At 39.2% G+C, this 59,235-nt stretch overlaps 1 protein-coding gene and 1 long non-coding RNA gene across 2 annotated transcripts; one reads left to right on the top strand and one right to left on the bottom strand.

Annotated features, from left to right (window-relative positions):
• Positions 1-12,991: 12,991 nt before the first annotated feature.
• Positions 12,992-48,543, bottom strand: COL1A2 (collagen type I alpha 2 chain). Its single transcript, XM_001492939.5, has 52 exons — positions 48,328-48,543; positions 45,762-45,772; positions 45,148-45,162; positions 44,472-44,507; positions 43,238-43,330; positions 41,907-41,954; positions 38,963-39,007; positions 38,821-38,874; positions 38,676-38,729; positions 38,309-38,362; positions 38,024-38,077; positions 37,449-37,502; positions 35,855-35,899; positions 35,509-35,562; positions 35,369-35,413; positions 34,951-35,004; positions 34,337-34,435; positions 34,169-34,213; positions 33,957-34,055; positions 33,462-33,515; positions 33,232-33,339; positions 32,799-32,852; positions 32,602-32,700; positions 31,645-31,698; positions 31,082-31,180; positions 30,635-30,688; positions 30,127-30,180; positions 29,922-29,975; positions 29,604-29,657; positions 28,580-28,624; positions 27,322-27,420; positions 26,025-26,132; positions 25,305-25,358; positions 24,312-24,365; positions 23,557-23,610; positions 23,406-23,459; positions 23,202-23,309; positions 22,782-22,835; positions 21,897-21,950; positions 20,755-20,916; positions 19,917-20,024; positions 19,084-19,191; positions 18,631-18,684; positions 18,436-18,543; positions 18,238-18,291; positions 17,743-17,850; positions 17,218-17,271; positions 16,991-17,098; positions 16,403-16,661; positions 15,811-15,995; positions 14,880-15,122; positions 12,992-13,985 (listed from the first exon to the last, which is right to left on the bottom strand). The coding sequence occupies exons 1-52, from the start codon at positions 48,395-48,397 to the stop codon at positions 13,839-13,841; spliced, it is 4,095 nt and encodes a 1,364-aa protein (XP_001492989.1). The 5' UTR covers positions 48,398-48,543; the 3' UTR covers positions 12,992-13,838.
• On the top strand, positions 33,338-34,925 carry LOC138923897 (uncharacterized). Its single transcript, XR_011438182.1, has 2 exons — positions 33,338-33,605; positions 34,316-34,925. It is a non-coding gene; the product is annotated as an uncharacterized lncRNA (long non-coding RNA).
• Positions 48,544-59,235: the final 10,692 nt, after the last annotated feature.

Below are 59,235 nucleotides of genomic sequence, written 5' to 3'. Positions count from 1 at the left end.
ACCCAAGCAGCTAATTTTAAAATAGTAATGCATGGCACAGGCCTCAAGAATGAATGAAAATACTCATCCCCGAGGCATGTCCTGAGTTGATTATAATAAAAATTGCTTAATTATTTATTGGTAGTTGCTTTATAAATTACTCAGTGTGGTTTTGCTGAAGGGTATAAACTGTGAGATGGGAAAGAAGAGCTAGAGAGAGGAAATTGTCAGGGGACACTGTGGGTAAGAGTTTCACATACCACACAGCAGCCTTTTGACTTTATCCTGTTAAGTGCTGTGGAAACAGAAATCTTTTAACAGGGGATTGAAAGGTCAGATTTGTATTTTCCCTGTATGATGGAAGATGGATTTGAGGGGGGATGGGAAAAGAGGCAGGAAGCAGTTAAGGTGAAAGACCATGAAAGCCTGAAAAGCTGTGGTACAGGTGAAAAGGAGGGGAAGAAGCACCAAAATATTTAAAAGGTAAAGCATGTAGGAAGAACAGTTAGCAGGATTTGGTAGTTGAGTGAATCTGGGGGCCAGACGTAAAGCAGAGGGAAGAAGTGAGTTTTCTTCTTTACATAACTGAGTAGATAGTAACACCCTTAACTGATATTGAAATCGCAGGTGCTGAGGCTGATTAGTAGGGGAAACGTAAGTGGCGGGTTGACCTACTTTCCTAATGGATACATGCAGTCACTTAGAAATTTACAAGAGATTTACAATTTACAATTGTATGGACAGACATACAATAAACAATGACAGTAAAATTGCAGCCAAAGCCCTCCAACTAAATCACAAAGTCCAGGAAAACATAAGAACCTATTCATGAAGCTGATGTCAGGGACATGGACAAAGACGGAACAATTAGATTGCATTAATTGTTTTTGTTATGTTGCAATGGGAATGATTTCACTTGATGTGATAATGAGCTGTGTTATAATGGGCATTTGCCTTGTATCTCACCTATTCATTCACTAGAATGAGGTTTTATTTTTTTTCCTTTTACAAAGTAAACACACAATAAGATCAAATAAATTTTGATGATTGCCAACAGATGGTGAGGGGCTCAACCTTAGACCATCTGATCTTTCACTTTTCAGTTCTTTCCGGCTGTTCTTTCGACTTAATTACCTTCCCCTCACTTCCTAATCCCTTCCCTGTAATTGTACACCGAGACTGGGTCTAGCACTCTCTATTAATTTTCCACAGCCTACACTGCTTTCTGATAAGATATTCCTTCTTTGTAGCCCTGTTGCTAATGGATCTAAACAGTCTGGTTTTAGCAGAACCTTTCAATCCTACTTGAACCATGCCTTTGCTCAATTTATTAATTCAGTTTAATGCCGAGAATTTAAAACTTGCTCTTACAGTTTGATCTCATTTTGCATCTGACACAATGGATCAACCACCAGTAATTTTACATAATCGAAGAACTAATTTAACTGACCTGTCTTTTAAATCCTTCTCATGTGAGACATTTATTTTTTTCAATCAGTAAAACAGACTTACTAGAGTGATATATGTGTTTCAGTGAGAAATTTCCTTTATTACATGAACGCGTCTATGCATCTTTTATGAATGAAGCAGACAAAGTATTGCTGTAATAGGTATTTTAATGATATTTAGGGACGCGCCTAAAGGGTAGGAATTTGCGGAAGCTCTGCAGGCAGCTCCTGAGGTAATTTACTGCAGATTCTGTATGTATATTTGTATAATCCATATCTAGACAGAACCTTTTTTATTCTTTTGACAAGTACATTTAACGTCTGGTTCAATATAAGGCTGTTTCCACGTGCTGTTCAATGCTTTACCGATGGACTAATAGAATTCTGTTGATTGAAACTTCCTGCATTATAGATGTGTACTCATGTTTCTGTCGTGTTTAGCGATAGTTTAACCAAGTGCTTGTTCTTTTGCACACCCAAAACTATATATTGATAAGCATTTGTAATAAAATAAGACTTACTTTTAAAGATATCGTCTATGTTTTGTGAATGCCATTTAAAAATAATCAGTATTTTTTTCTGATAATGGAAGTAATAAATGTTCACTTAAAATTTTTTGAAAAATCCACAAAGATAAAAGAAAAAACCTGACAATACCCATAATCTCATCAGAGAGGATGGCTATTGAAATTTTTGCATACCTTTCTGAATTTTTTATGTGTATCCCTATAAAATGAAAAATTTCAAACAAACTTGGACTTATATCGTATGTAATGATTTATACAGATCAATCACTACACACAATTAACTTACATGACTTTTACTCTGCTTATGTGAGGAAGAGAGTAATTTAAATAGATTTTTAAAATTTCCCCTTCATTTTGTTCATGAGTTTATGCCTTGGAATAATCAGGAGATGGGGAATAGGAATTTGCTGTTTCCTCAGTCAATCTCAATGAGCCTCTGGCAACAGTGACTGTGATTTTAACAGTAAAAATGCTTATTCTTTCTACAACATGGTCAAAACTCAAGCCAACTGCTTTGATGCTCAATCACAGAAAGTTATTTATTCTAATACTAAAAAGAAATACTATGTTGAAATTATGGTATTTGGGGCCAACCTGGAGATTTTCAAGGGTAATGTTAACTATATAAGGTTTTTTTATCATGTGCTGATTTTGAAACCTATCTCCTGCAAGAGACGTGCCTTCATTGTAATCTGCTTGTTTTAGTCTGTAGTTATTAATATTTTCCCATATTATTAAGTACTCTCTGAGAATGCTTTTAATAACTGCATTGCAAGCCATCATATGGATGTGCCATATCTACTTTAACCAATCCACTATTTTTAGACATTTGGTTAATTTCCAATGTTTTGCTATAAATAAGGCTATGACAACTGTTGCACCCGAGATGCAAGGTGATGGTCCGCCATTAATTTTGCGCATGTACCTACTGCTAAGAATTTCTAAGAATTCTAATTCTAAGGAATTAGAATAGCAAGTTAAAAAAAAATTGCCAATTAATAGCAGATCTGAAAGGACAAACATGTAGAATAGGAATGAGCCAGATTAGTGGTGGAGCTCCCAAGGAAGTCACCCATTTCTGCTCCTGAGATCTCTAAAGCCACCTTAAATAGAGAGCCACATTTCAGCTCCAGTTTCAGCGAGCTGTTTACCTTTCCCACTCTCATTTCTCAATGTTTGTCCCTGTCTCTCCAGCTTCCTTGAGTGGATCTCTATTATTTACAGTTAAGTGAACCTGAAGAAACAGAATGATTCTGAGGAAAAGTACCTATGATACAAGTTTAAAACTATCTCACTTACAATTCCATATATATCCCAGCAGTCATTTTTATAGTTAATTTTTTCATTTAATAATTTGTTAAGCATAAAATCATGGAACATGCAGTATATTGGGCTAGGTGGTAAAGGACATATAGAGATGAGTTAGACAATCTCTGTCATCTAGAAGCATATAGTTCAATCACACTTTTCTACACAGCATCGTCTTTCATTACTGCAGATTGTCAGATCAATGATGACCAACTTGTTGCTAGGCAACTTGAAAGACAGGAATACAGAAATGATGCAGCTTCATTCTGATATGAATTCTTCTTCGAAATGTTTGTCTAGAACTGTGAAGGGTCTGAAATTTTCTCTGCTTTAAAGCTAAGACATTAGAATGCCACAGTTTAATAGACACTGGCAGTAGATGTGTGACTTCAACGTTAGAGACAAAGGACTTTATTATTCACCACACGGCAAGCAATAGAAGCTTAATGTTTGCTTCTGGTCCCCTCGTCCGCAAGTCCCATGAGGGCAAAGTACAGCAAGCCAGGTGGATGTGTCACAACTGAAGAACACCGAGCACAGGGAACCCAAATCTTTTACAATGGGCTGCAAGCAAACCTGCCTGACATTTGCCCTGGAGGGAAACATTAACTTTATTATACTGGTAGTAACCTGCCCTACACTCCCAGAAGACACACTATCTCTCTTTGTCAAGGCTCTTCACTATCACTGCACAAATATCCTTGAAAAGATAGTGCAGAGCAAAGGCTGTTGGTGCCTTTGCTTGAGTGATGTTTCACGGAAATGCCAAGGCCCATGGAGAATTGTCTCCCAACAGTGTTCTTTCTCTGGATACTTTTTTAAACTATCCAAACTTTTATTTATTCATTTTATTTATTTTTTTTAAAGATTTTATTTTTTCCTTTTTCTCCCCAAATCTCCCTGGTACATAGTTGTATATTCTTCACTGTGGGTCCTTCTAGTTGTGGCGTGTGGGACGCTGCCTCAGCGTGGCTTGATGAGCAGTGCCATGTCCGCGCCCAGGATTCGAACCAACGAAACACTGGGCCGCCTGCAGCGGAGCATGTGAACTTAACCACTCGGCCACGGGGCCAGCCTCAAAACTATCCAAACTTTTGATTCTTATTTCTACTAACTTTGAGTATCTACTTACTCTAAGATTGTCCTGTGTTCCTTCGTTTTTGCCATATCCTGTTTACTAGGTATATTAGTTAAAACTTTTTTTTTTGTTTTATGTAATAGAAGCCAATTTTCTCCAGCTTAAGCGAAAAAGAGAGTTAGCGGAAGGACATTGGATTATTTCATAATTCAACGAACAACCCAAAACCTAGTACTATGCTGAGTCTTCAGCAGCAGGAGTTCCTAGTCATCTCTAGAGTGCTGTCATTAGCATGCCTCCACTGCGGCGGCTCCCAATCTGTGAGTCTCCACTCAAGTTTTAAGTTCTCAGAAGAGAAGAGTCAATGGCCCAGCCTGGTTGAGGCTCTGCCTCTGTCTTTTCAGTCATGCCCAGGGGGCCAGGGCCATGAAAACACAGATCTGGTAAATCGCGCCTGCTCCCAAATTAGGAGGGGGAGTTTCCTGTGAGCTTTGGAAGCCCTCCCAATTGCTTTCTACTGTATCTAGATTTGTTCTGATCGATATTCTATTGCTTATAAGAGAAATACAGTTATTGTTTTCAGGAGCATAATTCCATTTCTTTTTTAAAAATCAATTAAATAGAGTTTTGCTTTTTGTGTCACTTTCTTGGCCATCTTCTGCCATTTCTCAAAATTTTTTTTGCAGTCATTTTGTGAACTGATCTAAGCCAAGTTAGTGATTCAAGAGTTTTGGGTAAAGATAGGTAGCCTCTGATGGTTGAAGATAGACTGAACTCTGTTTGATCTTCTCAATCTTGCTATTATGTGGTATGCTACAAGGATAGTAAAGCTTAGCCCAAATTTCGTTAATATTAAATGTTTATTAGTTAGTCATACATCTTCAAGACCATTACTTCAACAATGAAAATTTATTTTTCACATCTTTTATGCTTCTTAATATACTCTCTGGTGTAGATTCCAATGATGCTATTTGAAATACCAGAGTAGCCACCTCTCATGCTGTGGATTTTCCTAATTAGGATATTTCCAAGGTTACTTAGTAAGCTCTGGTGTGTGGACTAGTATTACCTTATTGTCTGCAGGCACATATGTACATGAGACCTCATGTGAAAGTATTTTTAAAGTAAATTACCAGACAGACAATATAATAGGTCAGAATTTAGGCATTTAGTCATGCACTCATGCTAATTTTCATACTCCTTTGTAATTAACATTCCTCCTGACTGGATTAATTGGGTTTGCAATAAGTAATCACATTTATAATACTGCAACTGTTCCCAAATTAATTGCTCACGTGTTCAATGAGCCATTACATGTTCTCATTTAAAGCAGCTTAGAGAGCCCAAGATTTTAGAGCTGTGGTCCTAAACATTTTGAGGAGAAGGGCACAGAATCATGCAAGAATATGTCAGTAATGTGATGACAGCAATAAGCCAGTGGTTCTCAAACTTTGAGAGTACCTGAGAATCACCTCAGTGTCCTCCTTGGACGTGCGGATACCTTGGCTCCACCCCAGCGATTCTGGTTAGGGAGATATCGTATGGGGTCTGGGAAAACTTTGAGAAGAATTGTTCTCTGTCTTTCTAGAAAAAGGCACATATGCAGGTACTTCCAACTTTACCAGTAATTTTAAGGGAGGGTTTCAGAACCCTGTGGCTTTAGTCTAGTACAATTTTTCTCAAGATTGGTTGCATATTACAATTACCAAGAAAGTTTTAAACAATATTTCAGACCAATTATATCATAATATGAGTGGTATAGGGTGACTAAACTGTTTGCCTGGTTTGTTCCCTAACCTAGAATGGAGACTAGAGATTTTTTGAAATGTATCAATCTATTTGACTGAATTAGACTCACTTGACAGATACCTAGCAAAAGTGATCATAGAAAGAAACCCGGTTATCCTATAAATCTTATAAAATGCACAGTTTAATTTGTGTATTGGTGAGAATGCACATCATTTTTGGCATTGATTTGTCCTTCTCTCTTCAAAGGTTCAAAGGATTTAGTGGACTTTGTTCTCTGGTTGATAGATAGCCTTCCCAAGCTTGAGAGAGAAAAAGCAAGACTCTTTTTATAATTTATAGTGGCAAGGTGAGTGTTTATTGTGATATTTCAGTTGAAGAAAATCTCAGAAAACATGTGGAGTTTCAAATTGACCATAAGTTTACTATATTTTATAATGTGCCCAGTAATAACTAAAAGTAAATATTCATTATGAGTAAGGCAGAGAAATGGCTAAATGAGCAATTTTCTAGATGGCATCTGAGGAAGATCTTTTCTCATTCTTGATTAGGAGCACCGCTTATCATGATGAGCAAAGTAGTAGATGGAAACTTTAGTTATACTGATAAAGTTTTTGAAATTATATTAGACTTCTGCATTATAAAGGAAGGGAGACCTATAATCAGTGATAGAAAAACCAAGTTGGAAATAACTATAATCAAAGCTTCTTCTATATTTCTTTGAAGTGGATCCTCTTACAATATTACTCGTATGGACATTCAAAGCACTGGCAATAATAGGTGATTTAATGGTGTTTAAAGCCCTTGAGTAAATTCACATAGGCCTAGACATTTCCCCGAGGACATGGATTTAATAATTATGATCATTTCTTGTGCTGATAACTCTTGAGCTAGCATTTCCACTACCAGAGACAAAGTTTTAGAAAATTAAATTGTAAAAATTAAGTGTCAGAAGTTTGGCTAATTCAACGTGTGTGAGTTACGGTCCACTTGTGTGGAAGAACTGGCTTCCAAGTAGGCACAAGGGCCATTTCTAAGCTCCGAAAGCTTTCTCTCCAAAACTGGATGCACCGTGTGACATAGGGTAGAGACCAGTTGAATGCAAATTTGGGGTTATTTTGGTCAGAAATTTCCTTTAAGAAAACAACAGAAAAAAAGAATGTGATTCCAGGAGGGCACGGACACTATCTCTCTTATTTACCACTGAATCCAAATATTTTTCACATAATAGACACCATAAATATTTAGTAAAATCTTGAAAAAAAACCAAATTTTCTTTTTTTAGGTGGAATTGTTAAGGTGGAATTTTTTGTTTTCTTTGTGAAAAAATGAAAAGATGTTCAAGCTTTGATAAAAGCTAGGTACTTTTTTATTGGATTTTGGAGAAGAACTCACCAAAATTGCGAGAGTTTGGAAGTTTGCTGGAATCTATTTGAAGTAGAAGAAATTGAAGTGTAATTGAATTGTAGATGTGCTCTCATTTTAGGCCACTGTTGTCAGAGAAGCTAGTACTTGTGGAAAGGTGATTACTTTTCTTAGCTATGGAGTTAAATGCTTTTAGGGAAGACACAGCCTTGTGGGGATAAAGACTGCAATGGTGCTGAATGCCAACTCTCCACCAACCCTACAAGCTGCTCTGCATTCCTATTTCTGATCCTAACAGTCCAGTGGGTAGTGTCATCATTATCCCCATTTCACAGAGGAGGAAATGGTGGAGACAGGATTCAAAACAGATAGCTCTGCTTCCTAAGCTCCTGTTCTTTCTGTCACATCCTCTTGTTTCTGTTCTATATAATTCCTAAAACTCCTTGCTTAAATCCTGAAGGATTATTCACTACATTTTGGGGCAGCATTTGTAGCATTGGACAGCTCTACTCATCCAATAGGCCATTCTCCTTTTGAGATTATGTTTGCCTCCTTGTGACATTCATTTACCAGCTCCATGGGAGAGATATAAAGAATAGGTTAGAGAAGGTAAGAAAAAATAGGGAGCCTGGGGGGCATGAAGGTAGACTGCTCTGGAGGCTGGAGAGAAAGCTCTGTGTCTGGGGCAGACAGGAAAAAGCACAGGAAGCTCTTCTATTTTCTTCCTGGAAATTTGAGTTTTCTTTCTCCGAGGGTGTGCGTGTGGCCGTTAGAAGACTGGGGTGTTCTATTATCCAGTCAGCAGGGGGAGCAGTGAACTTGCCATCCGGTGGGGAGAAAATCCGGCCCCCACTCCATGAAGTGGTTTATGAGTGGGTGTTCTTATCCTGCTTGGAATTAAAAAATTCCACTTTAAAAAATTGTTTCTGTTTTTATTTCATGGTGTTTATGGTTAATTAAGTCATTGGACTCCAAGAACCGTGCTGCACTAGAAAATAATACTCACTTTGGTAATAAAGTAGTGCATTTTGTGTTTAAAGATAAATGTGTAGTGAATTGCTTTTAAAGATACCGTTCTACAATCCACCAGGCTTGCTAGTTCTGGACGAAATTACTCTTATACCTTAGGCTCAGAATAACAGCCCTGCTTGGGAGCAGCCAGATGAGGAGGAGACATTCTATTCCTGAGGTGATTTGAGGCTCCCTGAAAAACATGTTCTGATTCTTGTCCTTACAACCTTTTATGGCACCAGGAATTGCAACATCCTTTAGGTGAAACTTTCTTTACAAAAACAATATAACTAACATATACGTATTTTACCTAAAAGTAATAACTCTTTAATCGATCTCCATTATTGAATTTGTCCTTATTTGAAAAGGTTCTGTGGACAGGTGCATTTTGATGTTGTAAGGTACAGGCTGGGTCATCAGACATCTGCTAAGCCTTGTTAAAGTGTAGGGCAGAGGGCCCACCTCAGGGAAGTGGAAGAAGGAAAGACAAACCTCTATTTTAATTTGGGTCGATGCTAGTTGGTTCTCTCATGTCGTAGGATAGGAGAAGCAGCATATTCTGAGTATGAGACCCAAGATGAGATATGAAAGTCATAGTTCAGAGAAGTCCAGGGTTTAATGGTAAGATTTCTTTTGTGCAGTAGATCATAAGATCTTTTTTGGTCACAGACCCCTTGGAGAATCTGATGAAAGTTATAGACTCTTTCTCAAGAAAAATGCACATATACACAAAATTTAGCCCTCTATTTCAGGAGCTCATTGAAGTTGCTCCATCCCGGAAGTCCATTGTGAATCCTTGTTTGGAGCAGTCGTCTCTAAAATGGGGAGTGGGAGATGCTTGCATTCCAGGGTGTGTGCAAAACGATCCGCTGGAGAATGGAACTTTTTATTTGTATTTATTTTCTGTCTTTTAAAGTTTTTTTTTCCGTGAGGTTGTGTATCGCACATAGTATATGAATACCATAGTATACGTATAACATTTATATATAAATGGGTTCATGAAATTAGTTGTAAGACCCCATATTTTTACTGATAGGGAAGCACAACTCAAAATTGATAGATTACCGATTTAGAGAGTGGTGCTAATTATATTTAAATTCTAGGCTGTCCCCTCCCTAAATTGGAGGGCCAGGCATAGGATATTAAGCCAAGAGTTGACTACCGGTGACTGAGAATTTTGGACCTAATGATGACTAGCAACATTTGCCCACACTTCACTAAGTACACTCACACATGCCCCATTTGGTCCTCCTGGTGGTTCCATGAGATAGGTAGAGCAGGTATGCTAACGGAAATCTCTGAGAGCAAGGATGTTAACCAGATTCTCAGATAACTTAAGAGACTTTCCCAAGGGCCCTTAGCTAGTCAGTGGTGGAGCTGGTGCTCATAACCTTGGCTGCTGACCACAAATTATGTGCTCGTTTCATTGAACCACAGGGATAAGTCAATCGTTATGGGCTGTCTATGGTCCCACTGCTGCAGTTACTAGTGCTCCCTGAGGACACTGAGTTGTTGAACCCCTGGCTGATCCAGGCACAGGGATAGAAAACATATTTTAGTTACTTGATCAGGGGGCCAGGAAGCTGAGCTAACAATTCAGCATTAGCTCCCTCCTGTTGGTGCTGTAATACCAACATATTTCAAAACAGATAGAGGGCTCTGGAAGGGTTTAGATACATCTATGCACAAAAAAGATTTACAATGGGTTATTAAATGGGAATTTTGAGGCTGGCTCCGTGGGAAGTGCCAACCACTCTTTCTCCCAAATTTCCCTTGGTGCCACTGTCAAGGGAAAGTACTCATCTAGATGGATTGTTGTTCTGACCCAAAACGACATTTCCAACTTTTCTTATATATAATCCAATTTCTGAACTTCCTTTTCAGTGATATTAAGTGGAATAGCAGAAAAAATTCTTTTGGCATTAAAGATAATAAATGTGTTCAGCATTGCTCAGGTGTCTTTGCTCTTTGCCAGTGCATTAGCTGTATTGATTTTAGAATTTTAAATGACCCTTTTACCAGACTTGATTAATGTCTCCTCCCCTCATCTTGGCTACCTGCTCCTTCCCTCTCTCATGTGCAATTGTCTTCCCTCTCACACTGGCACATGTTAGAGGCGGCCGACTTTCCCAGGACCAAGGGTCAGGACATGTGCTGAGGAGGGTCTCTTGGGCCTGCAGATTAGCATCTAAAGAGGGGGCTAGTTGTGCAAGGGTCAAGCGTTCAGTACTTTGCCCAGGCCCTGGGAACACTCGCAGTGGATCTCCTGCCTAGGTAAGTACCAGACTGTTCTAATATGTGGTTTCCAAAGAAGCTTTAGCCAGAAAGAGGGCTTGAAGGTGAAATGAGATCTCTGGCAAGAACTGGTCTGCTCAATCCAAATATCCCTGTTACTGCATGAGGCTAAGATTAATTTCCTGAGATTCCCTCTCATTAATTAATAGTGTCCTCTGCCATCCTCAGGGGACACTTTGTTTAAAATTCTGTTCACACATTATTTTATTCTCTCTGCAACTCAACTACGAGATCCCTGAGGATGCTGCTGCCTGGTATGGCTTTGTACACCCTTGGGACACGGTGAATGATGACTCTTAGGCTAGGCTTTTCCTTCTCTTCCAGACGATAAATGGGCAGGGGGTTGACCACCTTTTCCTTGGAGACAACCGCTCCTCAACCAGAATTGTGTTCACGTGTTGACCGCTTATTTCTTTTCACAAATTTGAAGAGTAAATTTGTTGTAAATGATAAAAGTAATATAAATATATTACAGCAAATTTGGACAATTTAGGTGTGAGAATCATTCCTGTTGTTACTACACGAATGCAGCTACTCAGCACTTTTATACGCATCTTTAATATATTTCTAAGGACAGTGTACTTAAATATTATATTTTGAAGATTGTAATACTCCATTCTAAGCATTTTTTCTTTTGTTTAATCATCCTCATAAATATTATTAGGATGTCAAACTTTATTTCACTATATTCCTATTATTATCTCTTAGAAACAACATTATTTATTCCTCATTGGTATTTACTGGATATACCATCATTTATTTTCTTATTGTTGTCTATCAGCTATACCACTATTTATTTACCTGTTTTCTCATAGTCTCACACAGATGATTAAATTATTATTAAGTGACTATTGGTTTAGGAATTTGGATTAGGAATTTGAATCCTATTTGGATTCAGTTGGCAAAGATCATTATTATTATCATCTAGCATAGTATTTGGCTCTACAGTTGGCACTCAAGTAATGTTGGTTTTCTTCTTTCTTCTTCTCTTTCTCTCTTCTTTATACCAACCTTATATTATTTCTTGTACTGCAAGCCTGAGGGCATGGCATATATTTAATCCAGAGATTTCTAACGTTATCATGTAAGTTTGCCCTGGCGATTTCAATTTCTAATTTGTGGGCAGTATTGTTATTCTGATCCCAGGGGTTTACTTTTCTTTATATAATTTGGTCCGGTACTTTGATTCATTCTTACCAGACACAGAATGTTAGAGCCGCAGAGGATTGTGGAAATCACCTTAGCCAATGATTTCCAATGGGCTGCACGTCAGAATTTTGCAGGGTGCTTAAGAATACTGATTCCTTACTAAATCTTAATTTGGTGGATGAGGACTGGGAATCTGCATTTTAACAAGCATCCCAGTGTTCTGATTCAGGCAGCAGAAGGACCATAATTTGAAGTTGCCATTTGGCTAGTAGACTTTGCTAACTTTTTAGAGTTAATGTTAGGTTTTCATCATGTTCAGTCTTTTGCTTTTAAAACTAATTGAATCTTGAGGCGACTTAGAATAGGAGGCAAATCTTACAATCACAATTCTATTCTGCAACAGGAAATAAGCTTTAAATGAATCTTAACATTTTACTTGACACATTACTATGTTTAAGTGTATTAAAGATGTCATTGAAAGGTGCAGGGGAGGAAAATGAACTTGATTTGGCAGGTAGGTGTTCACAGTACTATTATCTACAACTGTCTATGCTGATTGACAGCACACACATTACCTCTTAACAGGCATTGTACTCACTTGCATTAGATTTAAGTGTACGGCATTTTTACTGAATATTTGAAACTGTTTTAGTTAATAGTATTAATTGTGCATAGACCAACTTTCAGCCACTCTTTCAATGTGCTTAATGGATAATAAACCAAAAGGTTCCGTGGACCTCTGCTCAGAGTAAATTTAGGTCAACACTGTCATGTTGCTTAAGCATTATGTATTTTGAGTAGGGCAAATGTTTAGTAGTTCAGAGAGGGAGTCTTACCGGTATTGTAGACATGGAAACTGAAACTCAGAAAGGCGAAGCGCTCGAAGTCACTCAGCCGCAAGGAGCAGAGTCTGAGTCAGAGCTCACATCTTCTGGGTCCTTGTTCTCTGCTCTTTCTACCATATCAAACTGCCTTTTTTGCATAGTTTCTATCTAACAAGAAACACTTGGTCTAATAGCTGGTAGAAATGCTATAATCCATCTTTATATTGCAAAGAGCATTGAAGTAAGGAATTCTACTCAATATTTTCTTTTGGAAAACCAAACATGCTTTATTTCATTTTTTTCACAATTTATTTAAACATCTCACATATACAAAATAGGTACAATTTAATTTTTCTGCTTGTCTGAGAAACAAGGCTTCTTTGGAACCATGGGAAAGGATGAAAACGAGACTGGCGAAGAACAAATGCTGAATTTAAAGAAGAGGACAATGTTGGGCAAATGCTCTGCACACTTTTATTTGGGGTTAAGATGTAAAATACTGATGCTCAATCAAATAAAAAAAATACACAATACAACTCAATACAGAGCAGTATTTCTTCTCAATTCTTCTAGCACCATCAACATTCTTCAAGTATCTGAAATACTATTAATTAGCACCTTTGTATTTTGAACAAAACAAAACAAGTACCTCAGCTCATCTTGGTCTAGGTCAGCACCTAATGGTGTGGATCACACTCACAGGAAAGTGTTTTGAGGTAGTTTAAACCTTTGGAAGTTTGGGTTTTAAACTTCCCTCTGTGGAAGATATTCAAAAGCCACAAGTGGTGCAAATGTTCATGGTTTTTATTTTATTTTTCAATTTTCATTTTGGTTTTCTTACAAAGGTTGACATTTTCCACAACAGGTGTAAGAGTGCTGAAAAAAATTCCAAATCTTTTGGGGAAGGGGAGAGGAAGAGGGGATTAATTAAATTGTATTGCACAAGGCTCTGATCGATCCTTCTCCTTCTCTTTTGCCCACAATTTAAGCAAGTAGATGTGCAGAAGAAATGGAAGGATTCAGCTTTCAGTTAAAAAAGAAGAAAAAGAAATGGCAAAGAGAGAAAGTTTTTTCAGATTTCTTTTTTTTTAATTTAGGTTGAGTTCATTTATTTAAAACAGACTGGGCCAATGTCCAAACCGAATTCTTGGTCAGCGCCACCGATGTCCAAAAGTGCAATGTCAAGGATGGGCAGGCGAGATGGCTTATTTGTTTTGTATTCAATGATTGTCTTTCCCCATTCATTTGTCTTTCTCTGTTTAAAAAAAGAGAAGAAAAAATATGCATAAAGCAGCACTAGTTCCAAATCTAATATATTATATAATACTAAATTATTATTAAATACAATACAATTGCATTTATTATATTATATTATTACAAACTATATAACTCTATACTATAGTATATTATATAATATTATATAATAATATATTATAATATCATTAATATATAATATTGTATATTATATAATGTTATGTAATGAACATTAGATATCATGAAAACCACTTTTTGGCTTATGTCATTCTGAAGATGTGTGTCCCAGATCAACAAGCTCATCTTTGAAAAACCAGCATTAGGAGTATCTTTAGGGTGAGAGGTTTCCTATCAGTCTAATTTTAAAATAAACATTTCAATACATATGCTAGGTGATTTATTTCTATATTTCATTTTCCAGATGTGTGTGTATGGGGTGGGGAGAGTTGGGTGGGTATGCATGCTGCTATTAGTAAATTTTACTTTTTCTTCAATTTATAGCATATCGTAGAGAAAGCATAAAGAAAAATTAAATGTAGGCCATACTAATAAGGAAAATAAAGTACACATAATTATAAATTTTGGCTTGGGCCCTTTTAACCTCAACTAATTTTAAGTTATGGGCACACATCATCATTTAAGAAACTCATGTTAAAAGACACACAACTAATACATGGACATAGTATATATTTTAGCATTTCAGATAGTTTCTTAAGGCAAGATCTGATAAGAATACTCTGGATCTACTATCTGAATTTAAATAAATACCTTTATGAAGAAAGATCAAATAAGTTAGATCTCTCTCATTCATCTGTTCATTTAATGGTCCAAGCTAGAACTCCACCTCTCCCAATTCCCCAAATAAATGCTATTCCCATATTTCACTTTTACTTACAGAGCAGCCATCTACAAGAACAGTATAAGTGAACCTGCTGTTGCCCTCAGCAACAAGTTCAACATCATTGGAGCCTTGCAGAGTGACAGCCTTTTTCAGATTGCCAGTCTCCTCATCCAAGTAGGCAATGCTGTTCTTGCAGTGGTAGGTGATGTTTTGAGAGGCATGGTTAGCCAGCAGGCGCATGAAGGCAAGTTGGGTAGCCATTTCCTTGGTGGTTACTCCTTCAACATTATATTCAAACTACAGAGAATAAGATGGAAATTCTAGTTAAATGGAGAAGGGTTCAGATACTAAGAGTCAAATTAAAAAAAAAGTCTGGATAAGGAGGAACAATGGACTCAGATCTGAACCTTCTGAAAAAAGGTACGATTCAAGGAAACCCAATTCACTTGGCTTTGAAGTATTAGGTACCGAGAAGGAACACAGGAACTACCTGGTTGAGACAAGGTCATCTCAAAAAGGTACCTGTTTCAATAAGCTTTCATGTGTACGCTACTTCTTTAGAATAAGAGAGCAAGGAGATAGAGATTTCGACCTCTTTCTTTTTCTGTAATTCTCACCAGTAGGCATTCAATGAAGTTGGTGAAAACGTTTGATTAAAAATTCAGAAAGGCTCATGTTCTGAAAATCCATATGCATGGGTATGGGGCTACATGCTGGCAGGACTCCTACACACTAAGTGACATGAGTTGGTTTCTCCAGTGATTATCAGTTAAGTCAAATCTGAATAATAACTTTGAATTGTATGGATATGTCCAATCAATCCATCGTTAATGTGCAATCCTGGACAGAACTGGGATCCAAGAAAAGAGCAGGTTCTTTAAATAAGCCTATTTTGACAGGGGATTAAAATGTAGATAATTATAAAGCAACCAAACCTAACAACATATTATTTAGTAGGAGAAGGAATGTTGGTAGGATTCCTCACCTGTGTACCACCATTGATAGTTTCTCCTAACCAGATGTGCTTCTTGGCCTTGGAACTTCTGTACCAGTTCTTGGCTGGGATGTTTTCAGGTTGAGCCCGGATGCAGGTTTCACCAGTAGAGAAATCACAGTATACTTTGATAGCATCCATAGTGCATCCTTGATTAGGGTCAATCCAGTAGTAACCTTTTAAGAAAACAAGACTCAGATCATAAAACCTCTCATTAAGTGGAGTCTAGGTTTTAATAACTACTAGTCAAAGATTTTGATTCCCATAAATAACATTTTTGATTGTACTGCTATATTGTCTAGCCTACTTTTAACAGAAAGAGTGGCTATTTTCAAGATTAGACAGTTCCTCCTCTCCTCTCCTCTACAAAAAATCAAATCAGGGGACATACTACCACGAAAAGGGCAAAACCATATATTAAGAGAAGCTTGCGAATGGGTGCCAGTTGGGAGAAGAAAATGCTTTGATTTCACATAACGCAATTTTTACCCAAATACCTTTTCATTCTAAATGTCACTGGCAAGTGATTTTGAAAAGCTCAACATGTGAGAAGGGTCAGTCTGGCTTGGACACCTTGACCTACCGCTGCTCCACTCTGGGTGGCTAAGTCTCAAGTCACGGCATGTGCGAGCTGGGTTCTTTCTAGAGCCTTCGGGAGTAAGAAGGGTCTCGATCTGATTGTTGAGAGATTTCAGAGTAGCGTCAACTTCATAATCCTTAGGCCTGAGAGAAGGTGGTGAGCGAGGCTGGTCAGCCCTGTAGAAGTCTCCATCATAACCAAAGTCATAACCACCACCACTTGGGCCAGGAGGGCCAGGAGGGCCAGGGGGACCAGGAGGGCCCTGCAAAGGTGAAAGTAAGAAAGAAGAGGCTTTGTATTTGGTTACGGCGAGACACATCAATGACAGCAGGTTTTCAGTTGAGCGTCACACAAAAGCATATTCTAATAAGTGAAAAAGAATCAAGTTCATGTAAATAAACAACTTGCTCCCAGGCATACTTGCAGGGATGGGCTTAAGCAGCTCATTACATACAGACAATTTTTATATATTTCAGAAAACATGGAAGTGGAGAACTACTTTAATGTGCTGTCATAATTATCTTGTTTAGTCTGAAGAAAATATTCCTTGGGTTAGTGATGCCCTTTATTATTTCCCAAAATCATACTTACAGCGGGACCTTGGCTACCCTGAGAGCCACGAACACCAGCAGGTCCAACTGTACCAGGCTGTCCACTGCGACCATCTTTGCCGACAGGGCCAGTAGGACCAGCAGGGCCCTAGGGAAGAAGGACATCAAGCCTGTGTGAGTCAGCAAAAACCCCACGAGGGAGCAGAGGCTGGGGTTTGCTGCCTGTAGCAGGCTCTGTTTCAGAGAGAAAGTCTCAGATTGACTTACCCTAGGACCAGCAGGACCCACAGAGCCAGGAGCACCTTGATCACCGTGTTGACCCTTTAATGAGAGAAAAGGAAAATCACACTTTCAGAACATGTGTCAATAAATAGATTTTTGGAAACTGAATGGAAAACTTTAGTTTCAATGGGCTCTGGATTGAGAAAATTGAAAATGTAAAATGGGGCTCTTTTCTCCCATTATGTCTATTACATTCAATTATTTTTTTCTACAAGTAATTTCAGCAGCGCAATATTAGTCATTCTTCTAATTATATTTATTTTAAGTGGGGTTGAAGGACATTGTTGCCAAGAGATTTTAATATCTGTATATTTCTATCTCCTGTGACCTTCACCTTTTCATGTTGGGATGAAATAGCATTATCTCCGAGAGATGGAGTTAGCCAGAAAATGGGAAATGGATATAATGCAGGACATTTTAAAACAACAGCAGTGAAAATTTGAGGAAGATCATTCTGAGTTGAAGGCCTTTAGGATCCGTATACATGCTGGATGTCCACATCTTACTTACAGCAAGACCAGGAAGACCTTGCAATCCATTGTGTCCCTTTATGCCAGGAAGACCTCTGGGCCCCTTATCACCAGGCTCTCCCTTGTCACCTCGAACACCTTGTGGGCCCTGTAAAGAAAGAGGACAGATAGGACATTTACCTTCTTTAAAAAATGACATTCACTTCTCCACAAATATTGTTTAATCTGTTTATAAAGATAACTTAAGACATTCAAAAGTCTAAAAGCCATGTGGATGCTACTCCCATCTCTTCCTTTAATCTGCTTTAGTTGAGCTATCTGTGAAGTGGCTAGATCTTCTTGAGTATTTGGTACAAACAAGCAGAAGAGATATGAAATAGAAGAGATTTAACAGCTATTTGCAGAAATTCTCAACGTGGATTAATTTTTTTTTGAAATATGAAGTCTAGTCTATATTATGTATTTTCTTAATGGGCAGTCTGGACCAATCCTCCCTAAATGTTAATTTGTAAAGAAATCTTCACCATGTACATACACTAGGACCTCTTGGACCAACGGCACCGACAGGACCAACAGAACCAACAGGACCCTGTGAATTGGAAAAGAAAAATGCAACTCATCAGCCAAGCCCAAGATCCTCCTCTCCAGGCTCCCATAGTTCCCAAGTGTGGGGGAATCAGAAGTGAAGCCTATGAGGATGACATCAGTAAGGCACTGGTATTTACAAACTTACAGGTTCACCACGGTGTCCATGTTTGCCAGTGGGACCCACGGGGCCATGAGGACCAGGCGCACCCACAGCACCAACGGGCCCAGCGTTGCCAGGGTAACCACGTTCTCCCTACCAAAGACAAAATGAAGTTTAGCATCAATCTGGCCTGTATTTTAGTTGCTTTGAAATTAGGGAGAGATGACGACATGTACTGACCTTGTGTCCAGGTTGGCCATCGCGGCCTGGAGGACCATCACTTCCAGGGTTGCCCTGTAAAGACACCATGCCAATTAAGGAACTTAGTGAGGCGCTGTAGCCCATCAGCCCCTATAGCTCAGCTACTTTGCCTTCATCATTCCCAGTGCTCAATAGTGAAACCCCTTTCAGACTGTTAAAAAATAGGAACAAGAACTTGGTAACCTAGATTTTTCTTAGAGGTGTTTCTAATATTTTGGCCAACTTCAATGTATGCTAGTTAAAGAACCATTCCCAAGCCCAAGTAATTTTTCATATTTTCAATCCTAGGAGTGGTCAGTACATGTTGATATTATGGAAAAACAAACCATCTTGTCCAGAAACTTGGAACAAGAGAACCTCAGCTCAGGACATAAAGTTTCAAATAGTGAAATACTCCTAGGTTTTATTTTACAAACCAAGTGTCAGACTCACATCACGACCAGCTTCACCAGGAGCACCATTAACTCCAGGTGCACCCACAGCACCAGGGGGACCACGGGCCCCAGGTGGGCCTGCAATGCCGAGAGGACCAGGTTCACCCTAAAGAGGCAGAGAAGACAAAACAACATTTCTCTCATTGGATTGAATGATAATATCATCTTCCCAAAACAAACCTAGCCAAGAGATTCCAGATTGAAGAGAGAAGAAATTGCAAGTGAATGGGCCACAAAGTAGGGTAAGATTGGCCATTGTGACCTGGCCTGTGCCTTAATTGGCACAAAGATAAGAAGTGTCATTAGTGTCATCTTTGCCCTCCTCCTACACACTTGAGATGGTCAGCTTTAGGTAATTTTGGAACGTTGCTCTGTACAAAGTGAGGCTAGTTTCATTCCATATCCCAAGTGAAATGAATTCACAAAGTTGAGAGAGTTTATGGAGATGAGATGGTACCTAGTTGCTGTCACATATAAGGTTTACTGGAATGATTCAGAACTTCCAGAGTTTCATTCTTCCTACAGGATAAATGATGCCAGCATTTCATAGTGCAGAGGAGTAAATGCAATTAGAGTTTATATCATTCTTAAGCATGTAAAAGGAACAAAAATCATTCTGCATAATGTTAAGCTGTGTCTTTGTAGCTTGTGTCTAAGTAAGGTGGTATTAAAGCTTCTTAGATAAGTGACATGTGATCTGTATAAAGAAAATGCCATGAATAAGAAAATCTTAAGTGGAGTTATTCAGTGATCAATCTGTCAGATTTGAAGTGGCAGCTTTTAAAATCTTTTATTATGTTAAGGAGAATAAGAATGGTGTCACACACTCACCAGAGATCCAGCAACACCTGGTAGACCACGTTCACCTCTAGAGCCTGGGAGACCCAGAATTCCGGGAGCGCCGAGAAGACCTTGAGGACCTGGGGTGCCAGGAGGTCCCTGAACAAGAGGAAAAACACTGAGTATTACTCATAAGACCCTGTATGATAACAGAGGTTGGCTTGAGGATTGTGAGAATGAGCTATCTTCAGTTTACAAAAAGGCTAGTGACCTCCTATTAGCAGGACATATCCTTGGATATCTTCTCTAGTGATGAAAATGAGTTCACATCTTGGCATGTATATTTCTTTGTGCATAGTTCCTCCTTGAGACCAGTGGAACAGCATTAAAAAGTATGTGGTTGAGATTAATGAAGCCATCTTGAGTCATGGAATAGTTTTTACGGAATCTATACTGGGAAGCAAATTTCAATCTTGGCCTCTAACTCTACCAGGGCTAGTAAAGCCATGTTCAGAGTAGCAATAATATCGGACAGCGCATGTTTAAGGAATTGGTACTTACTGAGATTGATTAATTTACAGTAGGATGAGCACAGCAATGGGATTCTGTTCTAATCCCAGTACCAGTAAGGTGCCTTCAACAGCTTAAAGGGCCATTTTGATAAAACAATGAGTTCTCTCATTTATTGTCATCCCCATCTAGTGCTTGCTGAGCATCTGCTGAAGCTATGACACCTCAATATCTGTTGGGCGGATTTCCTGGCTCAATTGAGCTCTACTTGAGAGCCCGCAATACTCGTCAATGAATATATGCCACTTGAAGATTTGAGGAAGAGCTTTATTTTAATTCAACACAAGGTATTAGGAAAGAGGACTTTGAAATCACTTACAGCAGTACCAGGCTCTCCAGATGGACCCTTCTCTCCAGCAAAGCCAGGGGGGCCAGATGCACCTGTTTCTCCTGCTCTGCCAACTGGACCTTGATCACCACGAGGCCCACGAAGTCCTTCTTTACCAGCAGCACCAGGGGGACCAGGGGGGCCAGAGATACCCTGTGAGCAAACGTACAAGGTCATTTACTTTTGGTTAATCATCACGGACCTGGAAAACAGATGCTGAGGTTCTACTTAGTAGTAAGATGCAAACAGTGTGAAGCAACAAAATAATATCCTGGCCATTTGGGGGAAATGTTCAGACTTTTTAACATTCTGTCTTGTAGAAAGAAGCAACTCCTGTCTTCCTTCTTATGAGGCTGTAATAAAGTGAAAGGCTGAGACAGAGGCTATGGCAAATGTGAGGGAAAGCAATGCTGTGCCACCAGTAACCTGGCATATTGGAATCAGAACTGTGTAGCGTTCTAAGACTGAATTGTAAAGGAATGAGACATTGTGTTTTGGAGGACTCCGCTCATTTCTTTTCGAAGAAAGCCAATACTGGCATTTTGTTCATAATTGAGGAATCACATATGCTCTCAACTAGCTTTAATTAAATGCCTATAGGGATGAAGATTTTTCTGTTACGAACCTGTAAAAGGATTCCAAGAAATCAACATCTTTGCCATTTTTTTCCTCTGAAACCTTAACCGGAAGACTGAATCCTTGGTAATTAATTAAATTCTCTTGAGTCCTGACAGGAGAGTCTGAATCAGAATTAAATTAGAGGCCAAACCACCTTTAAATTCAGGAACAATTATACCTTAACAATGGAGGCAGAATGTTGGCCATAAAGGGTAATTAGATATAGAAATATCTGATATGTGACTAAAACTGTTTTGGTTTTTATTTTTAACAGAGAGACTTGCCCCTAAAAGAGGACTTATGTTCACATGAATAAAAAACCTCTTAAATTTCTATTATAAAATATAATTTGTGATGATTTTGCCTTAATGGTTCAGAAAAAGTGATTTCAGATCAGGAAAGTAATAGCAAAGTATTAGGAGCATGTTTTCATAGAGTTTCTGAGCGGTTTCCTACTAAAGGCCAGATCTTTTGGCTAGAGTGAATGAAAATGTATTTTGAAGTGATTTACTTACAGAGGGGCCAGGAGGACCAGTCCGTCCAGCAGCACCAGGGAAACCAGTAACACCCTAAGAACCAAGCACATTAAAATTCCACAGTCAACACCAACTCCAGGGCTTTGGGTAAGACAGAAATTTCTCCTCTGGCAAATCCTCAAGCACGTGACCAAGAGTAGTTAGTGGCAGCTTCATATATGGTATTATTTAACCAGGATCCCACAGACCCTCCACCTCTACACATCTTCCTGACCAGCATGCTCCCAGTTGCAATACCATATTTTGCATTGAGGCTCTGATGATCCTTTTAGAAATGCTAACATATTACCCGATGGTTGTAAGAGCAAGAAGATAAGACACTAGGCCCTTATTACACATTGATGGGTGGACATTAGCAACTGTCTTAACCAGGCTGGGTGCTAAGTGAATGGACACTGAATAAGTAATTTTGTTTACAGAGGAAGGTACAAGAAAAGATGAAGAGTATTAATTGCTGCCCAATGAAAGAAGGAAGGAGTCAGTGGAGTTCATTCCTAGGGAGCTCTGAGTCTCTAAAAAGTCAGTATGCCAAGGGCAAGGACTTCATCAGGCAGAAGGGAGGCATCTACAAAAGGATAAAGGGCACCAAAGAAATATTTTATGCATCTCACAATTAAACTACCTGAGATTATCTTTGATTATTTCCTCAAGTGAGGTGGTAGCAACATACACTGCACTGGAATTCAGTTAACATCCCGTGAACTTGACCTTAACTTCAATAGCAGAATTTCTTTGAATAGAGTCAACTTGAATTTCAAGAGTATCCTTTTTACAGTCCAAAGTTACCAAAAATTTCCAAACTCTCAAGTTGTCCCTAATAGAGTCTGAAGAAAAAAGTTATAAGAGTCCATTGTAAATACTCACAGGGGGGCCACCATCACCACGACTTCCAGCAGGACCAGGGGGACCATTTGGACCCTAAATGGAAACAAAAAAAAGATGAGATCAAATCACAAAACAATTCTTGCAAATGTTACTCTTTTCTTCAAAGGGATCATTCTTATGTCCATTAAAAGCAAATCCAGAAATTTAAAATGACTATCTGTGTCACATAAAATAAACGTCCTTACTTCAATATTATCATCCTCATGGGGTTACTGAAGTAAGATAAGACAACATTTATGAAAATTTTATAAATTGTAAAGCAGTATGCAAATGTTAATTCTTATTTTTTCAATCATCTCCTATCTGGTACATAGTCTAGTGTACAGCAGGCACTTGATTGATTTATGTTGAATTATAAGATTTCACAGGCTGTGTTGACCACCAAGGAATTCAACTTACGGATGGGCCAGCAGCTCCAACGGGGCCTGTGGGACCAACAGGACCATTTTCACCCTTGGGCCCTTTGGTTCCTCTCTCTCCTTTGGCACCAGGTTGACCAGCAGCACCCTGTTGGAAAGGAACAGTTATAGTTCAGGTATTCCACGTCGCTCTACTTGCCAACTTGAGATGTTTTCAGATTAACCTTCATTACATGATACTCACAGCAGGACCAGCAAATCCATTGGGACCAGCGGGACCAACTTCACCACGTTCACCCTGGGTGGGAGAAGAGATTTAAAAATGTTTTAGCAATCTTAGATTCATCAATATCTCAAAGTTATGAGTGTCCAAAATGACCCAGGTTTCTACTTACAGGGCTGCCACGAGGACCAGCAGGACCAGCAGGACCGGCAGCACCTGCTTCACCCTACAATGGACCAAAGATGAGTTTGTTAATGTGCTTCACACAGATCCTCAAAGAGGGAGGCAAGAAGGAACAGTGGGAGACAGCAGGCTCCTGTCAGAGTCTGCAGTTGTACGGGAAGAGATAACGAATACACATCTCACTGAGTAAAACGAAGTGAATTCATACTCTGCCTTATGTTGCATTTATTTTGGGGGCTGAAGTGGTATTGTCACATACTTGCAAAAACACTATAAATCAGTGCCCACAATACCGGGGGAGGACATTTTAATTTTCAGATGGACACAGGGCTGAGATGTTTGCTGCAATCTGTGCAATACAATAAATAAGGTCTATTTTAAGTGGACTGCTCGATGTGAAATGGGCACACTATGTATTTTATTGATTTTTTTTTTACAATTGAAGGCTTTGAGAAGGCTCAGTGCATTAGGATATTGTTAACGGGCAACAGGGAAAGACTTTAAAACAAATGATAGGGATTAAAGTATAGATCAGATGGCTGGCACATCTACAGGAAGGGAAAGGCAGCTTTAAACACGCAGCATTTGTTTCCTGCTGCCGCATCACAACAGACAGGTTTTTAAATAAGTGGGCTTTATACCAAGCCACATAAATGAATTGCTGGGCCTCTTTGGGGCAAGCAGGAAATTTTAGATACTGCTCTCGGTTCAAAGAGATGCAACTCAGTGAAAATGAGTGCTTACCCGGTCACCATTGGCTCCAGCAGGACCAGGGGCACCTACAGCACCAGGAGCACCCTAGTACCAAAAAGGAAACAAGTCTTAGTAATGACACCCCCATGCCATCAAAAGTGAACCTTGCCATTCCCCTTGCTACGCTTCTACAGTGACTGAACGCTTTTACAGCACACTTTGGGTGGACATCAAGAAAACCGTTGCTGCATTTCAGTCCTAATTACCAAGACTATTAGAAGCCACTCTCAGGATGACAGTACCCCAGCGACAAAGGTTACGGAAATGTGTAAGTCAGGGGCAGGTTAGGAACTGGGGAGATCTGAAGTCTCTGCACTTGTAAAATTTCCTGGAGAGCAGAAATGAGTAGCCTTGTTTGGAACTCTTAGGATGCATGGTTCAGAGAAAGGTCTGTTACGAATGTGCCACAGCAAGTTATCCTTTCTGAGGGAGAGGTGAGGAGAAAGAACCAAGGCAGCTCATGACCCTGAAGAGTCATGAAGCCAATACTCTAGGTACGGTTGTGACACCTGCATGGGATTATCTTTGGCATCTCCATGGCATTAACAGCCCATCTTTGGGGCTGCTCTTTGAGTGGTAAATTCTTTGAATTTACACATTTGAATAAATAGGACCTTGTTAAAGGTTCCGGCATCTTCAAATGTAAGAATTAGTGTTTTTTCTAAAGTCCCACAATAACTTAATCATTTAAAGTTCTATTAACCTAGGGCTTTCGGTCTGCAGCTTGTAGTTGGAAGAGTTAACACTAAGGAAGGTAGAAAATTCAGGCTCTGATTTTCAAAGGTATAAGTCCTGTTGAATTTTTCTTTTGGAACACGTAAAATGCTGTTATTAGTCATAGGTCCAGGAAGGAATGGAAACTCTTTTACTAAACCTGAATCCTTCTTTCATCAGTTCTATTTTGGAAAGCTTCTCCACTCAAATTGAGTGAAACATAAAAACAAAACAATCTAAGTACAAATAAACAAAGAAAATTCTACTCACTCGAGCACCATCTCTGCCTGGGTTACCGATTTCCCCTCTGAGACCAGTCTCACCCTGAAAGTAAAAAGCAAGAGCAACTTTTTGTTTCTTGGCCAAATTTTTGAGTCAAAATTATTCTGAAGCATTTTTATGGAAGATGCTATAATACCGTCAGTCATTTAAGATCTTTAGAAATGTCTGGATTCCCTACCATTCTACAGGACATTGAATGAGGAAAAAAATAAGGAAAAAATCATTCAGGGCCCTTTCCAGATTATCGTTCAATATTCTTTTCCAATTTCCATACACCCTCCTGAAGCATAATCAAGCAAGGTAAAAATTCATGTGGACAGAATTATAAGGCAGCACTACAATGGGCTGCAGTGCCTGATGGCTCTTACGGCATAGCTAATGCAGCAGCACGGATGACAGCTGTTCAATATAGCTTCTTCCCATTAATTAGGGCAGGATGAGGCATTATTGTTAGTGGCATTAAAATGAGCCTCATGTATTACTCAACACCATCTGTTTGTGTGAAATTCCATGGTAGCAAGGAATTTTGCCAGATTAGTGAGTTTAGAAATGCGTAGGTGCTAGGTGGCAGAGGGAAATGTATATAGATAGATATCAAAATGCTACCAGACCACCTGCCAAAAATTGTAAAAGTTGGACAACCTTGTGCAGCCTTCTTTGCTAGAGTTCATCAACAATGTGTATCAGGGTCCAACACTGAGAGGGTACCTTTTCTCCCTTGCCTCCAGGTATGCCAGCAGCACCCCTCTCTCCTGGGAGTCCACTAGGACCAGATGGACCAGCAGTGCCTGGAGCACCAAGCACACCAGGTTCACCCTTGAATCAAAGACATGTGAAATCAATTATTTCAATGGCAAAAGAAGAAAATGAAGACTCAAACTCTTGAAGGATTCCAATTTAGACATTTAATAGAAAGCATTCTTGCCTGCTTAGAGACACAAAGGAAGGCTATTGAAAGAAGGGAGAATATAACAGAGGGAGATGCTATTAATGACACAGTGACTAAAGAGAAGAGGGTAGTGGGAGTGGGTGGCCGTGATTTTTTTTCTATAGTCTGCTCCCAATTCTTTTAAGGCAGGCAGGCATGGAAAAAGAAGAGGATAGGACAATGGGAGGCAGAGAATGAAAAATATTTGCCCACAAATATTTTTCAAGGATAAGACTCTTAGCCCAGACAGGAAATACGGAAAGAGACCTCATCAACTGGTGAGATGTTTCTGTTTTAATCTCCCTAAGAGTGGGGACTAAAGGTCCCATTTTTATATATACCCTACAATTCCATATACTTAAAACCTGTTGACTAGCTTGTGAGATATAAAACCTTTTGAAAGTACTACCTAATAGAATCATATTTCCTTTCTCCCTCTTAACTTGTTTTTACTTTTTTCCAATATCCTTCCACATACCAAAATAGCTTTTTGTAGCTAATCTTTAAATTCTTTTTCTTAAGGGTAAGAATAAGAAGTCACATGAATTGCCTTCTCTTTATTGTGGTTAAAGTAATTTGTTTTCCAGAAGTATGTAATTCCATCTATTCTAAAATTGAAACCACAGATTCTATTCCGAAACACAAGTTTTCAGGCTTATGTTTCTGGGGTGAATACACTGTTCATTTAATTTTTATCAGCATAAATTCTCTTATTATTAAAATTTAGGTTACTTTTTGAAATTTTATTCTACTAAGTAGGATGTTGAGAAGGTAAAAGTTTATTCTCTACAAATAGTGTCCAAATGTATATGATGTTTCTGGATTAAAACAAAAGTATGAGCAGTCTGATGAGAAAAGAGTGAACACCCATACTAATTCATTTATGTGGCTGGAACACTAGGATTTCCCTTCTTTTGGGATAATTCAGGTCCACTGGAATCAGATTATTTACTGAGATGGAAATCATCACAGAACTGGAAATAAATTAAAATCCTAAAAAATAATTCATGCACTATTGTAAAGGATCTACTTATTCCAGAGCGTCCTGGGCTAAAACATCAATAGAGAACATATTACCTTGTTTCCATCAGGCCCTGGGGGTCCAGAAGGACCTCGGCTTCCAATAGGACCAGCAGGACCAGCAGCACCACTTTCACCTGGGGGACCACGCTCCCCCTGTAAAAAAGGGATTAGAAGAAGTGTTCTACTGTTCCTCGCTGTGGAGACACTTTACACCTCAGAGTTCACACTTGTTGAGCTTTTGAATCTTGGTTCTGCTATTTCTTAGCAAAGTATAATTTTTTTTTGCCTTAATTTCTCTACTAATAAAATGAAAGGATGGGATGAGATAATCTGGAAAGTTTCATTCAGGTCTAACGTTCTGTGGCTACAAATCCAAAATTTGTTGCTGCTAGAGTATAATATTCCAACTTGGGAGCTCATTTCCTTTTTTGGTCTTTTCTGTGATAGATCTATAGGTAAAAATAGAGATGCCACTTATGCATAGTATTCAAAGGGAAAGATTGTGTCGTTTTAGGTGAATAGCAATGCCAGGTGTAGATAAGATCATATATTCTCATATCTGTGCTTTCCTTTTACAACTGCATACAATAATGATACAGCAATTATAATATTTAACACAGGACATATATATATATATATCTGTGTATTTGTATATATATGTGTATCTATCTATCTATCTAAATATTTCCAAATTTTCATGTAAATATCACTATGGCATGGCATTTGATGGCCCAGAATATTTAACATGGAAATTCACATTGCAACTGTTTCAAAGGTCCTTGTTATAACTTGTTACTATGGTACTAAACTTGTTTGGGCATCCTAGATATACGGTAACTAGTCACATAACAGGACACTCTAGGACAAACTGATCATTCCAGTTATTTTAATGACAACAGACAAACAATCTATTTTATTTTTCTTTATAAGAGCAGACTCAAGATTTCAGCTTTAGACTTTGAACATCAACATACATTGCAAAAATTGGCTTTAAATCTTAGTAAGTCATTACTTTTCTTTGGCTCAGTTGAGCCACTGTCATAAATACTTCATATTTGTCTACATAAATCACTGAATATAATACATATATTAGTTCATTTATATTTCTTATAATCATGTGGTTTTTGAATAGGAAATATGAGCAATTAAGTAAAATAGTCTACTATCAATTTAGAAATCAAATGCTTTCTAGAGATTATGTTTGACAACAGAAGAGTGTCAGGAACTTGATCAATGGTTTTTAGGACAAAGTACTCCTTGTTTTAAACGCACATCACCAGAAGTTTATGAAGGTTAATCAAGTAACACTTACTCTTGCACCAGCAGGACCAGGGAGACCAAATTCACCAGGGAGACCCTAGGAAAAACACGAAAATAATTGAAGCATGAAATTTATGTATGTTCTCTAAATCCACTTATAATTATGATATTTAGAAAGGTTTTGAAAGAGTGAAATAAGGCCGGATAGGCTCTACCTACATGAGTGTATAAGTACTCAGGCTATTAGGAACAAGAGAATTTTCAGTTGCATATGGAAAGATACAAAAAGTGAGAATTCTCTTGGTATCAAAGATGCATCTATCCCAGAAACTGGTTTCAGAAAACTTAAGTTTCCCATTATTTAGTTATTGCTTTTAAAAAAACTGATAAAACAGACTATCTCCCTTGATAATATGAAAAATAATGATGAACAATATGAGACATTGCCTATTTTTAGCTATATAACAGACTGCTTTCTTAATAGAAATGATCATATTCTGCACATTACCTAGTTAATTGTATACCCAAGTGTGTCTCCTTTATTACTGACCAGCTGTCTCCTTAATGTGCCCCACTGTTGACAAAGGAGACCAGGCCACAGAATGTAACTGAATTGAGGCACATTCATCACAATTACAGAGAAAATGACTCAGAACTCCTGCCCTGATTGTGGATGGCAGTGTCATGTCTGAATGCCAAGAAAAACATTAAAAGCAATTTTTCAGGGTCTAGTTTGGTGGAAAATCAGTGCATTTACTTTCTCTATGGGGAAGGAAATAATTTGTATTTTAACATTACCACGAATAGCACAAAAAGTAAGGCTATTAAATGGAATGTTCATTGATATATTTACTTCCATAATGTGATGTTTCACTCAATCCTTAAAACAAAGGAATGTGAATGAAAATGAGTAACTTGGCTCATTCTCTCCATCAGTACCAACATATGTGAAAGAGTATCACAAACATATGAAATATGAAATTTCCTGTTGCATATTATAATGGCACTGCAGTAAGGTATTAAACAGGGAGAAAGTTCCAATTTTAGGTGAATTTACTATCTCTTGTGTTACTCACCCTTTCTCCTGGTTTGCCAACTTCACCAGCTGTACCTGCGGGGCCAGGCAGACCCTAGATGAAAGAAATACAAATCTCAATCTTATGGCTATATTTAGGGAATTTGCTAATCATTGGGTTTTTGGGGGGAACTACCTAATAGCAACATGATCACTAAATACTGTGTGTTATTGAAGGATTACACAAAAGTTTGCCTGTTGCACCCTTCTTTGCTTCATTTCTGAAGTCATGTTGTGTGTGGCGGCAGAGAGTGGTGTGGTGACATACAGCTGGATGGTCTGACCAAAGGCAGTGTTCTGTATGTTTTAGTTGACTTACTTGGAAGCCTGGAGGACCAGCGGGACCCTGTTCACCTTTTCCACCTTGGACACCCTGAAAGTGAGAGAAAGATAGCATAAATAGAAACGTATGCCACCATTTCTGTCTAGCTATATAACTTCTAGACTGGAAAAAGGAGATGGTCCTTTTGCGAGACTAGATTCATTTTAGGGCAGAAAAGAACAGGAGTGGGAGAAATACGCACCTGTGGTCCAGGAGGTCCCTGAGCACCATTGTTTCCATCAGGACCTGGAGCACCCTAAAACGTTTAACAGAAAGGCAGTTTAAGATGCCTCAAAACCTCAGGTGTTACTTCTTCAAAACCAGCTTGTCATTTTAACATGAGTTAAACTCACTGTGGATTCCCTGCCAATGCCCAAATAGTGCCTACTAATTTTAATATGGCTCATGGAAGTCCATGGACGGAGGGCAATTTATGAAGGTCAGAGAATGCTACTAGCATATTCATAGCCTTTTAATCACAAAGTTAATTAAACAAAAACTAAACCAGTCCATAAATATTTTTGACTTAATATAAATTCTGATTTGTTATAGCTGACTGCCTTGTAAGTGTGGTTAAAAAAAAGACATTTGTGATGCCGAAAAGAGCCTTGGGGATGCCATCTTGGGAAGAATGACATCAGATGGCCTTAAAGGGTGTGTTTCCTAGGTGAATACTATGTGGATGGATACGTACAGAAGTCATCACCTACCCGAGCACCAGCAAGACCGGCATGACCTTTATCACCAGGTTTGCCAGGTTCACCCTATAACAAACATTAAAAAAAACACCTTACACATTTAATGTCAAATTAACCACGACAATTTTGAAATGTTAATTGCTTGCTTGCTTTTTTTTTTCTCTGACATTCCTAGTCCTTGAATTCTGTTATCTAAGGCATAATCCATCCTGAAGCAGTTCCATGTACAACAAGGTACACCTGTGTCTACAGAAGCATATGACTCAGGAGAGGGATTTTCAGCAGGTGTACAATGATATATTGGAGATGAGCTGTTAATGTACTAAGTGGCTTGCAGTCTTCCAGTGTTGAAAAGAGCTCCATTGAGGTAGAGTGAACTGAGGCAGGAGAGAAATACTAGAGTTTTGGTGAAATATGGCAAAAAAATGCTGAGAGAAAGGAGGTTGTGGTGATTCTTACTGAGGGGCCCTTGGGTCCAGGGAATCCAATGTTGCCAGGCTCTCCTCTTGCTCCAGCTGGGCCAATTGGTCCAGGTCTGCCGTCTATACCAGGGAGGCCCTGAAACCAGAGTTTATTTAAGGTTTACTCAGCATCGACAGGGTCTCACAACCTCAGGCTTGTGATGCTGCCACGAGATGAAACAGAATCATTTTCTGAATGCATAGAGCTTCCTGTATAAAGTGTCAATAAATTACGAATACATTTTCCTTTTCTAAACAGAATGTCAGGACACACAGAGCCAAGTCAATCTCATATGTACACAATTTCCCTCTCCCCTCTCTTTCCATACCCTTGTCATCCTCTTCAATATTCTTTGCCATGTTTTTCTTTTCCCTTCTTTTCTTTCAGTCCTTGTGTTCATTTGGACTCCATAATTACAATCTATTATTTTGCATTCCCAGATGATGTATGTGGCTGATATTTATTTTCAATGTGTTCACGTATAAATGGGGTGCAGGACAGACTTGATAAAGGCACAATAAGTGTCCTTGAAAATATAATGGAAAATGGGCCATACTTACCACAGGTCCTTCTTTTCCAGCTGGGCCAATATTTCCAGGAGAACCAGGGAAACCCTATAAAATAAGCGAGGATGTTTTCATACTGGCACTTTCACACACATACTCGAGGCTCTGATTAATCGAAATCTCACAAAAGCACTTTTCCTCCACGTTTTGTTTGTTGCCTGTGGCAAATCATTAGGGGTATTAGCCACTAGCTGGGAGGTATGAAATCTTTCTTCTTTCTATTCTTTATGCCTTTTTTCTTATTGAATTTTTGTGCAACTGATCTGTTTACAGATATCTCAAGAAACTGTTAAGCAACATACTATATGGGCAAAACGTATCATGTTATTTACTTCATAATAGAAAAACAAATACTTTTAGTAAGCAATTTTCAAAGTGGAATTTTTATTGCTATATTTGGTGTCTTTATTACTTGTTTATGGTGCAATTACAGTTTATATTCATCCATAAGAGATAATGGAGGCAAAAAAATTACTCTATTGCAATGGATTAGAGTGTCCACAGATCTAAAGGTCATTTCTCCACAGCTAGTGTGATGCTGAATACATTACAGCACTTTGTGATTGCTGGAAAAATGATTTCTCTTATGAATCTAATAAACTGATAATATATAGTCCTAATACATTTCATGAACACCTTATATAAAACTCACAAATTGAGATAAAAGATTCATGCTGATAGGAGAATCAACCTAATTTGGATATATATTAAAATAAATTTATTCTCACAGCCATTGTTTTCAAGTAATAAATAGGAAATTTATGGACTCACCAAATTTGTAAAAATATCTACTGGGCTTTGATAAAGTTAAACTAAAAAGGCAACTGTTAGCAAGCCTACTAACAAATTTACTTTTGATGTTTTTTATTGTTGTCTTCAAATATTAATCAGGCCTTTTAAAAAAGGAAACAGTGCCATGTGTGACTTGCTCAGAATCAATCCGAAACTTACTCGGGGTCCCATGAGGCCAGGCTCTCCAGGGCGACCAGAATCTCCATTGGGACCTCGGACACCAGCAGGGCCACTTGCACCACGACTACCAGCAGGGCCCTATCAAAAAGAAGGCGGAGGAGGGAGCCCAAAGCAAATGATACCCCACCCCAGAAGCATCAGGTTCCTTCCCAGCAAATGAGTAACGGACAACTTACCATGACACCAGCTCTGCCGTCAGCTCCAGGAAGACCGCGAGAACCAGGACTTCCCTGTAAGAAAGTACATGAAACAGAAGAGAATTGGAGAAAACCCTTAAATCAGATAGTGCCGAGGTTACTGAAACATGGCACGTATGGAAGAAATCTTGATCCCCTTAAGAGGGAGATATAAACACAAACCGTGCCAAAAAACTTCACCCAAACCCCAAAGGAATGTGTGGAGGAGGCATTCTGCAAAAGTAGGTCAATATTGTTTCCAGGCCAATTTTATAACACACCAAGTCGAGAGTCACTGATTTAACAAAGCAGATGGAAAGCAAATACTTCCTTCTTCTAGAAAATGTACTCAGTAATTCTGACCAATTCCCAGCGAAGGGGTGTCATCATCTGCCTCTGGTGTGTCTGAGTGTCAAGAGCATTTGGAACCTACTCTCAGTCCAGGAGGTCCTGCGGGGCCAGTGGATCCAGGTTCACCATTGGGGCCTCTCTTTCCTTCTTCACCACTGGGACCAGGAGGACCTTGGGGCCCAGCAGCGCCCTGTTTAATAAAAAAAACAAAAGAAGAGGAAACAGGAAAAATAATTTTTGTCATATCTAGCTAGAGAAAAATGGATTGAAAATGTAATAATTTCGTAAAATTGTGATTATAGAACTACTTACAGGCTCACCCTTGTTACCACTCTCTCCTTTGGAACCAGCTGGACCAGGCTCACCCTAGGGCCCAAGACAAAACAGTGGTCAAAATGACTAACATCTGTCACAACTCTCTCGCAGGCAAACATCTTGAAATACTTATGGATCAAGGTAAAGAGAAGCTCGAGTTCTCTAAAAGATGTGCCCAGTTCATATTTAAGTGACTTATCGGGAAATGGTCTTGGTTCAAAGGACATGACTGATACTGTAGAAATGTGCCTCACTGACTTTTGGGTAATATTATAGGATAGCAGGAGGGGTGTGTGTGTGTGTGTGGGGGGAGGTTAGAGAGGGAGAAAGTGTACGTGTATGTATATGCACTGATAGAAGAAATACAAACTAAAAATGCTAAGAAAGGAAAAAATAAGAATGATAAAACTACAAGAGGAAGTCTAGATAGTGCTGAAATGAAGGTGGAGTTGGTACTTCAGGATGATGAAAGCCTCTGCCATGACCACTTACAACGAGTCCTCTGGCACCAGTAGCACCAGCAGCACCAGCAGGGCCAGGAATACCACGGGGTCCAGGGAGGCCAGGAGCCCCAGCAACACCGGGCAGGCCCTGGGAAGGAAACACAGCATCATCCATCATAAGGCGATCGGCAGGAGAGGCAGCACTCATTTAAATGCCTTTAAAACCACAGCAGCACATCTTAGCCACCCCCATATACTCACAGCGGCACCCTTAGCACCAGTAAGGCCGTTGGCTCCAGGGTTACCCTAAGAGGAAAAGGAAGGGAGAAGGATATCTGTTAACAGGAATATTTCTTTTCTTTGTCCTCACCGTCATTCTTTTTTTTTAACTTTCTTTCACTCAATAAGGTTAAAGACAAGGCTACTTACAGGAGGTCCAACGGGGCCAGAAAGACCCGGAAGACCCACTTCGCCACGGGGACCCGCGGGGCCAGCAGGACCAGGGTTACCAACAGGTCCAAGTTCACCCTAAAAGAGGAAACGACACTGAGCCATTAGCCAGCAAACAACAAAACAACGTATCTCTGTTTTTAGAACACCAAGTTGTACGAATTTCTTCAGTTGTAATCATTTCCCTTATCTGGTTTGGCAGCACAAGATTTAGGTTTGAGTTCCTGCTTTCCTGGCCTGCTTCTGTTGTCTTGGCAACGTTGCTATCTTCACCTACCTCTGTCTCCCTGTGGTAGAGACTCTGGTCCTCAGTTGGTCAGCCCTGACTCGTTTGGGAGTACATCCCAGAGGGATCCCATGGAATCAATTTCCATGCCGCCATCTATATCTATGCTCACAATGCTCAAGTGAAGAGAGATGATCTACCTCAAGCTTGGAGTGAGAAAACCGGTCATTGTATATCCTTTTTTCAGGAGGGACTAATTAAAGTACCTGTTCTGTAATTATCCCTCTATCTGCAAACACAGTCCCTATCTTTCACATCACAATAAAAAGCTTATCAAGGTAATGACAATGGTCATCAGTGTTTTTACCTTGGGGCCAGGGGCACCTGGGAAGCCTGGAGGGCCAGCAGACCCAATGGGGCCCTGAAATCAAGTAGAAAAGTGGTAAGAATCTTAGTAAATTAACATAGCAACAACAGAGGATCAAAATGGCTTAGAGTGGCTTCACCTTATTTAATATTGGCAAAGGAAAAATTGACAGATATTCCGTTATTAGTATCTTATCAAAGGGAAGACATTGAAGGTGTCCAAGGTAGGGTAGATTTTACTTTATATATCAATCAAAACCCCCAAGGATAGTAGTCCTTACAAATGAAACCTTTGAAATACCTCATAAAACATTTGGTAAGGTGTCTAAAACGTTATTATTCCATAGGAAATTAATAAAGAAGATAGCTCCCATCTCACAGGCTCAACCCCTCCCAAATTCTTCAGTGTCAAAACTTACAGCAGGACCCACAGGACCCACACTTCCATCGCTTCCACGGGCACCCTATAAAGAAAATAAGACGTCAAGTGGGAAGTTAAATGGAAGTTATTAGAAGATTTTTTAAAGGTATAAAAATGGATAAAAATGTAAGCACTCACAGCTGGGCCAGGAGCACCAACACGTCCTCTCTCACCAGGAAGCCCACGGGCTCCCTAGAAGCAGAAATATTTTCAATGAAATCCAGAACGCTCATTTAACAAAAGGCACAGGCATCATTTACTTTGTCCAATTTCCAACATGTGCAAGAATCCGCTAGCAATAAATAGGTCTTGTTCTAATTCCAACTAAAAGGCAATGGATTTCAATTAAGTATGCAGAAGGCTATTAGAAGAATTGCAAAGAATACAAGGCTGAGGGAAAGAGTAATTAGCAAAAACATTAAAGAAGTTCCAGCTTGCAAAGAGTGTACACATTTAGATTTACAATAAGGTAATCCGTACTTACTGCTTGACCTGGAGTTCCATTTTCACCAGGGGCGCCAGGTTCACCCTACATGGAAAAGAAGGATTGAGTTTTTGTTCATTACATATATTGATTATTTTTTTCTGATTGGATAATTTTTATCCTATTATTTCCATTTGAACCATTCATACATTTTGTAGTATTTCTTACACATATAGACTGTTTCTCAATTATGCCAAACACATAAATTTAAAAAATTTCTAAAGTAAGGGTTGATATTTGGATAATACCACATATCACGGTACTAGGGAGATGTGGTTAAATTGAGTGTTACTTACCCCCTCCCCAATTTTCCCCTTAGATTTTGGATATCATTTACATTAGGCTTATATATCAGGAATGATATCATAAAAAGCTATGGCAGAGGGTAAATTTGCTTTCAGTAACCATATTTACCCCCTTTAAAGTTATTTTGAACACGATATTTTCATTTTTGTAAAATATGCATGAAAATTTCAAGCCTCATAATATTTCTTAGAGCTGTCTTATTTATTTCCAATCTATATTCTTGAGTAAAAACCATGGCAGTGGTTGTAGTGGTGGGGTAATTTAATACAATGGCACATGTCAAAGAACTTAACTTCAAGATAATCTGATTTAGATACAGAAGAAACATGGTTTGAGAGACCATTTAAGGACCCTTCCTTTCTAGAATCCTATGTGAAGTATATTCTTTGGGCAGAAGCTCTAGCATGGGGGTCAGGAATTCTAGCCTATGCCTTTCTAACTACCAGATGTTTGACTTTGGGCAAGTCATTCACTCTCCCTAAGCCTCGGTTTCCCTTATCTGCAAAATGAGTAAGTCTCCAAAGCTCCTCGCAAGTGCTAGCATTTTATGATGCTGTGATTAGTAGTCTGAGCTATTATATTAGGCTCTTGGGAGAATGAGTTTGACCTTATCCATTTGTGTGGCAGCTGGAAAGTTAGAACAGATTCTCCATATTCATGTTCATTTCTGGTCCCACTAGTATTCCTTACTCATTAATTTGTAATTACGTTGGTATTCACTTTAATATCACATTATCTCCTTAATAGGAGAGAGAACATTTTATAGTTGAAAACGCTGTCAAAGAAGAGCCTAGCCAAGAGATAACACACTTCTGAGACTTTAATTACCTAATTAAAAATTTTTTGAGTGTGCACAGATAAATCACAGGAAAGAGGTTGAAAAGTGTATTGTGACATGAATGTATGTATCTAATTAGTGCATGGCAAAGGAGAATTTACAGTTTAAAATCACACACAGTGTTCTAATATCTGATTATATGTTTATTTACTTTCATTTTGGCTGCCGAGAACAATGGAAATTATAGGACAAAAGGAAATAGAGAAAGAAACTACTGGCATTATTTTTGATCTCAATTGTTTAATAGATATTGAATTAAATAAATATTACTAATGGTTGGCCTTTGGTCACAGAATCCCATAGTCCCCATCATTGAGGGATCTGAAGTACAGAAGAGGAAATAAGATACTCTTCAGAATTTGAGTACCTTCAGTAAAAACATACTTCCTGATGGTGACGGAGAATTACAAAGAATTGTTTTAAAAACAATGCTCCTGTTTTAGTATCTACCTTCACACCTGGAGCACCGGGCTGTCCCTTCAATCCATCCAGACCGTTGTGTCCCTAAAAGGCAAATTCCTATTGTTAAAATGTTGTCCCATTAGACAGCTTGGGCAAATCATACATCTTATTTATTTGCAGTTAAAATCTCCAGGGTGAATCTTGTGACTGCTTCAGTAGAAAGAAGCCCCGTGCTCCAGCTCCGGGCAAACTCGCTCCACTGCTCTAGCTAAGTTCTGTTCCCTCCCTGGACTTGAAAGGGAAGGATGTAGACTAGATGCTGTCTTACATCCTTTCCATCTTCAGTAATTTTATGATTTTCAGACGGTTGTAAACATCTCAAGTTATATGCATTGTATACCATTTTCTCCGTGGGGATCCTCATCTGTTGGAAGTTTATGAACAGATTGGAAAACCTCCACCCCATTTTACTTTCCAGCGATCTTACTCTTTAACACTCTCTCCACTCTGGCGAACCCCAGAAATTTGGAAGCAAGTAAGTATCATATAGAAGTTTAAATATAGTTGAGGTTTTTCCTAAAAATAATCAACATTTTCTCTCATGGGGTAAAGAATGTGCTTACCCTAATGCCCTTGAAGCCAGGAAGTCCAGGCGTTCCGGGGAAACCACGAGCACCCTTAAAAAGTAAGACAGAAGAAGATGAATAATGTGTTTGTTGTAAATAAAAATACAACGATTTCTTCCCTCCAAAGTATTTCTTCTTATCAAAGTTTAAACTTGGAATCAAAGACTGGTATGTTTTTAAGCACAGAACAATAAATTAACTTGCTCTAATGTGAGTAACTAATACTATGGTATTTGAGATGCCTCAGACGTTTGGACTATAAACTGTTGTAAAAAGCCTTACCTGTGGTCCGACAACTCCTCTCTCACCAGGTCGTCCGGGTTTTCCAGGGTGACCCTAAAACACGAAAGAGTCACAGGGGAAAGCTCTTCTTGGTAAACAGATGGAAGTGGGGGCACCTTAGTTTTTACAATAGGGGAAAAAGCCATCACATAAAAATGCGGATGCAAATATATATTTAAATAACAATTATATTTCCTTAAATACAATCAAATTAATGAATACTTCATTAAAATAATATTTTCCACGTGAGGACAGTATGTTAGGCGTGTTCACCTCTTGGCAGAAGACTTAGTTTGAATCTAGAAATTCTCCTTGAGGCAGGAGTGTTTAAAGGGTGTTTTGGAAATGCGTAAGAGTAAATACTTACATCTTCACCAGCCTTGCCAGGAGGGCCAGGTGGACCCCGAGCACCTGCAGGACCCTAAGAAAACAGGAGACGCATCATTTTGTTAAGGCTATAGTAATAAATTTCTTGAAAAAAAATTTATCACAAAGGGAGAAAATGTACTCACAGTTTGACCAGGTTCACCAGGCTCACCAGCAGGTCCTTGGAAACCTTGAGGGCCCTAAAAGAAAATAATATGTCATACCCCAAGCTTTTATTTAATTCTCTGTCTTTTTACATAAGAGAGATGACAAGCTTTCGGTACTCACAGGGGCTCCAGATGCTCCAGGAGGGCCTCTGGGTCCCATCAAACCCTGTAAAGAGGACAGATAGTTAGAGCTGATGAGCTGTCATGGCCTTGGCTGGAGTTAGAAAGGATTAGCTTAGGAGTGCCCTAGACATTTTGTGATGGACAGATGAATAGAATTGTTCTGGTTTTTTGTCATAGTTTTTGTCCCTCCCAAGGAAACACTTAAGGACCCAAGTTTCCTTCACTATTTCTCTGTCTTTGCTTTTCGTTTCCTCCTAACCCAAATCAGCAGAACTCAATGAGAAGTGGATGAGGTGGTTCCTTAAAGTCATGCACAGTGAACACGTGGAGATAGTTCTCATGCGATGAAGTGAATCAGTCTTTGCACGGTACAGAATATACAACTACCTTGTATGCAGCTGATGAAGCATTTCCATTTGGATTCCCTCAGTTGTATGTCATCTCCCTATGTCATCCTTGGCCAAGAAATTGATATTTTTATTGCCACAAAGGGCATAAATTGAAAAGGATCAAAAGTCCTTCTTAGTGATTGGAGGGAAGTTTCCTATAAACTTACAGCTCCTTTAAGGCCTGTTGGTGACTGATGCAAATGTCAAACAAAAGTGAATGCAATGAGAGATGAAGGAAAAATAAAATATTATTGAAATATCCTACTGGAAGAGTCTATTATATGGTATTATTACTGAAAATATGGCCTAAATGTCAGCATATTGTTCTCCCTTTTGTCCTTCATTCTGTAGCACACAAGTAGAGAAAAACAGCGTTACTAGTTTGCAAGCTAAGTACACATTCTTGACTCCCCTTTGCAGGAATCAATGCCTGTGCAAGCTCTTCTGTAGGGGCCTGTTTCTCTAATGCTGAAAAATTGCACAGACAAGTCTCGAGAAATTTGTTCATGACACATCAACCATGGTATTCCGCAGTCAAGCCTGCCCCACTGTATTAATGCCTAGAGTGAAATAATAAGGATTTTATTAAAAAGTACATCATATTAATTATAAGAATTCCTTATTTGGTTTTAGAAATTGCTTCAACATTAAAAGAAACTGTCACTTTTCAATCAAAATAATTTTTTTAGTCATACATTAAAAATAATTTTCTTTGACACCATGAATTTTTAATTATATTTATTCATTCTTCCGTGTATTTGCAACAATTTCATTTACATAAAAGGCAGTTTATTTTGTGGAGGCTGTGAGATGGATGATGATTACTCATTAATTCAGGGAAGAACCCTGTGGGGTTTTATAGTTATTGATTTTTCAACAGGGAAAATTATTTTGATACTTTATTGCTGCCTATATTTGCTATTTGTGAAACACATATCTCTTTATTACATATGTCTGTGAATTTATGTGGATGTGTAAGCTTAAACTCTATTTCACCAATATTTAAAAGTAAAACACTCTGCTTTAGGCCTCACAGAGAGATGTTCCAAAGTCAGGGGAATCTGAAATCCATATTAATTTTCTGGGCTTATGTAGGCTTTTTTATTAACACTTTACTTTTTTTTTCCCTTTAGCTTCTTCTTGAAATATAGGTACTGTTTTAAAACTGACTAATGTCCAGCGTTAGCTGAAATGGCTAATTTCAAACATCTAATATAAACAAAGCCAAAAGAAAATCACTACTTCTTCATTTCATACGAATGTTTTAAATTACCAGGAAAAATCAGGAAATTGGAAATCATCAATTAAAGGCATATTACTTCTCAAGTGAGAGTTTTAATTTACAGAAAATATTATCTTGCCCATATAGTGCATTAGCTTATTGCGGACCATTAGCTCCAGCAGAACATCTTCTTTCGAAGATAGAGCACTGAATGCATGGTCCAGGTAAAATTTGTATTTTCAAGACCATGTTAACTTCGGGCAGATAAATACCTTTGTTTGGAAGTAATTAATTAAAATCACTAAATTGTGTGTGCATGTGTATTGAACTGCAGTGTTTGATTAACTTAAAGTTTTTACTTCTGGCAATTTTCCCCTCTATCTTATACCTAGTAGTAAATATTTTGCATGTTCATATCAATTCTTTCCTAACATCTCACTAATGCTTGTTAGAAGGTTTGCTTATTAAAGATAGACCATCGTGATCATAATCACATATGAAACTTTTCTAAACGTGATTCAAATTATAGGATATACTGCTGAATATTTGTTCTGAGTGATTTAAGTGCTTAATTTTCCTCATATTCTCTTATGTTGATTTATAATTAATATGCTAAAAAAGGAATTTTTATCAAAACAGATAAAAAGAAACATTTCCTATACTGTTAACTCCTTGAGAGAAGATAAGAATCAGTGAGAATATTCACTGCTATCTCCACAATGCATAACACAGTTTTGGGCTCATCGAAGACAACTGATAAATAGTTGTCAAATAAATTAATGTTTTATTCAAGTCCTAGACACATGAGCCATGATGTTGAATCTCAGACATCTTGCCTGGCGCTTAGTCCTAGTTCTGTCATTAACGACCTGCATGACCTTGGGGAAGGGCTTAAAATTCTAGCTATAAAATGAACAGACCGGACTAGAACTGGTTGATCCTTTCTAGCAAGTTCACAGGATTTAATAGTTCTGCATCTCTAAGGGTTGCTTAAAATTCTAAGCAACGTTAAAGAGTAAAAAAACTATCAGACTGATCACTCTTTTGAACTTAATTGATTTACCTAAGTTACAGTTCCTATGTCCAGAGATTATTTCTTGGATATAAATATCTAATCTATCCTAAGGAGGCATCTTTGTAGAGAAAATTGACCCCCCCCTACCTAGGCTTAGATTTTCATAGATTTGAATACAAAAAGAGTTGCTGCTTTTATCTGATCTAAGTACTGAGTGTAAATCTAAGTAGCTAAATAAATGGCAATGTGAAATTTAACATAAAATAAGTTCTCTATTCAGTATTTTTTTTGGCTAAGATAAAAAAGATAAGCATACCATTGGTCCAGGGCCACCTCCTTTTGCATCAAACTGAGCAGCAAAGTTCTAGAGGGGGAAAAAACCCATATATTATATATATATCATAATTATACTTGATGTAGTTCATTTTCTCATTCTCCTAGTAAAGACTTTTCTGTTATTTAAAAAGGAGCGATATTTTTGATATAATTATGAATTTAGAATTCTATATTCAGCTAAATTCCTAAAAGGTCAGGAGAAACACAAGTTTTAAAACTAGTCCACACCTAGTTTGAGGTGGGCAGCTTCCCTCCTTTATTTTTCGAACCCTTTCCTGCCCTGTTACCCTTCTCTCTCCACTCCCCAAGCCCCCCCTCTACACTGAGGAAGGGGAGATTTCCAAACTTTAGAAATCGCTGAGCGTTCCTTATAAATTAAGCAGAGACCAAGAGGACAACTTTGCATCTCCACCTGTTGCCCGGCTCCTCCAGAACTACACAAAATGACTAAGGGACCTTTTTCTTGCTGGAGTTTCAAAAAAGATACAAAGAATTTTCAAGTTTAGAGGAAAATTAAATTAAAATGCCCCTTGGAAGATTAAACTTTTAAAAAATACTTCACAGTAATAACTTTACTGTTAAAGATCTCTCTTATAGCGGTAGATCTATTAAAAAAGGTGCTTTTTAATACACTCAGTAGATAAGCAATCATAATAAGATCTTTGGGGCAGAAAGGTCTTCTTTTACAGGCATACAGTGGGGTATGAGAATCAGGCTTCTGATTCATAGTGCTAACCAATTAAGCAAATATGTTTTCCTTCCTGCAGCGAGGCCATTTGGCGCTCATACCATTGTTAAAGACATAAAGCTAAAAGAAGATATTAATGAAAAAGGGAAATGTACTTTTCTCAAATTAGTTTCAAGCAAATTAAGCCTAAATCTGCTTTGAATGTTGGTTTAGCAGACTTCAAGCCAAGGAGAATAGAAAGAGTAGGATGTTTGCGAAATTGCTTAAGATCAGGGATTTCACTTATAATTCAATCTAATCAAACCCTTTAATAATGCAACACCTCTTATTTGTGCCCTTCTGATAAAAGATATTAAATCCCCAAATTAAATAATGGTTGCGAAGGCTGCAGCTACCTTCAGTGAACACAAAGGTCAGTCCTGTAATTGACAAGGGCTCACAAAGAGAATCGGCAAAGCAGAATCTTGAATGAAGAAACCAAAGTAATGAAATAAAATATACTAATATCCAAACAGCAGACTCTCCCTTAACTACTAAAAATAAGTTCCACAATGAGCCTTCTTCCAATAGAGGTATAAGAAACCAAAGTTAGCTGAAAGTTCACAATACTTGAAAAACCTTACCCCGCCAAGACCAGGGGGGCCAGGAGGACCAGGTGGACCAGGAGGGCCTGGGATACCATCATCTCCATCTCTGCCTGGTGGGCCTGGTGGACCCTGTTGTGTAAAAAGTGAATTAGGTGAGGGTTAGACAGACCCTGTAGAAACCCATACGTGAAAAAAGGAGACCTAAGAATACATGTGGTAAGATCAGTTGTTCAGGCCTTTCAAATGTGCAAGTGGTGTGGAAATGTAATATGTCATACTTGTCACCGATTGAAATTCACTTATGATATGGGTCTATTTTAGGAGGAGGTTTAGTAAGTGATGTTCGAAGAAAGACATAAGACTGGATAGTTCCTCTAGGAAGAAGAATATCTCAGCCAATGAATATTAATTCATAAGGGAGCTCCAGCATTCAAATAAGATAGAAATTATACCTAAAATTTATTATTCTACAAACTTCATATGGTTAACAGTGCACAGTGATGTACTATATGTATTGATTGACTGTCAGAATTTGTCTGGGATGAAATTATTCAATTGTTTTGGTATGTTACATATGAATAGCAGATTAACTGAAATGATAATAAAGCAGATTTCCTACCATTAACATTATTTATGTTGTTAAAGTAATTTACTGACATTACACCACCTCTAATAGATTGTGTGAGCCGAGTACATTTACATCTGCACTTTCCCATAGATATAAGATATGGGTATTTATATTTTGGCAAAAGTGTCATATAATGCAAACCATGTAGTTATATGTGCCATATAAGCACAGAGATCTAAAAACACATGAATAAAACGTAAGCGTAACTTGCACAATTATGAATGTAGACAGAAAGATGTTGTTGACTGCTGTTTCACTACCATTTCAAGGCTACGTAGAGATCTTACTTGAAAAGCAAACAAAACATTTTAACAAGAGAAGGACTGGGTGGTGGTAGGTAGATACATTTCTATTATGTACGTGTTGGACAAATCAACTAAAAACAAAGAAAGATAGAACATGCAAAGAATATGGCTGTCTGTAATAGTTTTGCTTTTTAAAAGGATAATCTTGACCTGAAAAAGAATATTGATTATATATAATAACGCCCAGTTGCCTCTTCTGTAGGGTATTATCTGCTGAAAAGGTGGTGCAATTATCTGGATACACAATATTATTATAAATTGTCAGTCTCTTGTAGTTTCTAATATGTAGTTATTTAAATATAGGCCGAAGCCCTTTAATAGTTCAAAAATTACACACCCTTTCTCCGCGTGGTCCTCTATCTCCGGTTGGGCCCTACAGGGAAGATGCAAGCAGCACAGTCATAAATGTCTAAGCAATTTCCAGTGAACGAGCAATGCATTCTTGATAATAATCAGTGGGTAAGACTGATCTAACAATGCTATTAGATAGTAGCTATAAAAATGGTACCATGCAATAGATAAAAGTATATTGTTTTTATTATTATTAAATGTAATTTTTTAAAACTCGGAGACTAGAAGCTATGGTCTCCAGTTATTAGGCCAATATTATAACTACTCTTCTTAGAAAGATTTCTGTGGATAAAATTACTATTTTGTTACATCGTTAATGGCATATTTATATAGTCAAAGCCTTGTAAAATAAACTTTCTTTTACTACCTATAATTAACACAATACTCATTCTATCTCCAGAATAAAAACAAGTTTGTTTTTTCTTTGGTATGTAAATCATCAGTTTGCCTAATATAAGTGTAATCAGAGATGATTCTGGAAGATAATAAAGCTTTGGTATCTTAAATATCAAAGCTACTTTATTTTATGGTTTAACTAATGCATATTCATGTGGGCAAAATCTTGACAAAGCATCTTCCTTCTATAGTATACTATAAATTTAGTTAAATTATAACTTATCTCTGATCATTTTAGATATTATGGAGAAGTACTAGACTCTTACCTTTCCTGCAGTTGCCTAGAAAAGAATAAAAAAAATATGATTATGAGGAAAATTGTATATGCATAGGTTAAAATAGCTCCCATTTCTGAGAAGTATACAAATATATCTACAGAGTATATATATTGTGCATAACTATATCTTAATAGTTCAAAGTACAATTTAAAATTTTACCAATAAATCAAATAAAATATGTACAGAACTGAAATATATACTTATCTGTAATTATGCCTCAAATTCAACTCATGAGCTAACAATTTGTTCATAATACTCTTGCAAATGATTCCAAGGGAACGACAGGATTCTCTAGCTCTGGGAAGTCTTGGGCTTTGTAGTAGCTGATGCTAACCCCAAACTTCCCCTGGAATATTTACTGTCTATTTCTTATGAGTGTTCTGAGGGTGGGCTTATTCAGTAGCCCCGCCCATTTTGGAAATTGGGGTGGGTACTTTCTACGCAGCCAGAAAGGTTTGACTACCATAACCCTTGATGATTTTCTTGGAAATCCAGGTTGGTCAACACCAATGTAGCTTCCCCTTCCTTCCCCAGGGAGGGTATTACTGTGCCCAAGGCAATCTAAGCATAAAAAAAAAAATTCTAAAAATAATTTCTCTTACCTCTTGTAAAGCTGCAGAAGAAAAAGGAAAGTAGGAAATGATTATTAGTATCATTTTATTGATCAATAGCACTGATTAACAAATAGATATATTAGTCTACAAAATTGACTCACCTAATTGAAGGCCCAATTGTTCTTCAATTTTTTATTAAGAATATTCTAATGACTTGGAAATTATGCAGGTCAAAAGCATGGCAGGGATCAGGGGTGATTCGTTTACAATATTAATACGTAAATATAATTTGAATTAAATTGTTAATTATTTACTATTTTATAAATGCTATGAAATATTAATGTGTCTGAAGGATATTTCTAATATTTAGTAATTAAGCTGGTAAATTGCACAAGTGGATCGTTGAAGTGAGCAAGACCAGAGGCGGAATGAGGAAATAATTTATGGTTTAGATAATTTTTGATACTTAAAAATCAAAAAAAGAGAAAATTTAGGGAAGCATGTTACCTAAAGTAGACTTTGCTTTTCATAAAACATTAAAGTTAGCACTTCACTGAGTCTGTACCATTTTTAATGTCCTTTTTCAAAAGATCTAATTTGCAAATTATTCACTATGATAAGGGATTCATTCGGACATCTGAAATTTTACTTTAAATTGGCTCACTTGGGTAAGGTCATTTTACCAGTATGTATCACTTTTGTTCCTGAGAAAGAATTGCTCTGTATAAATGGAAAAGCTGTGGATTAAAGATCTTGAAAAATAATGGGAAAAAATAACACCAAAGTAATATCCCCCCCCTTGGCCATAATTGCTATAAATCCTTAAAGACTGAATTCCTCTCCTATGGTATAAAAATTATAGGCTAACAAAAGATATACATGTGGCCAAGCTGGCAACAAGATGAATCACCCCTAAAAATTGCTTTAATTAGGTGGCCGAGAAGTGTGTCATTTGGAGTGGGAACATCTGTTGCCACAGTCACAATTCAGAAGGGTGGACCACATCCAGCACTGACATTTAAGGGCAATTTATGAGAATTACTTTTAAATTAGGAAAATGATATGTTTACTTCATTGTGTCCATCAGTAGGAAGAATAATTATGCCTGGACTTGATTAACGGAAGTCCTTCTGATTTTGGAAATTTGCCTTTTAATTACTCAGACTGAGCCATTTTGAAGAATGTGTGTTTGGTAACTTTTATTCCAGACTCTGGCTGGCTGTCGATCACAAGGTGAGCTGCCTTTTGTACCTTCAAACTTCCCTAGGTTTGTCTTCATCTTTTCTCTAGGAATCAACACTTTGCCCCCACCCTCAGATCTCATAAAAAAGAACTTGGTAAACTTGGAATTTATTCAATGCAATTATGCCTTAGTGTCCACAGTAGTGTATATACCAAAGTGGAGGAAGGGAGAGAACACACACACACAAATGCACCAGTAATGATGCAATGGTAGACACCGTGGCATGTGGGTGGAGCAAACTTTGGAGTGTTGGGTGTGGCCAGATACCCCTCATACGGCATCAATTCAATATCTTTGTCTTGTAATTAGGCAGCCATTTTCAAGACAGAAACGGACTGATTTTCTTTATTCTATCTTGGCATGGAAGTCTGGTTATAAAACCTACAGCTGGAAAGTGGCCTTGGAATCCATTTATTTAATCTCTGCATTTTAGAAAAGGCTGACTTGCCCAAGGTCACATGGTAAATTAGTGGCAAAGTCATGGGAAAAACCCGGGTCTCTTGAGTCTCAGATCAGTGTTGATATTTCCCAACTTGCTGTGTCTGAATGTCTGATTGTCCTTGAGAACATGCTGAAGGGGTAACTCTCAGGCTCACCAAAGGGCAGAGCAGATTTCAGTTGAATAATGTTACCATTTCCATAACCAGGCAAGGAATTGAGAGGCTAATTTTACTTTTCAGAATGTATCCATTCCACGTAGCATCCATTTTCCTTCCCAGGATACAATGACTAGTTATTGGGAATAGCTTCAATCAGAGTGCAGATCACTTCCCTGTATAAACGTGTGGAGTATTCAAAGGGGGTTCAATCAGCCTAAGGCCTGGTCCCCTGTACTTTCATTGTCCTCCCTCCAGAGGGCGCCTCATAGTCATCATCACCATCGGGACAAGTCTTAAAAGGTCCAGTAGAGAAAAGCCCTTAGGGGATGAATTTTATATTACCAAATTAAAGAGCTTTCTAAAGCAGGCCTCAAATTTTACAAGGTGGGCATCAGTGTAGTGATGGGGCCTGTTAGACGGAGGCCCTTATGTTCCTTCATCACGTCAGTTAATATTTCATTCTCAGGGAAAAGACTTTTTGTTTCCCTTGAGCTTCACTAACCAGAGGATCCAGATCAAGTTAACAGTCTCACTCCGAGTTAAGAGTTAAGAGAAAAGTTCCCCAACTTTTGGCAAGAGTCGAGCCTTTTATGCTTTCATTTCTAAAGTAATTTCCATGTTTCTTATCAATGCTGGCGTTTCTCCACATGCCAAAGAGCCTTCCCTCCGAGCTGTACCTCGGACTTAGTTTAGGTTTTCCTTTTTCAGACCATGGTGCCCACCCATCTAACGTCTCTCCCCCGTCTGCCCCAAAGAAGCCGAAGGCACTTACATTGGCATGTTGCTAGGCACGAAGTTACTGCAAGCAGCAACAAAGTCCGCGTATCCACAAAGCTGAGCATGTCTACCACTTAGACATGCAGACTCCTTGTGTCGCAGAGCCCCTGGGTCACCGGCGGAGGTATCACCTGGCGGGCGCAGGCATGCAGTCGTGGCCGGTACCTCCAACTTAGCCGAAACCTCCCGCCGCCTTGGTGCTAAAATAATAAAGCCCGGATCTGCCCTATTTATACGGCCAAAGTTTCCCTGGCCCGAGGGTGCCTCCAAAAGCTCCTCCACCAATGGGAGGGCTGGGGCTGGGGGCCCGGGCAGCCACAGCTGGGAGGAGACTGCGGGGGCGCAGAGGAGGGAGCGAGCGAGCGAAGGGGGGCAGGGACGTGGCCACGGGGCTGGCTTCTTAAATTGGTTCCATTCTTTTTGAGGACGTGGACACTTTTGAGGCTTTCAAGGGGAAACTCTGACTCGCTGTCTGCATACCTCCGCCCTCCCCATCCCCCCGCCCTCCCCCGCCCTTTCCAAGTTTGGAAACACTTTTGGACACGTCGGAGCGCTCTGCAGATACCGACGTGGGCAAAGTTTGCACATCCTGGGGCGGCCGGGCAGCTGTAGAGGGCACGAAAGCCCGGAGATCAAAGCAGGAGCTGTCCAGCCCGGCCTCACCTTGTGCCCTGAGGGCCACGGGCAGGGTGCAGGGGGCCCGGCGGGCGCAGAGCGGGCAGGGGAGGAGGGGCGAGGACTCGACAGCGTGGCGCAGCCCGAGGCCGTCCTCCCCCGCCCCCTCCACCCCGCCCCCCGCCCCCCGCCCCCTCCTAGCTTTTCTCCAGCTTTGGGGTGTGTGTGTGCCTACTTTTTCAGCAGTAACCCTCTGTCTTTCTTCTGGTTCCAGAAGAGGGTGAGAGGGGGGTTCTGTCTGTGGAGGGTTGGGTTGGAGTCCGAGGACGCCTACTGTTGGGGGGTGGGGTGAGGAGCAGGCTAGGGGCGGCGTGGCACCCAGCATCAGGGAGGATATGCTTTGCGCGCGCTAGGCTGGACCAAGCCGTCGGGCAAGTCCTTCGACCTCCTCGCTTCCCTCTGCTGAGGCTGATTCTAAACTGAGGCTTTGGGGATTATATGGCCCTGCGAAATGACTACAACTGACCGACCTGGACACCTCTCTTACGCGGTCTCTCCTTTCTGAGGCTGCGGTGGAGAATGCGCCCCCTCCCCTTCAGGTTTCCAGTCTCCCCCTTTTCTCCGCAGACTCGTTGTTTGGATTTACCAGCTCCATCCTGAGCCTGGACGTAGATAACCCTCCAATGAGCCTCCTAATCCCTCTTGATGTCGCTGCCCATTCGCTGACCCTTCTCTTACAGGCAACACCCTAACCTTCCTGCCTGTGTCCCGACTCCTCGCTACACCTGGGGGAAAACGCCAAGCCCATCTAGAGGGGCTTCTAACTAGAGCTTGGCGTAACCGGTAGTCTTCTCTGGTAACACCCCAAACAGCTCCCCCACCAACCTGGATGTTAACTCTCTCCCCAACACCCAACCTCCTTCTCCTCTTGCCACCCCATCCCACTCTCTACTCCCCACTAGGGAGAGGAGGAGCCGAGACCTTGACCCTGATGCATTGGGAGTGAGGCCAGAGCTCCTGAGAATCGTGAAATACTGAGTGCAGGCAACTTCAGTGGATGACCCTTTTCCCAGCCCTCTTGAGAAGTCATTCTAGGCACGGAGACAAGGTCTTGGGTCTGGGACTACATCCCTGCTTGCCAAGCACCCCCAATGAAGTAGCCATGGCCCACTCAGAGTGCCATCCTCTCCCCGAAGTTAACGCAAAAGGGGCATCTTTAGGTCAATTCTAACTCCACCAAACAGAAATGAGTGGGCTGTAGTTCCTTGCTAATCTTTTTTCCTTTCTTTGCCCTGTCTCTCTCTCTCTTTTTTTCCCTATACTTTCAGGAGGAATTTCTGCCCAAGTTAACTCCATCAGCAGCTGCTATGAACCAAAGCGATTGAATATCCTTAAATTGGTTACTTCTTCTAAACTTAAAAACAAAAAGACAAAAGTGTAAATGAAAATAGAGAACAACCAAAAACTATAATAAACTCTTCTTTTATCCTAATCAAAGGCATTGAGTTGGGATATAACTTTAGAAGACTTTTTGAAATAACTTGGAATGAAGGAATTTGAAAGGGTGTCTGGTCAGTTCTCCGAGGGTGTTTACAAGGAGGAATCTGCAGTCAAATCTGATCGTTTAAATTTTTTGGAAGTGCGATTATAATTTCCCTTTTAGCATAAAAAAACATTCAGTTAGTTGTTGAGAACTAGAAAAATAGAAGTTCAAGCACACATTTATAAACTTAAAGGAAAAACATCTCTGCAGAGTAAACTGATAACTCAAAAAGCATTCCTGGAAACTGATGCAAATACCAAATGCTGCCGGGCGGGCGGGCTCCCTCCCTGCTGATGTGGCAGGGTTGCAGCAGGCAGTCCGTCATCAGCGTTTGGTGGGAGGCCCTGGGTCTAAATGGAACAATGAAAATGGAGAAAACCGAAGAACTTTTTCCTTTTTAAGTGGGAGACATATTCCAGTTCTAGCAGTTTTTACACGTTATGTTGACCCTCTCTTTCTCTCTTTGGGGAAGATAGTTAATTAAATGTTTGTGTTATAGGAGGAATTTTTTAATGCTTACATTTAGATCTCTGTTAAATATTTTGTGTCTCCAAACAGTGAGAAGCTTCTATTGTGGATTGGGGTGGGGCTGGGAAGAGAGCTGACCCAAAGCCTAGACTGAATGTCCTGGTGATGGCTGTGATGATGTGTGTGAGTGTAGGGGAAACCTTGGTCCTGGGGGTAGGGGGGTTGGAGACTGAGTGGGAGGAGAAAGGAGGAAGGGAGTAGATTGGGTAGAGGGTGAGAGTGGAGGAGTGGAGGCATGGAAAAGGGAGGCGGAGATCAAAGATTTCTGCATTTTGTTGCTAGACAGTTAACACCTAAATTATTCTCTGTTGAAAAAAGATGATCTCTTTAGCTGCCTACAACACACAAATGAGAAGCTGGGCCACAACTTAAGTATGGCAAGAGAATGGCTGAGAGTCTGACTCATAAAGGAATAGAGAACAGCCTGATAAGGCTATGTCCTCTTATACTTTTGTTTCTTTCTTTTCCTTGATCAAAGTAAGCATCTGACTGACATCTCCTTTTAAACATTTTTAGAGGAGCCACTCTGTGGAAAGCACTAATATTACACTATCTCATTCGAGTTCTAGTTCTAGTTGAGTTGTTTGTCAGACAATTGCTAAGAAGGTGTTAGCTGATAATTAAGTGGCAGCTGAAAAGGTCTGAGGGCTGACAACTCTGTGTGTTATTAGTTTGGAAGGCATGGAGATTCCTGCTCTGCATCATGTCAGTTGGGTTATTCAGTTCCCGCTGGTTACTTAAATGAGAACAGATTATATTCACTCACATAATATTTAGTGTTGTGCCAGACGCTGTACTAGTTTTTGGGTATATAAGTGTGAAATAGAATGACCTGGTCATTGCCCTCAGGGGGCTTATAGTCTATTGGAAGGTAGAGAAGAGTGTGGGGAATACTGCAGTAGTTCGGAGTAGGGGGAGGGGACGGTATAGGGTGCTTGCGTGTTTATGAGGATTTAGGATAGGCATCTCATGTAAATTTAGGTGGGTGGGGTCAAGGACGGCTTTCTGGAGGACACAACAAGCTTAAGTTTTAACTATGAATAGGATTTAGTAGAGATGAGGGAGAGAAGCAGGCACAGAGGCCCTGGAAAATGTGGCCATTGTGAAGAATGAAAGCATTTCAGCATGGTGGGAGTGTGGAGGGAAGAGGGGAGAATAGAGGAAGGAGCTAGAGATGAGATTGCTGGATTTAGCAGGGACCAAATCAAAGTGCACATTTTAAGCTGTATTCCGGTGTTTGCGTTTTCTGAATTGTGCTATGGGGAGTGTTTGGATGAGTTTAAGTAGAGATATTATGCAATGAGAGAGTGCTTTTACAAAGATGGCTTTGGTGCAGTGTAGAGAATTGCTTAGAAGGGGGACACCGTTCAGACAGAGAAACCGGTTAGGAGGCTGCAGCAGTAATTCCGTAGGAAAAGCTGGTGGCCGGAAGTAGGGTAGTTCTAGTGGAGTTGGAGAGAAGTTAGTGGGCTTTAGAAATATTTTGGAAGTAGAAGAAAAAGACTGTGTTGTTTGGTTATGGGGAGCGAGGGAGAGGGAGGACTCAAGGAGCATCACCAGGTTTCTGGCCTTAGCAGCTGGCTGCCTGGAGGTATCACCCGTTGGGTTGGAAACATTTGAGGAGGGAACAGCTCCGGTTGAAGGAGGGGAGGACAAAGAGGTCTATCTGTGTATGTTCAGTTTTGGGTGATTGTAGACCTTCCAAGTGGATAGGTCTCATAGATGATTAGATATTGGATAAAGGAGTCATCAAATTATTGATCCAGTCATGGGACTGGATGAAATCCCCCAGGTTGTGTCTGGAAGTAGACAATAGTAGAGCCTAGGACAAAGCCCTGAAGAGCTCCAGCATGCAAACAATGGACAGAAGAAGAACAAAATCCATAAAGACTACTGAGAAGGAGCAGCCACATGGGATGGAGGAAAACCACAATGTCTCCGTCACAGAAGGGAACCAGTTGTTTAGAGGAGGAGAGCATAGTTTTCTGGGTGCTGAAAAGTTTCGTATGTTTCTGAGAGGTCAAGTGAGGCTAAAAAGATTACTTAAATTAGCAACTTGGAGGTCACTGGTGACCTTGGTGAGGATGGTTTCAATGGAATGGAATCTAGCTGAGAGAAAATGGAAGAGTGAGGTATACACACATCTAGAGTAGAATGTAAGCAATATCAGGAGTATAAGAGGAGTTGAGAGAGAGCTGGGATATAGTTTAAGGATGATGTTAGGATTAACATGGAAGAGAATTATGCACATCAGAATGAGACTGTTCGAAGCACATGTTTAATCTTAACATGAATCCCATTTTGAAGTCTTCCATTGAAATGTTCTTCTTCTTTAGCTTCCTACATTATAGCCTTCCTCATTTGCTTTTTATTACTGAAGCAAGAAGCACTTAAATGCTTGCAGATTTTTTTTTTTTTCACTTGGTAGTGAATGACTAATTTTTTTTCAGGAGGTCCCTTTTAAAATCTGTACACAGGAGCCGGCCCACTGGCGCAGTGGTTAAGTTTGCACGTTCTGCTTCTTGGAGGCCTGGGTTTTGCTGGTTCAGATCCCGGGTACAGACATGGCATCACTTGGCAAAAGCCGTGGTGTGGTAGGCGTCCCACGTATAAAACAGAGGAAGATGGGCATGGATGTTAGCTCAGGTCCAGTCTTCCTCAGAAAAAGAGGAAGATTGGCAGTAGTTAGCTCAGGGCTAATCGTCCTCAAAAAAAAATAATAAATAAAATAAAATCTGTACACAGAATCAATTTATCTCATAGTTTATGAATCCTCAGTTTAATCTGGGGGATTAATCTGGGATTCCGTGCCTCATTTTTCAAGTTTAGAAATATGGAATAGACAGTCACTTCTTTGCTCACACATGACTCTGAGTATTCTCATGTACAGATTGTATGGACATAGTTGTTTTGTGGTATCTTGCTATTGACTATTCCAAATTCCATAAATCAGAGGGATGTATTAGGGCACGCAAATTTCAGCTTTCAATTAAATCCACGTTTTTCTTTGAGAAGATGCTGATTACATTTCTTCAACTAGTTCCAAATCCATCTTTAAATTGAAGAGCACCAGAATTCTGATGCATTTCAAAAGTCCACTCTGGCTTATTAGAACCTTGGTTGGCTTGGTTTCCAGGCTCATATTTTTCAATTCTTTTCAAGTGGCTAGAAAAAATAAGGAGAATTTTACTTCAGTTGCAAAAAAGATTCTGGGTGTTGGTAATCGATTGATTCACCCATTAAGTTGAATTGAGATACATTCTCTTTGGTTCCTACATTACATATAGAAAAGAGTTATGAACAGTTGTATATGATACTGTATTTAGAATTTCTATAATTTACATTTCATCTGTTAAAAATAACTAGTAAATTAAGTTAATGATATTACTGATGAACTCTTTAGAGTTTAAAATTTGATTTTGACCTTTGGAATTCTCTACTTGCTGGGATGATCTTCCAGTTAGTTAACGTGACATCATAACTACCTGTTATATAGTGTGCTAAGTACTGTGCTAGGAATTTTACGTAAATTATCTCAAACCTCTAGCAATCATTATCTAAACCCTGGTGGGGTATGTTTTATTATTTCCAATTTTACAAGTAAAAAACCTGAGGCTTAAAGAGGTAAAGTGACTTATCTAAGGCTTCCCAGGCGTCTTCGAATGGGTCACGTCCCCCTGTTGCACATTTTCAAAATCCCTTGTACTTCTAATATCTACTATCTATCATAACAATAATCGATAAATTAGTTGAAAGAGTTAATTGTTCATTGACTGGCTTCACTTGAATGTGAGGTCTTTAATAGCAGAGACGATGCCTGTTTTATTCACACTTCCAATCCTAGATCCTAGTGTAGTGCCTGCTGAATGATAGCTGCTCAACAAATATTTACTCAATAAATGAAGACGAATTTGACATGACACAACTGAAGATTATGGAACTTAAGTGTAAATTCTGGTTATTATCTTCATTAATGGTTTACTATTTAATCCACATATTTTAAAATTTCTTTTTATCGATAGGTAAGAGTGTCAGTTAACACATGAAATTTACTTGAAAATTGAATTTACTTGAATACATGAATGTATTTTAGCCAACTCATCCAACAGTAGCACCTAATTATTCCTTGATATCCCATAAGCATTTAATTTTGTTAAGTCAAATTAGTGAGGAATGAAGTGATTGAAGAACAGGAAAAAGCTGATTTTACTAATTATAAAGTCACAAAATTTTAGAGTTGGAAGGTAATTTAGATATTATCCAAATCATAATTATAATTATAAATGTATGGAACCAGGATTCATTTTTCTACCATATTTCTAATGTCTGGCAAATGTTAGGTACACAACAGATATTCAATAAGTTTTAGTTGAATGAATTAATACATTTCATAAATGAGAAAACACGCCTAGAGAGGTTTTGTGCCTGGCTAGCTTATGGTAGACCTGTAACCAGGGGCTCTCATGATTTCCAGTCTCTTGCCCTTTCCTTTAGATTAAAATAACATCTAGATTTGTCTGGAATATTTTGCAATGTTTAAGCTTTACAACATTCTGAAGATTAGTTATTATTTTACAGAGGAGAAAATTGAGACTCAACAAAGTTAAAGCTTTCCTCCAGGTCAGTTGTTCTCAAAGTGTGGTCCCTGGACCAGTAATATTAGCATCACTTGTTAGAGCTGGTTAGAAATACAAATCACATGCACCCATGTTGGACCTACTAAATCAGAAACTCTGGACATGTGTTAGCAGGAATCTATGTTTTAACAGCTCTCCAGGTGAGTTAGAATTGAGGAATGTGACTGTTGTGGTTAGAATAGAATTAAATAGGTCTAAAACTAGCTCAGGGAGAATAGCTGTGAGCATGACAAGATGGAAAAGCGGGAGGTCCAGTTAAAGTGTTAGCTCCTTCTCTCTATTCTCCTTCACTCCAAAAAGCCCCCTTCACATCCATCCAGTTTTGCTCTCTCTCTAATATATCTGTTGACTTACTGCTGTTTTCCTTGATTCTCCTTGGTTCAAGTGTTTGGGTAGCTGAACATTCTGAAAATCTATTAATTGTTCTTTATTTACAGTATTTGTAACATCAAAGGAAGATTGTTTTAACCCTTTTTTGATCCAAACTCTGTTTAAGATTATGTGGGTAACATAACATTTACACTGGAAAAATGTGTGCTGAAGAATATACATCAACTCTTCAAGAAAACTGAGTGTGATTGGCCTGATGGTTAGAACTTGGTGCTAATAAAGTCTGGGTTGTAGCCTCAGTTCCTCTATGGACCAATTAACCTCTCCCTGTTACAGGACCTTGGAATTTGCCACTCTGTGCACCAGGGGTGTAATTCCCTGGATAACTAAACAGTTCATGTGAGACAGGAAAGATTCATGGTTTACTGCAAATCCCTTACTCATTCTAGAAAATGCCCCCAAAGGTCCAGATGATGTTTTGAAATAGTTTATCTATATATTGACGTCACAGACATGTGCTTCTCTTCCCTGTAATTCCCATGTCATGTTTCAATACTTGAATAAAAATAGGACTCCAGAGACTTAAAAAACGGACTTTCCTTCCGAAGAACCCAAAAGAGTAAGTAAGAGAATGGATCTTCCTATTTAGAACTTCAGAATGTCAAAGATGCTGGTCTAAAACAATCACAGAAGTCATTGTTTCTAACTGTGAGTTTTTGCTGGGTTTTCCAACAGGGTCCTTATTTTACGACAGTGACCACTTATACATACTTGCAGACTCAGTCCTGCGCAGACTCTGGAGACAGGGCCTATCCTTGTATAAGATGAATTTAAGAAGCTCTAGTTCTGGCATTTTCTAACATTTCTGACATTTTCTAAGTCACCGGATCTGACTCTGTGGCACTGTTCTTTTGTCTGGGCGTCATCTATCTGTTTCCTCTATCACTGGCTTTAATTACTCATTCACTCACTCAACAAATCTACTACTGTCTATGTAAGATACCATGTTGGAGACTGGGCCCAAGACATGATCTTGGCAACCCTCCCTTCACCTCCCTCTCCCGACACCCTGGAGACTGGAGTCCTGCCCCTAAACTTCAGCACCATGTCTCTATGTTCATGTCTGTTACTGTTGCAGACCCGTCTGCCTGGATCTGCAGTAGTGCTTCCCCAGGGCTGTATATTCCAGCACCTGTTGCAACACCTGCATTCCTTCTTGCAGGCCCTCACTGATGGCAGTCCTGGCTTGGCCAAGCACATACTAGTCATCTCTGTGCTTTCCCTGCTTCCTGACTTCCAGCTATTGCCTGCAGCGGAGTTCATTTCTACTGTGCCTACTCCCAGTCTCCACTTTTCTCTCAGAATCTCTATCTGAGAGAGGAGAAATGGTTTTGCCAGTTCCTCCAGCCACATCTTGTTTTGGATTGTATTCTCAACAAGCGATGATGGAATTCCAATGGTATGCCAGGTGCAGATGCAAGGATAGATGGAGGGAGAAGATACAGATTCCAGTCTCAGGAGATGTCACAAATACCTACTGGTCCTCCTCAGTTGTGAGGGCAAGGAGATATTTCAGTTTGAGGCACTTAAGATTTTAGGGGGGAAGTAAGGTTATAGAATAACTAAGTGCAAACCCTTATAAATCTTTGAATCATCTCTAAAGTAGAACCATCAAGAGAGCATGCTAAATAGAGTATCAGTGACATTTTCACATCTTAAATCACTAATAATGGTTATGGTACAATTGCTTTCCATTTATCATCTTTTGCTCAATAGAAGTTTCTCAGGGTCTTTCTTCTCTGCCATTTCAATGAAATGCCCATAAATTTTCTTTGCTTTGCTGAAGATAATATGCATATGAAAGGATTTTTTCTCCCCTGTATCTAGTTCTCCATCCAAATGTGCAATGCCTTTCTGATTTCATGATTTGGAATTGTTGAGTCCTGCATCCTCAGTCCCAGAGATAACTTCCCACAGCGCGTGCGGCCAGGCCCCTCTTACACAAACATCACCTCCCTCCTTCCTTGCAGCTGCAGGAGTGCCATTTGAAGGTGCTGCCTTATGTCTCCTCCGATTCTCTTATTCCCTAAAGCCTCAGGGCAAAAACCTCTGTTACTGCCATGCCATCTGCTTTACTTTACTTTTTTCTTCCTGACACCCAGTTTCTTCTTTTTCTAATTATCCTCAACAGGAGCGACTCATAATTTCTTATATGCTGGAACTAAAATTCTTGTGGTTGGGAAAAAGTATATAAAATGAAATCTGCATAAACTGAAATTCCTTGTTTACTAAAATTCGAAGTAGGGGCAAGTCACTAATGAAGAGAGATTACTTGACCTAACCAGAGAAAGCAACACGTTAGTAGACGCAGACAAAGATATTTTGCATTTATTCAGTGAACGATGTATTAACAAGGTCTAAGGGAGTCCATAAGGAGGATTAAAGACCAAGAAGTAACTGCTTCTGCTTGGGAAGGTTGAGAAGGGGAAGGGAACATTGAAACTGAATCTTGGAGGAATACCCCAGGCAGAAAGGAGAGGAAACTCTTTCTAGGAAGATGGTACAACATGTGTACAGGCTGGTGACATTTATCATAATTTGTACTTAAAATAATTAATGTTGTAATAATTTCCTTCTAGAATAGTGGTTCTCAACCCAGGATGATTCTGCCCCCAGGAGACATTTGGCACTATCTGGAGACATTTTTGACTGTCATCAGTGGAGGGGGTGGTGTGCTACTGGCGTCTAGTGGATGGAGGCCAGTGGGAATCCACTGAAGAGTGTTAAACTCTAACCCAAACCTTAACCCTAATCCTCACTCTACCTCTAACCCTGTTCAGATTTTGTTTACAAAGATAACTGTCTGGAGTCTAGAGAATAGATTGGAGAGAGGTGAGTGGAACACGATCCTTTGAGACTCTCCCAGCTGAGAGATATTTGGTAGCCAGGTCTGGGGTGATAACATTAGGGATGAAGAGAATTAGGTGGTCTTGGGATGTGAGAATCAGGAAAAGGGAGGAATCAAATATGACTGCCAGGTTTCTGCCTTGTTGTGGTAACATTTCTGAGGAAGAGAATCCTGGCAGAAGAGTGGAGCTGAGTTTGACAAAATCATGAATTCCCTTTCAGGCATGTTGTGTTTGAAATACCTGCACATAATTACCTACAGCTAGAACAAGGGGGCTGCTTATGGCAAAGAATCAGAAGAGAAGTGGAGAAGTAGGCAACATCCATGTTGTGGAGGACAAAG

The sequence above is a fragment of the Equus caballus genome, chromosome 4 (assembly GCF_041296265.1).
Source record: "Equus caballus isolate H_3958 breed thoroughbred chromosome 4, TB-T2T, whole genome shotgun sequence".
Classification (NCBI taxonomy): Eukaryota; Metazoa; Chordata; class Mammalia; order Perissodactyla; family Equidae; genus Equus; species Equus caballus.
Note: the sequence above shows the minus strand (reverse complement) of the source record. Positions and strands in the feature narration are given on the sequence as shown.

Excerpts from the sequence above, each read along its gene's own strand:
- COL1A2 (XM_001492939.5), bottom strand. The coding sequence starts at position 48,397 with ATGCTCAGCTTTGTGGATACGCGGACTTTGTTGCTGCTTGCAGTAACT. Across the intron at positions 33,516-33,956 it reads CTGGTGCCAGAGGACTCGTT|GGTGAGCCTGGTCCAGCTGG; the intron begins GTAAGTGGTCAT and ends CTTGGGCCCTAG. Across the intron at positions 17,099-17,217 it reads TGGGTCCTGCTGGTCCTAGG|GGCCCTGCTGGTCCTACTGG; the intron begins GTAAGTCAATCT and ends CTTCTTCCCTAG.